This window comes from Coregonus lavaretus (genome assembly GCF_964263955.1).
Source record: "Coregonus lavaretus genome assembly, contig: HAP1_SCAFFOLD_1063, whole genome shotgun sequence".
Lineage (NCBI taxonomy): Eukaryota > Metazoa > Chordata > Actinopteri > Salmoniformes > Salmonidae > Coregonus > Coregonus lavaretus.
Genome location: NW_028166449.1, coordinates 70,151 through 142,239, shown reverse-complemented (window position 1 = coordinate 142,239; position 72,089 = coordinate 70,151). Strand labels below are relative to the sequence as shown.

The 72,089-nt window shown below is 44.7% G+C and overlaps 1 protein-coding gene across 1 annotated transcript; it reads right to left on the bottom strand.

Annotated features, from left to right (window-relative positions):
- Positions 1-16,269: 16,269 nt before the first annotated feature.
- On the bottom strand, positions 16,270-50,444 carry LOC311114692 (paired mesoderm homeobox protein 1-like; the record flags this gene model as incomplete). Its single annotated transcript, XM_084189933.1, has 4 exons — positions 16,270-16,402; positions 27,554-27,735; positions 32,320-32,495; positions 50,198-50,444. 4 exons carry the CDS (start codon positions 50,442-50,444, stop codon positions 16,270-16,272), a joined length of 738 nt encoding a protein of 245 aa, XP_084046059.1.
- Positions 50,445-72,089: the final 21,645 nt, after the last annotated feature.

The window sequence follows — 72,089 nt, the reverse complement described above, 5'->3', positions numbered from 1 at the left end:
ATACCTGCGTACTATTGTTTGTACAGATGAACGTGGCACCTTCAGGCGTTTGGAAATTACTCCCAAGGATGAACCAGACATGTGGAGGTCTACAATTTTTTTTCTGATGTCTTGGCTGATTTCTTTTGATTTTCCCATGATGTCAAGCAAAGAGGTACTGAGTTTGAAGGTAGGCCTTGAAATACATCCACAGGTATACCTCTAAATGACTCAAATGATGTCAGTTAGCCTATCAGAAGCTATTTTTGGAACCAAGGACTGATCACCCCAATCCACAAAAGTGGAGACAAATTTGACCCCGCTAACTACCGTGGGATATGCGTCAACAGCAACATTGGGAAAGTCCTCTGCATTATCATTAACAGCAGACTCGTACATTTCCTCAGTGAAAACAATGGACTGAGCCAATGTCAAATTGGCTTTTTACCAAATTACCATACGACAGACCACGTATTCACCCTGCACACCCTAATTGACAAAGAAAAAAAACAAGGCAAAGTCTTCTCATGCTTTGTTGATTTCAAAAAAGCTTTTGCCTCAATTTGGAATGAGGGTCTGCTATACAAATTGATGGAAAGTGGTGTTGGGGGAAAAACATACAACATTACAAAATATATGTACACAAACAACAAGTGTGCGGTTAAAATTGGCAAAAAACTAACCGATTTCTTTCCACAGGGCTGGGGGGTGAGACAGGGATGCAGCTTAAGCCCCACCCTCTTCAACATATAGGACTGCCTGTTCCATGATCTCGCCATCACGGTTGACAACTCCGTTGTGTCCTCCTCCCAGAGTGCGAAGAGCCTTGGCGTGACCCTGGACAACACCCTGTCGTTCTCCGCTAACATCAAGGCGGTGACCCGATCCTGTAGGTTCATGCTCTACAACATTCGGGGAGAATACGACCCTGCCTTACACAGGAAGTGGCACAGGTCCTAATCCAGGCACTTGTCATCTCCCGTCTGGATTACTGCAACTCGCTGTTGGCTGGGCTCCCTGCCTGTGCCATTAAACCCCTACAACTCATCCAGAATGCCGCAGCCCGTCTGGTGTTCGACCTTCCCAAGTTCTCTCACGTCACCCCGCTCCTCCGCACACTCCACTGGCTTCCAGTTGAAGCTCGCATCTGCTACAAGACCTTGGTGCTTGCCTACAGAGCTGTGAGGGGAACGGCACCTCCGTACCTTCAGGCTCTGATCAGTCCCTACACCCAAACGAGGGCATTGCGTTCATCCACCTCTGGCCTGCTGGCTCCCCTACCTCTGCGGAAGCATAGTTCCCGCTCAGCCCAGTCAAAACTGTTCGCTGCTCTGGCACCCCAATGGTGGAACAAGCTCCCTCACGACGCCAGGACAGCGGAGTCACTCACCACCTTCCGGAGACATTTGAAACCCCACCTCTTTAAGGAATACCTGGGATAGGATAAAGTAATCCTTCTACCCCCCCTTACCCCAACCCACCACCCCCCCCAAAAAAAAAAAAGATTGTAAAGTGGTTATCCCACTGGCTATAAGGTGAATGCACCTATTTGTAAGTCGCTCTGGTGTGGGCACTAGAACAGTCTGCAGCAACCGGCCTCATCCTCCTCGAATCTGAAGTCAAATGTCTACTGTTTTCTGATGATCTGGTGCTTCTGTCCCCAACCAAGGAGGGCCTACAGCAGCACCTAGATCTTCTGCACAGATTCTGTCAGACCTGGGTCCTGACAGTAAATCTCAGTAAGACAAAAATAATGGTGTTCCAAAAAAGGTGCAGTTGCCAGGACCACAAATACAAATTCCATCTAGACACCATTGCCCTAGAGCACACAAAAAACTATACATACCTCGGCCTAAATATCAACACCACAGGTAACTTCCACAAAGCTGTGAACGATCTGAGAGACAAGGCAAGAAGGGCCTTCTATGCCATCAAAAGGAACATAACATTTGACATACCAATTAGGATCTGGCTAAAAATACTTGAATCAGTTATAGGACCCATTGCCCTTTATGGTTGTGAGGTCTGGGGTCCGCTCACCAACCAAGAATTCACAAAATGGGACAAACACCAAAAATATCCTCTGTGTTCAACGTAAAACACCAAATAATGCATGCAGATCAGAATTAGGCCGATACCCGCTAATTATCAAAATCCAGAAAAGAGCCATTAAATTCTACAACCACCTAAAAGGAAGCGATTCCCAAACCTTCCATAACAAAGCCATCACCTACAGAGAGATGAACCTGGAGAAGAGTCCCCTAAGCAAGCTGGTCCTGGGGCTCTGTTCACAAACACAAACACAAACAGACCCCACAGAGCCCCAGGACAGCAACACAATTAGACCCAACCAAATCATGAGAAAACAAAAAGAGAATTACTTGACACATTGGAAAGAATCAACAAAAAAACAGAGCAAACTAGAATGTCATTTGGCCCTAAACAGAGAGTACACAGTGGCAGAATACCTGACCACTGTGACTGACCCAAATTTAAGGAAAGCTTTGACTATGTACAGACTCAGTGAGCATAGCCTTGCTATTGAGAAAGGCCGCCGTAGGCAGACCTGGCTCTCAAGAGAAGACAGGCTAAGTGCACACTGCCCACAAAATGAGGTGGAAACTGAGCTGCACTTCCTAACCTCCTGCCAAATGTATGACCATATTAGAGACACATATTTCCCTCAGATTACACAGACCCACAATGAAAACAAACCCAATTTTTATAAACTCCCATATCTATTGGGTGAAATACCACAGTCAGTGTGCCATCACAGCAACAAGATTTGTGACCTGTTGCCACAAGAAAAGAGCAACCAGTGACAAACAACCACCATTGTAAATACAACCCATATTTATGTTTATTTATTTTCCCATTTGTGCGTTAACTCTTTGCACATCATTACAACACTGTATATAGACATAATATGACATTTGAAATGTCTTTATTCTTTTGAAACTTCTGAGTGTAATGTTTACTGTTAATATTTATTGTTTATTTCACTTTTGTTTACTATCTACTTCACTTGCTTTGGCAATGTTAACATACGTTTGCCAATAAAGCTGTCACGCCCTGACTCAGAGGACGTTTGTATGTTGAGTCAGGGTGTGTATTTTCCTTGCTGTGTTTTGTTCTATGTTGTGAATCTAGTATTTCTAGATCTATGTTGGCCGGTGTGGTTCCCAATCAGAGGCAGCTGTCGCTCGTTGTCTCTGATTGGGGACCATACTTAGGCAGCCTATTGGCACTAGTGGGTTGTGGGATCTTGTTCCGTGTGAGGTATGTTGTTTGTCTACCTTGGACTTCACGTTTCGTTTAGTTTGTTGTTTTGTCGTGGTGTTTATTCAATATAAATAAACATGAATGCATATCACGCTGCGCCTTGGTCCTTCTCGTTCGTCAACGATCGTGACAAAAGCCCCTTAAATTGAAATAGAATTTAATTGAAACAGACAGCGGACAACACACTGTTGTCTGCATTAAAGTCCAGGTAGCAGATAATGGACCCTATCAGATATGAGAGAGGGGAAAAAAGTATTTGATCCCCTGCTGATTTTGTACGTTTGCCCACTGACAAAGAAATTATCAGTCTATAATTTTAATGGTAGGTTTATTTGAACAGCGAGAGACAGAATAACAACAAAGAAATCCAGAAAAACGCATGTCAAAACTGTTATAAATTTATTGGCATTTTAATGAGGGAAATAAGTATTTGACCCCCTCTCAGAAAGATTTCTGGCTCCCAGGTGTCTTTTATACAGGTAACGAGCTGAGATTAGGAGCACACTCTTAAAGGGAGTGCTCCTAATCTCAGCTTGTTACCTGTATAAAAGACACCTGTCCACAGAAGCAATCAATCAATCAGATTCCAAACTCTCCACCATGGCCAAGACCAAAGAGCTCTCCAAGGATGTCAGGGACAAGATTGTAGACCTACACAAGGCTGGAATGGGCTACAAGACCATCGCCAAGCAGCTTGGTGAGAAGGTGACAACAGTTGGTGCGATTATTCGCAAATGGAAGAAACACAAAATAACTGTCAGTCTCCCTCAGCCTGGGGCTCCATGCAAGATCTTACCTCGTGGAGTTGCAATGATCATGAGGAATCAGCCCAGAACTACACGGGAGGATCTTGTCAATGATCTCAAGGCAGCTGGGACCATAGTCACCAAGAAAACAATTGGTAACAGCAGCGCCCGCAAGGTCCCCCTGCTCAAGAAAACACATATACAGGCCTGTCTGAAGTTTGCCAATGAACATCTGAACGATTCAGAGGAGAACTGGGTGAAAGTGTTGTGGTCAGATGAGACCAAAATCGAGCTCTTTGGCATCAACTCAACTCGCCGTGTTTGGAGGAGGAGGAATGCTGCCTATGACCCCAAGAACACCATCTCCACCGTCAAACATGGAGGTGGAAACATTGGGACAGGACAACTTCACCGTATCAAAGGGACGATGGACGGGGCCATGTACCATCAAATCTTGGGTGAGAACCTCCTTCCCTCAGCCAGGGCATTGAAAATGGGTCGTGGATGGGTATTCCAGCATGACAATGACCCAAAACACACAGCCAAGGCAACAAAGGAGTGGCTCAAGAAGAAGCACATTAAGGTCCTGGAGTGGCCTAGCCAGTCTCCAGACCTTAATCCCATAGAAAATATGTGAAGGGAGCTGAAGGTTCGAGTTGCCAAATGTCAGCCTCGAAACCTTAATGACTTGGAGAAGATCTGCAAAGAGGAGTGGGACAAAATCCCTCCTGAGATGTGTGTAAACATGGTGGCCAACTACAAGAAACGTCTGACCTCTGTGATTGCCAACAAGGGTTTTGCCACCAAGTACTAAGTCATGTTTTGCAGAGGGGTCAAATACTTATTTCCCTAATTAAAATGCAAATCAATTTATAGACTGATCATGTCTTTGTCAGTGGGCAAACGTACAAAATCAGCAGGGGATCAAATACGTTTTTCCCTCACTGTATGTAGTTGGTGCTGTATATTAACTAATATTCATGGGTTGTAACTTGAAACATTCTTCGTTAGTTGACAACTGTACAATTTATGCTCCCCGCAGTTGCAAACCTATAGGCCGTCAGTGTGTGACAGGTTTATGATTCTGAAAGGACAGCAACCGTAATACCAGCGCACTCATGTAGGAGAGTGAACTTTTTGTAAAACACAAAGGGCCAGTGGTGTAGTGGAGGCTATACCCAGGTATAAACCATATGCCCCCTTTATTTTGGCCAGTGGTGTAGTGGAGGCTATACTCAGGTATAAACCATATGCCCACTTTATTTTGGCCAGTGGTGTAGTGGAGGCTATACCCAGGTATAAACCATATGCCCACTTTATTTTCAATGGGCATAGTTTATACTCACTTCTTAATCCCTACTGATGCGTATCAAAATATTGTAGCGGAGGTATACGACTTATCAATGATGTAGTACAATAGAGAAATCGTGCACAAAGTAGCCTACACAATCGCAACGCACATGAAATATATTCACAGGTGCACCGCACACGTAGCCTAGTTTCAGCGGAATATCATCTGCAGGCAGCAAGAGTGTGCAGCTCTCAACTGGTTTTGGCATGGATCAACTCACAGAATAATTATATTCTGAATGTCGAAAGAATCCATATGTTATTCTGAAATATGAACACATAAATACTGGACATATTGAACTATTATTTTGGCAGTGATTTGACAAAATTACAGTCATGGTCTTCAATTGGACTCGCATTTTTCTGGTCTTGGTCTTCAATCGGTCTCGCTTTAGGTGGTCCCGAACCCTGCCTACTATATCAACAGTAGCCAGGAGACCATTATGTTCCAGTGCCAAGTAAGACAACTGAGACGGTAACCTATGATTGAAAAAGTAAGCTATTTCATCTAACATATCCAGGGAATGTATGATTTATAATTTTATGTGCAACCTGTCAAAATAGGATCCAGAATATTTTTATTTTTTATTTTTTATTTTTTATTTAACCAGGTAGCCAGTTGAGAACAAGTTCTGGTCAGATGTATCAGATGTATTTTTGGACACCAGGTGGCGAATCGCATCTCTGCATGTCTGGCAGACATATCAGTATGGATGACGGATCACCACCTCAAGCTGAACCTCAGCAAGACGGAGCTGCTCTTCCTCCCGGGGAAGGACTGCCCGTTCCATGATCTCGCCATCACGGTTGACAACTCCATTGTGTCCTCCTCCCAGAGTGCAAAGAGCCTTGGCGTGACCCTGAACAACACCCTGTCGTTCTCTGCCAACATCAAAGCGGTGACCCGATCCTGCAGGTTCATGCTCTACAACATTCGCAGAGTACGACCCTACCTTACACAGAAAGCGGCACAGGTCCTAATCCAGGCACTTGTCATCTCCCGTCTGGATTACTGCAACTAGATGTTGGCTGGGCTCCCTGCCTGTACCATTAAACCCCTACAACTTATCCAGAACGCTGCAGCCCGTCTGGTGTTCGACCTTCCCAAGTTCTCTCATGTCACCCCGCTCCTCCGCACACTCCACTGGCTTCCAGTTGAACCTCGCATCTATTACAAGACCATGGTGCTTGCCTATGGAGCTGTGAGGGGAACAGCACCTCCATACCTTCAGGCTCTGATCAGTCCCTACACCCAAACGAGGGCACTACGTTCATCCACCTCTGGCCTGCTAGCTCCCCTTCCACTACGGAAGCACAGTTCCCGCTCAGCCCAGTCAAAGCTATTCGCTGCTCTGGCACCCCAATGGTGGAACAAGCTCCCTCACGACGCCAGGACAGCGGAGTCACTCACCACCTTCCGGAGACACTTGAAACCCTACCTCTTTAAGGAATACCTGGAATAGTATAAAGTAATCCTTCTACCCCCCCTCCCCCACCCCCCCCCATAAAAAAAAGAATAAAAAATAGTGGTTGTCCCGCTGGCTATAAGGTGAATGCACCAATTTGTAAGTCGCTCTGGATAAGAGCGTCTGCTAAATGACGTAAATGTAAATGTATATTGGCCTAAACTATATTATTCACCCGCTGAGGAAGTGGGAACTCAAAACACTTAGCTAGATTGCTAACTGTAAATATGATCATGTTCCTACACTGAACAAAAATATAAACGCAACATGCAACAATTTCTAAGATGTTACAGTTCATATAAGGAAATCAGTCAATTGAAATAAATTCATTAGGCCCTAGTCTATGGATTTCACATGACTGGGGGCAGGGGCGCAGCCATGGGTGGGCCTGGGAGGGCTTAGGCCCACCCACTGGGGAGCCAGGCCCAGCCAATCAGAATTAGATTTTCCCCACAAAAGGGCTTTATTACAGACAGAAATACTCCTCAGTTTCATCAGCTGTCTGGGTGGCTGGTCTCAGACTATCCCAACCACTATTTCTTTCAAGATGGCGGACGGAAGACAGGGTGGTGCGGACGGAAGACAGGGTGGTGCGGACGGAAGACAGGGTGGTGCGGACGGAAGACAGGGTGGTGCGGACGGAAGACAGGGTGGTGCGGACGGAAGACAGGGTGGTGCGGACGGAAGACAGGGTGGTGCGGACGGAAGACAGGGTGGTGCGGACGGAAGACAGGGTGGTGCGGCAGGTGCCACTTCTCATTCGAATGCTGTAATTGTATCTAAACCATCAGGTGTACGCCGACCCCAGCTAAGTAACTCATGCAAAGAGTTAAAGCGCAATGATGTGTTTTGTCTCCAGTACTCTGCCATGATTGTCAGTTATGTAGCTGCTCTACTGATAATCTCAGTGCGTCCTTGCTGGGATGACACAATCAGTCTACTACCGGAGAATATTAACACCAAACACAAACACATTGGTTCACCGTTCCACGGGAGCGGACAGTACACAGCATACCATAATGTTCTGAATAATGGCCAAGTCTACCTCGCTCCTTATTCTACTGAACCGCTTAGGCGCAACAAACACAAGTCCAACATTTATCGGAAATTGTTAAACTACCTGTTCGCTACCCTCCTGCTCTCCGGGGATGTGCAACTCAATCCTGGGCCCAACATCACCGAGCCAGCGATACGCACCGGAGTGGAGGGCGGTGGATGGCCTCGTCCACTGATCGTCGCCGCTGTGGAGGTGGGTGAGTGCTATGGTCCTGTGGTTTCTCTCGACTCACCTGGTTCCAGGAATGATTTTGACTCTTCAAACATACCAAAGTCGCTATATGCGATCCCTGACTCTGCTTCTGGTATGCAAGCTGTTTTAATTAGTTTCCCGCATCCAGTGCAGGCGGGAGGGATTGTTAATTGCGCTACCGAACTGCCCCTAATCAAAACGAAACAAAACGGCCTAAACCCAGCCGTCAGAAAACACAGAAAATTTAACTTTTTTCAATGTGTCAATCACTCTCGAGTCATCTGGGACCCACGAGCTAAGCCCAAAGGACTACTAGGGGGGCACTTGAACATTCGTAGTGTCATTCCAAAAAGTGATCAAATTCAACATCTACTCACAGACTCCAACCTTGACTTTCTCTGCCTCTCAGAGACATGGCTCCATAGAAACTCTCCATCTGCTGCTTTGATTGTGCCTGGCTACAATGTTTTCAGGAGAGACAGGACTGAAGGAAGAGGAGGGGGTGTGATGATTTATATTAAAGAACATATCCGATGTAAACAAATTGAGTGGTCATGTGATAATGAACTAGAATGTATTGGCCTGAACATTACACTGTCTCCCCAAATGTCTTTTACCCTCATTGGAATGTATAGGCCACCTTCCACCAAAAGTGTGTTTTTTGATCAGTTTAATAACATGCTTAGGGAATGTGATTTTGGGAAAGAGGTCATCTTAATGGGAGATTTTAACATTAATTATGAAGACAAGTGTTGTAGGAAAACCCTCAAACGGATCACTAATACCTTTGACCTTCCACAGCTAGTTAAAGGGCCAACCAGGGTGACTTGTTGCTCTAAAACACAGATTGATTTGGTGTTCAGTAATAAACCAGAGAGAGTGACTAAATCATTCAATATGGTTACTGGGCTATCTGATCATAATCTGACACTTATAGCCAGAAAGCTGTCTAAGAGCAGGTTTAACCTCTCTGCTGTTAGAAAGCCTGATCAACTAAGAATACCTAAGAGTGAATTAAGCTATTTTGAAAATGCAATTAAGGGAATTAACTGGAATGATCTCTTGTCCTATGCAGACGTGGAAGCTGATAGTCAAGTTTTTCTATCCACAATCCAGACTACATTAAATGGTTTCCTAAAGAAAATCAAATCCAAACCTGGCCAAAAGAGCACTCTTCCTTGGCTAAATGGAGAAATCTGGAAATTGATGAAAGAACGAGATTATTATCTAAAAATAGCCCTAAGATCCAAATTAGAGCATGACAGACGTAGGTTTACCATGTTGAGAAATAAGGTGATGAAAGAAATCAGACAGGCCAAGGCAAACTTTTTTATTAACATAATTGGTGAAGCAAAGGGAAATTCTAAACTGATCTGGGAGAATCTAAAAAAGTTAACAGGGAAAGACCATAGTAACACTGCAAAAAGACTAGAAATCATGGTGAATAACAATCTAACACAGGATGCTCTGGCACCCCAATGGTGGAACAAGCTCCCTCACGACGCCAGGACAGCGGAGTCACTCACCACCTTCCGGAGACATTTGAAACCCCACCTCTTTAAGGAATACCTGGGATAGGATAAAGTATTCCTTCTAACCCCCCCCCCCCCCCCAAATTGTAAAGTGGTTATCCCACTGGATATAGGGTGAACGCACCAATTTGTGAGTTGCTCTGGCTAAGAGCGTCTGCTAAATGACGTTAATGTGCCCTTGAGCAAGGCACTTAACCCTAATTGCTCCTGTAAGTCGCTCTGGATAAGAGCGTCTGCTAAATGACTAAAATGTAAATGTAATGCAGTCGAAATAGCAATAGCCTTCAATTCCTACTTTATTGACTCTGTCAGGGTACTGACACAGAACCCCTCCACTGGTTTCTTGGGCTCAGTGCTAGTAAATGATGCTCAACCTGTCTTCATCATAAGGGAGGTTTCTGAGTCAAAGGTAGACAAGGTGATTAGCTCACTAAAGAACTCTAAAGCCAAAGATGTGTTTGGGATGGACTCTACCTTTCTTAAAAACTACAAAGAGTCACTCATTGGCCCCATTACTAAGGTCACCAACACATCTATTGGTCTCGGGGTGTTTCCAAGGGTATGGAAGTCGGCCATAATAACGGCCATCTTTAAATCAGGCGACCCTGCTGACGTGAGTAACTACAGGCCCATTAGTATACTACCTGTGGTGTCAAAGGTTGTTGAAAAGTGTGTAGCAGAACAACTGATTGCCCACCTCAACAACAGCCCCTTCACATTACATTCCATGCAGTTTGGCTTCAGAGCGAAACACTCCACAGAAATGGCCAACTGCTTTTTTCTGGAAAATGTGAAGTCCAAGATGGACAAAGGGGGCGTTGTTGGGGCTGTGTTTCTGGACCTAAGGAAGGCTTTTGATACTGTTAACCATGAGATTCTCATCACAAAATTGTCCAAGTTCAACTTTTCCCCCGATGCCTTGAGATGGATGAAATCATACCTTGAAGGCAGAACTCAGTGTGTCAGAGTGAGCAATGAGCTATCGCCCACTCTTAGCTATGATGTGGGTGTGCCCCAAGGGTCAATACTGGGGCCCCTCCTGTTCAGCCTGTACATTAATGATCTGCCTTCTGTCTGTACTGGGTCTGAAGTTCAAATGTATGCAGATGATACAGTGATATATGTGCATGCAAAGAGCAAACAACAAGCTGCACAAGAACTCACTACTGTAATGGTCCAGGTTACAAAGTGGCTCAGTGACTCGTGTTTGCATCTCAATGTGAAAAAAACTGTTTGCATGTTCTTCACAAAGAGGGCAACAGATGCTACTGAGCCAGAAGTCTATGTGTCAGGGGAGAAGCTCCAGGGGGTATCTGATTTTAAGTACCTTGGCATCATACTTGATTCCAACCTCTCTTTTAAAAAGCATGTTAAAAAGGTAATTCAAATAACCAAATTCAACCTAGCTAATTTCCGATTTATACGAAATTGTTTGACTACAGAGGTAGCAAAACTGTACTTCAAATCTATGATACTCCCCCACTTAACATACTGCTTGACTAGTTGGGCCCAAGCTTGCTGTACAACAGTAAGACCTATTCAGTCTGTCTACAAACAGGCTCTCAAAGTGCTTGATAGGAAGCCCAATAGCCATCATCACTGTCACATCCTTAGAAAGCATGAGCTCCTGAGTTGGGAAAATCTTGTGCAATACACCGATGCATGTCTTGTATTCAAGATCCTAAATGGCTTGGCTCCCCCTCCACTCAGTATTTTTGTTAAACAGAAAACCCAAACATATGGCAGCAGATCCACAAGGTCTGCCATGAGAGGTGACTGTGTAGTTCCCCTAAGGAAAAGCACCTTTAGTAAATCTGCTTTTTCTGTGAGAGCTTCCCATGTCTGGAATACACTGCCATCAGACACACACAACTGCACCACATATCACACTTTCACAAAATGCTTGAAGACATGGCTAAAGGTCAATCAGATTTGTGAACATGGTCCCTAGCTGTGTGTTGCCGCTTTCCATGTCTGTTGTCTGTAACTTGTGAGGTGTGGAAACATTTTGTTGCTTTTATGAATTTTGTCTTGCTGCTTTTTGTTCTATGTTGCTCGGTCTGTATGCTACGTCTTGCTTGTCCTATGTTGCTATGTCTGTATGCTATGTCTTGTTCTATGTTGTTATTGTCTATATTGTAATTGTTTTTAATAACCTGCCCAGGGACTGCGGTTGAAAATTAGCCGGCTGGCTAAAACCGGCACTTTTACTGAAACGTTGATTAATGTGCACTGTACCTGTAAAAATAAACTCAAACTCAAACTCAAAAAGCCAGATGTGGAGCTCCTGGGCTGGCGTGGTTACATGTGGTCTGCAGTTGTGAGGCTGGTTGGATGTACTGCCAAATTCTCTAAAAATATGTTGGAGGCGGCTTATGGTAGAGAAATGAATATTACATTCTCTGGCAACAGCTCTGGTGGACATTCCTGCAGTCAGCATGCCAATTGCAGGCCCCCTCAAAACTTGAGACATCTGTGGCATTGTGTTGTGTGGCAAAACTGCACATTTTAGAGTGGCCTTTTATTGTCCCCAGCACAAGGTGCACCTGTGTAATGATCATGCTGTTTAATCAGCTTCTTGATATGCCACACCTGTCAGGTGGATGGATTATCTTGACAAAGGAGAAATGCTCACTAACAGGGATGTAAACAAATTTGTGCACAAAATTTGAGAAAAATAAGCTTTTTGTACGTATGGAACATTTCTGTGATCTTTTATGTCAGCTCATGAAAAATGGGACCAACACTTTACATGTTGTGTTAATATTTTTGTTCAGACGAGTCCCGTGACACTTGTGGGGGTTCGTAAAGCAAAACGGAGATGAGGGTCTCCATAGTTGGGTCATATTAGTTTGTAGCGCACAAACTCAATATTAGGTGTTCCTAATGTTTTGTACACTCAGTGTATATGATTATCATAGAACTCTCTACCAAACACCCAATCAGCACAGACCCGTTATAGACAGATTTCCCTCCATTAACATTTAGCTACTGAGACTGCAGGTTGAATTTGTTTACTTCTTTAAACATGGGAAAAGTCAAAAGAACATTATGAAGCGTTCCTAGAACGTTGTGAAGCGTTCCTAGAACGTTGTGAAGCGTTCCTAGAACGTTGTGAAGCGTTCCTAGAACGTTGCAGTGTCAGTAGGGTGAAGTATTCTGTGAATGACAGCATGTCTTTTATTGCAGAGGATCGCTACTAATAAAGATACAGTGGGGAAAAAATGTATTTAGTCAGCCACCAATTGTGCAAGTTCTCCCACTTAAAAAGATGAGAGAGGTCTGTAATTTTCATCATAGGTACAGGTCAACAATGACAGACGAATTGAGAAAAAAAATTCCAGAAAATCACATTGTAGGATTTTTTATGAATTTATTTGCAAATTATGGTGGAAAATAAGTATTTGGTCACCTACAAACAAGCAAGATTTCTGGCTCTCACAGACCTGTAACTTCTTCTTTAAGATGCTCCTCTGTCCTCCACTCGTTACCTGTATTAATGGCACCTGTTTGAACTTGTTATCAGTATAAAAGACACCTGTCCACAACCTCAAACAGTCACACTCCAAACTCCACTATGGCCAAGACCAAAGAGCTGTCAAAGGACACCAGAAACAAAATTGTAGACCTGCACCAGATTGGGAAGACTGAATCTGCAATAGGTAAGCAGCTTGGTTTTAAGAAATCAACTGTGGGAGCAATTATTAGGAAATGGAAGACATACAAGACCACTGATAATCTCCCTCGATCTGGGGCTCCACGCAAGATCTCACCCTGTGGGGTCAAAATGATCACAAGAACGGTGAGCAAAAATCCCAGAACCACACGGGGGGACCTAGTGAATGACCTGCAGAGAGCTGGGACCAAAGTAACAAAGCCTACCATCAGTAACACACTACGCCGCCAGGGACTCAAATCCTGCAGTGCAAGACGTGTCCCCCTGCATAAGCCAGTACATATCCAGGCCCGTCTGAAGTTTGCTAGAGTGCATTTGGATGATCCAGAAGAGGATTGGGAGAATGTCATATGGTCAGATGAAACCAAAATAGAACTTTTTGGTAAAAACTCAACTTGTCGTGTTTGGAGGACAAAGAACACCATACCTACTGTGAAGCATGGGGGTGGAAACATCATGCTTTGGGGCTGTTTTTCTGCAAAGGGACCAGGACGACTGATCTGTGTAAAGGAAAGAATGAATGGGGCCATGTATCGTGAGATTTTGAGTGAAAACCTCCTTCCATCAGCAAGGGCATTGAAGATGAAACGTGGCTGGGTCTTTCAGCATGACAATGATCCCAAACACACCGCACGGGCAACGAAGGAGTGGCTTTGTAAGAAGCATTTCAAGGTCCTGGAGTGGCCTAGCCAGTCTCCAGATCTCAACCCCATAGAAAATCTTTGGAGGGAGTTGAAAGTCTGTGTTGTCCAGCGACAGCCCCAAAACATCACTGCTGTAGAGGAGATCTGCATGGAGGAATGGGCCAAAATACCAGCAACAGTGTGTGAAAACCTTGTGAAGACTTACAGAAAACGTTTGACCTGTGTCATTGCCAACAAAGGGTATATAACAAAGTATTGAGAAACTTTTGTTATTGACCAAATACTTATTTTCCACCATAATTTGCAAATAAATTCATAAAAAATCCTACAATGTGATTTTCTGGATTTTATTTCCTCATTTTGTCTGTAATAGTTGACGTGTACCTATGATGAAAATGACAGGCCTCTCTCATCTTTTTAAGTGGGAGAACTTGCACAATTCGTGGCTGACTAAATACTTTTTTTCCCCACTGTATATCAGGATATAAAACAGATGCTATTAAAGCTATTAGGCCTCATTCAATTCAAAATACTAATGGGGTCGATCAAAGCATGTCAAATCAACTTGAGCTGTGAGGCACATGATGACATTAACAAACGTAAATAATACCAACAGCGCTAACAGGTGAAGTTCAGGCTTTTCCTTCCCCCTTCCAAGTCCCATATAGTACTATCATAACTCCAGGAGAGAAGGCTTGGCTCCTCGGGCCACTGCTGGGAAAAGTTCCTTCCCCCTTCCAAGTCCCATATAGTACTATCATAACTCCAGGAGAGAAGGCTTGGCTCCTCGGGCCACTGCTGGGAAAAGTTCCTTCCCCCTTCCAAGTCCCATATAGTACTATCATAACTCCAGGAGAGAAGGCTTGGCTCCTCGGGCCACTGCTGGGAAAAGTTCCTTCCTCCTTCCAAGTCCCATATAGTACTATCATAACTCCAGGAGAGAAGGCTTGGCTCCTCGGGCCACTGCTGGGAAAAGTTCCTTCCCCCTTCCAAGTCCCATATAGTACTATCATAACTCCAGGAGAGAAGGCTTGGCTCCTCGGGCCACTGCTGGGAAAAGTTCCTTCCTCCTTCCAAGTCCCATATAGTACTATCATAACTCCAGGAGAGAAGGCTTGGCTCCTCGGGCCACTGCTGGGAAAAGTTCCTTCCTCCTTCCAAGTCCCATATAGTACTATCATAACTCCAGGAGAGAAGGCTTGGCTCCTCGGGCCACTGCTGGGAAAAGTTCCTTCCTCCTTCCAAGTCCCATATAGTACTATCATAACTCCAGGAGAGAAGGCTTGGCTCCTCGGGCCACTGCTGGGAAAAGTTCCTTCCTCCTTCCAAGTCCCATATAGTACTATCATAACTCCAGGAGAGAAGGCTTGGCTCCTCGGGCCACTGCTGGGAAAAGTTCCTTCCTCCTTCCAAGTCCCATATAGTACTATCATAACTCCAGGAGAGAAGGCTTGGCTCCTCGGGCCACTGCTGGGAAAAGTTCCTTCCTCCTTCCAAGTCCCATATAGTACTATCATAACTCCAGGAGAGAAGGCTTGGCTCCTCGGGCCACTGCTGGGAAAAGTTCCTTCCTCCTTCCAAGTCCCATATAGTACTATCATAACTCCAGGAGAGAAGGCTTGGCTCCTCGGGCCACTGCTGGGAAAAGTTCCTTCCTCCTTCCAAGTCCCATATAGTACTATCATAACTCCAGGAGAGAAGGCTTGGCTCCTCGGGCCACTGCTGGGAAAAGTTTTTCTGACTGTTTGTTTTGGGTTAGAATTCATCACGAGTCCAGAGTTCTCTAGAATTCTACAAAAACTTTCAAAAAGTTTTCAAACCAGCCCAAAAAATGTAGATATCAATATCAACAAGTCTCCCAAAAGTCTCCAAATGTTTGCAATTCTAAGGCAAAGGTGGCGGATATTCTGTTGGTGCCAGAGTCAGGAGAGGAAGTTGGTAACTAAAACTCTCTGTAACAATGTTGAATACGGTCAGTTACCCTCTGGTTTAATGCATCACATTCAGTCTCAATGGTTGGTCACCGTGGCTACGTAGCTAGACAGGATAGGCTCTCTCGGGTTTAGGACCAGTTTTCTGTCGACGATCACGCACATAAAAACACACTAAATACATTCATTTAAATGATGATGTGCCGTCAAAAACAAAGACTGCAGTTTCAACTGGTTGTTGTGTCATCCTTTGGGTCAACGTGATTGCTCTGTCGACCTCTCTAGACTTTGGAAGAAGATTTGATCTTACTCCTCCTCTTCATCAGTTGACAGTAGGCACCTGGTTGAGGCTGTACTCCTCCTCTTCATCAGTTGACAGTAGGCACCTGGTTGAGGCTGTACTCCTCCTCTTCATCAGTTGACAGTAGGCACCTGGTTGAGGCTGTACTCCTTGGCTTTGAGCCGGAGGTTAGCGATGCTGTTAGCCATGTTCATCCCCTGGGCTGAGGTGGGGGGGGAACAGGTGGGGGGGTATGCTACCATGGAACTGTAGAGTTAGGGAGAACATAGAGTTATTATTAAGCTATCTACTAACCCTAACCATAACCATAACACTAACCCTAACACTAACCATATCCCTAACCCTAACCCTAACCATAACACTAACCATAACCCTAACACTAACCATAACCCTAACCATAACCCTAACCCTAACCATAACCCTAACACTAACACTAACCCTAACCATAACCCTTCAACACTAACCCTCAAAATGGCTGTTTAGCCTACTGTCAGTGATTCAAATTACAGACTGATTCTGGATATGATTTAAATTTTTAAAATAGAAAAATATGTAATTTATAACTTCCATTGCACACAAGGACATACTTGTCAAGAGAAAGGAAAAAACTATTTTAACCAGTTTCATACAGTATTTACAGTAGAGCTTGCGTGGACATTCCCATGGGTAATCATAGTATTAGGTCTACAGCATATGGACTGTGAACTCAGTATATGGACTGTGAACTCAGCATATGGACTCTGAACTCAGCATATGGACTCTGAACTCAGCATATGGACTGTGAACTCAGCATATGGACTGTGAACTCAGCATATGGACTGTGAACTCAGCATATGGACTGTGAACTCAGCATATGGACTGTGAACTCAGCATATGGACTGTGAACTCAGCATATGGACTCTGAACTCAGCATATGGACTGTGAACTCAGCATATGGACTGTGAACTCAGCATATGGACTGTGAACTCAGCATATGGACTGTGAACTCAGCATATGGACTGTGAACTCAGCATATGGACTCTGAACTCAGTATACATACAGTGGTTCCTCAATTAAAAGTTTAAAGATTATGCGGCGGGACATTGAGGTAATTTGTGGTTTATTTTGTTACCCTGCATGCTTCATTGCACCAGACCACCACAGGGGGAGCTAGAGCGCTGATTATGCTTTTGGGTACAGCGTTGGGCACAAGGCGCTAATGTGTCTCTACTGAATGAATGAGCGATATAAACCAAATAGAAACTGATAATTGTGCATGACTTCATAATTGAATCTGAATGAACTTAATGACGAGGATGAAGAAGAAGAGGATGATTGAATTTAGAACAATAGTGTAAGGATTGCTCTTCCTCTGTCCCGCGCGCACAACAGCTCACACCCAGAACAAGACACATCTGTTTTGGTTTCTACTTGGTCAGAAGAAACTGTGACACTGTAGCATATTACTTACTAAAACTGTTGATACACGGTTTTTATTGTAAGTGAAACGAAAATGTTCAGTTATATTATATATATATTCCATGATATTCTTAAAATATATGTGTTGACTGACTATAAAGCAGCAAGTGATTTCTACTAAATAAACAAGTTGATGGCGCCTCGGTTACTAGGCAGATCAAATACAACTCAACAAAAAGATTTCACATATTTTCAAGAGCTGAGCTACTTAATTGATTTGCTTTATTTCTTACATTGACCTGTGTAATGTTACTGAATAGATGACAACAATAGAGCGAAGCACCAGGTGACATCGGGAGAGAGTCAGGTGGAGCGTGGGGAGAAAGAAAGCTGTACGGTCAGGATAATACAACACAGTAGGCCAGGTGGAAAATGGTTTAGCAACCTTTCCAATACGTTGGAATGCAAAAGAAGCCATCCAACCTTGATGTCAATGTCAGAATTGTATTTTCACTGAATCTCCGTTAGGATACTGGTTAGCCTACAATTAGGTTGTGGAAATGTTAGGATTATTTGACTCTTCCCTCGCGGTCGTTTAGGCCTACTCTCGACCAAAAAAGCCTGTGACTTGTCTAAATCAATCAATGTGATTTTGTTTCACTGAATCTCCGTCTGTATATTTGGTTAATTCTCTGGCTGGGCAAATAAGAGGAGGTGGTATAGCTCATCTATTATTTAGCTGAATCGGGGACAGTATAGGCAACTCCAAACGCCCGCGGAGGTTGTGAAATACAGGATGAACACGAGACTCACATGTTGCGGTTCATTTATTGTTGTAATTATTCCAGGCTCCCTTTGTTATTTCGTTTTCGTTTTAGAAATAAAATGGTTGAACGAATTAATGATTAATGTGTATATTGAAGTAGCAATTGAAAGAGAACGCTTTGGAGATAATGGGGAAATTACCAGACCAAATGTGAGGACACAACGGTTCACTTGATACAAGACTAAAGTTACAAACGTCTCAATATCACAGACCTGATTTGCCCTAGCGAAAAATGCATCAACCCCTATTAAAAACCTTATCTCAAAACCTGAATATGAATACCTTTGCTGCAAATGTGCCATACGTCCATGCCTGTTATTTTGCATAAATTACACAAACCTAAAACACAACAAGGCAATTATCCAGGCAGACCAGTGGTTGCATTTATCCAGGCAGACCAGTGGTTGCATTTATCCAGGCAGACCAGTGGTTGCATTTATCCAGGCAGACCAGTGGTTGCATTTATCCAGGCAGACCAGTGGTTGCATTTATCCAGGCAGACCAGTGGTTGCATTTATCCAGACAGACCAGTGGTTGCATTTATCCAGACAGACCAGTGGTTGCATTTATCCAGGCAGACCAGTGGTTGCATTTATCCAGGCAGACCAGTGGTTGCATTTATCCAGGCAGACCAGTGGTTGCATTTATCCAGGCAGACCAGTGGTTGCATTTATCCAGGCAGACCAGTGGTTGCATTTATCCAGGCAGACCAGTGGTTGCATTTATCCAGGCAGACCAGTGGTTGCATTTATCCAGGCAGACCAGTGGTTGCATTTATCCAGACAGACCAGTGGTTGCAGGAATAGGCTCAATGTATACATCTGGCCCTTCATTGGACACTGTGTTAACAAACCTCCAAACGAGCTTCAATGCCATACAACACTCCTTCAGTAGCCTCCAACTGCTCTTAAACACTAGTAAAACTAAATGCATGCTCTTCAATCGAACACTGCTGGCACCCGCCCACCCGACTAGAATCACTACTCTCGACGGGTCTGACCTAGAGTATGTGGACAACTACAAATACCTAGGTGTCTGGTTAGAATGTAAACTTTCCTTCCAGACTCACATTAAGCATCTCCAATCCAAAGTTACATCTAGAATCGGCTTCCTATTTCGCAACAAAGCCTCCTTCACTCATGCTGCCAAACATGCCCTCGTAAAACTGACTATCCTACCGATCCTTGACTTCGGCGATGTCATTTACAAAATAGCTTCCAACACTCTACTCAGCAAATTGGATGTAGTCTATCACAGTGCCATCCGTTTTGTCTCCAAAGCCCCATATACTACCCACCACTGTGACCTGTACGCTCTTGTCGGCTGGTCCTCACTACATATTCGTCGCCAAACCCACTGGCTCCAGGTCATCTATAAATAACTGCTAGGCAAATCCCCGCCTTATCTTAGCTCATTGGTCACCATAGCAGCACCCACCCATAGTCTGCGCTCCAGCAGGTATATCTCACTGGTCATTCCCAAAGCCAACACCTCCTTTGGCCGCCATTCCTTCCAGTTCTCTGCTGCTAATGACTGGAACGAACTGCAAAAATCTCTGAAGCTGGAGACTCTTATCTCCCTCACTAACTTTAAGCATCAGTTGTCAGAGCAGCTTACCGATCACTGCACCTGTACACAGCCCATCTGAAATTAGCCCACCCAACTACCTCATCCCTATATTGTTATTTATTTTGCTCTTTTGCACCCCAGTATCTCTATTTGCACATAATCTCTTGCACATCTAGCATTCCAGTGTTAATACTAATTGTAATTATTTTGCACTATAGCCTATTTATTGCCTTACCTCCATAACTTGCTACATTTGCACACACTGTATATATATTTTCTGTTGTATTTTTTTGACTTGATGTTTTTTTACCCCATATGTAACTCTGTGTTGTTGTTTTTTATCGCACTGCTTTGCTTTATCTTGGCCAGGTCGCAGTTGTAAATGATTACTTGTTCTCAACTGGCTTCCCTGGTTAAATAAAGGTGAAATAAAATAAATAAAATAAAAAATGCCAGAGACATTGTCGAACTTAGTAAACTATTTTATTACATCTCATGTGCAAGAATTGGCATCATATGTGAAAGACTATAGACTTCATAAATAAGATCTCACCAATAACGTTTTCAGGTTTGATGATGAATACTACCTCCAAACGAATGGAACATCGATGAGCTCCACGCTATGCTAACCTTTATGTGCGTCATTTTGAAGAACATTCTGTTAACAATGAAATGAAAATCCATTCTTGAATAAAGTCCTGAAGTGGTATCGCTATATTGACGACATCTTTTGCATATGGGGAGGAACGGGAGAAGAGCTGTCAGACTTTATGGCATTACTCAATGACATTGACCCTAATCTCAAATACACTATTGAATGTGACACATTTACATTTTAGTCATTTAGCAGACGCTCTTATCCAGAGCGATTTACAGTTAGTGAGTGCATACATTTTTCATACTGCCCCCCCCCCCCCCCCCCCCCCCCGTGGGAATTGAACCCACAACCCTGGCGTTGCAAGCGCCATGCTCTACCAACTGAGCTACAGGAGGCCCCTTGACACTAAACGTGTTCATTACCTCGATATGTGGATTGAGAAATCAAATGGAACCTTGTTTACAACTCTGTATAGAAAAGAAACCAACAGAACTACTATATTACAAGCGGACAGCTTCCACCCAGAGCCATTAAAAAGAGGACTTCCAAGAAGCCAGTTTTTCAGACTGGGTGGGTTCTGGTGGGCTCTGGTGGGCTCTGGGTGGGCTCTGGGTGGGCTCTGGTGGGCTCTGGGTGGGCTCTGGTGGGCTCTGGGTGGGCTCTGGTGGGCTCTGGGTGGGCTCTGGTGGGCTCTGGGTGGGCTCTGGGTGGGCTCTGGTGGGCTCTGGGTGGGCTCTGGGTGGGTTCTGGTGGGCTCTGGTGGGCTCTGGGTGGGCTCTGGGTGGGCTCTGGGTGGGCTCTGGTGGGCTCTGGGTGGGCTCTGGTGGGCTCTGGGTGGGCTCTGGTGGGCTCTGGGTGGGCTCTGGTGGGCTCTGGGTGGAAGCTGTCTGCTAAATGACTAAAATGTAAATGTGTCACATTCAATAGTGTATTTGAGATTAGGGTAAATGCCATAAAGTCTGACAGCTCTTCTCCCGTTCCTCCCCATATGCAAAAGATGTCGTCAATATAGCGATACCACTTCAGGACTTTATTCAAGAATGGATTTTCATTTCATTGTTAACAGAATGTTCTTCAAAATGACGCACATAAAGGTTAGCATAGCGTGGAGCTCATCGATGTTCCATTCGTTTGGAGGTAATATTCATCATCAAACCTGAAATAGTTATACGTTGTTGGTGAGATCTTATTTATGAAGTCTATAGTCTTTCACATATGATGTAATAAAATAGTTTACTAAGTTCGACAATGTCTCTGGCATTGAGCCTATTCCTGCAACCACTGGTCTGCCTGGATAAATACAACCACTGGTCTGTCTGGATAAATGCAACCACTGGTCTGCCTGGATAAATGCAACCACTGGTCTGCCTGGATAAATGCAACCACTGGTCTGTCTGGATAAATGCAACCACTGGTCTGCCTGGATAAATGCAACCACTGGTCTGCCTGGATAAATGCAACCACTGGTCTGCCTGGATAAATGCAACCACTGGTCTGTCTGGATAAATGCAACCACTGGTCTGCCTGGATAAATGCAACCACTGGTCTGCCTGGATAAATGCAACCACTGGTCTGCCTGGATAAATGCAACCACTGGTCTGCCTGGATAAATGCAACCACTGGTCTGCCTGGATAAATGCAACCACTGGTCTGTCTGGATAAATGCAACCACTGGTCTGCCTGGATAAATGCAACCACTGGTCTGCCTGGATAAATGCAACCACTGGTCTGCCTGGATAAATGCAACCACTGGTCTGCCTGGATAAATGCAACCACTGGTCTGCCTGGATAAATGCAACCACTGGTCTGCCTGGATAAATGCAACCACTGGTCTGCCTGGATAAATGCAACCACTGGTCTGCCTGGATAAATGCAACCACTGGTCTGCCTGGATAAATGCAACCACTGGTCTGTCTGGATAAATGCAACCACTGGTCTGTCTGGATAAATGCAACCACTGGTCTGCCTGGATAAATGCAACCACTGGTCTGCCTGGATAAATGCAACCACTGGTCTGCCTGGATAAATGCAACCACTGGTCTGCCTGGATAAATGCAACCACTGGTCTGCCTGGATAAATGCAACCACTGGTCTGCCTGGATAATTGCCTTGTTGTGTTTTAGGTTTGTGTAATTTATATAAAATAACAGGCATGGACGTATGGCACATTTGCAGCAAATGTATTCATATTCAGGTTTTGAGATAAGGTTTTTAATAGGGGTTGATGCATTTTTCGCTAGGGCAAATCAGGTCTGTGATATTGAGACGTTTGTAACTTTAGTCTTGTATCAAGTGAACCGTTGTGTCCTCACATTTGGTCTGGTAATTTCCCCATTATCTCCAAAGCGTTCTCTTTCAATTGCTACTTCAATATACACATTAATCATTAATTCGTTCAACCATTTTATTTCTAAAACGAAAACGAAATAACAAAGGGAGCCTGGAATAATTAAAACAATAAATGAACCGCAACATGTGAGTCTCGTGTTCATCCTGTATTTCACAACCTCCGCGGGCGTTTGGAGTTGCCTATACTGTCCCCGATTCAGCTAAATAATAGATGAGCTATACCACCTCCTCTTATTTGCCCAGCCAGAGAATTAACCAAATATACAGAAGAGGCTACTCTCTACAATGTGTGGATGAAGCTCTTCATTTGGAATTACGGAAAACACAAGATGAGGCTCTGTCGTAGCCGGCCGTGACCGGGAGACCGGGAGACCCATGGGGCGGCGCACAATTGGCCCAGCATCGTTCCAGGGTAGGGGAGGGAATGGCCGGCAGGGATGTAGCTCAGTTGGTAGAGCATGGCATTTGCAAAGCCAGGGTTGTGGGTTCGATTCCCACGGGGGGGGGGGCCAGTATGAAAAATAAAAAATAATAATGTATGCACTCACTAACTGTAAGTCGCTCTGGATAAGAGTGTCTGCTAAATGACGTGAATGTAATGATGCTCAACCAACACCAGTAGATATACATGGGATTTCCACCCTCCAGACATTATTCCCTAAAGGTCTTAGTGATGAAATGTCCACGCATGTTACGTTGTAAATGTGAACATGAATTATTGCCACCACTTCAGGTTACTCTGATGTTTTTTCTTGCACTGTACCCAATGATTTATGAAAACGTACTTGATAGGTCGATGTCCTCATTGTGGTTTTATATTTACATTTTAGTCATTTAGCAGACGCTCTTACAGGAGCAAGTAGGGTTAAGTGCCTTGCTCAAGGGCACATCGACAGACTTTTCACCTAGTCGGCTCAGGGATTAGAACCAGCGACCTTTCGATTACTGGCACAACGCTCTTAACCACTAAGCTACCTGCCGACCAGATGTTTTACACTATGTACACGCTTCATTAGAATACTTATGACATTCACATTGTTATATTCAGTGGTGTAAAGTACTTAAGTAAAATACTTTAAAGTACTACTTAAGTAGTTTTTTTGGGTATCTGCACTTTACTATTTATATTTTTGCCAACTTTTACTTTTACTTCACTACATTCCTAAAGAAAATAATGTACTTTTTACTCCATACATTTTCCCTGACACCCAAAAGTAGTCGTTACATTTCGACATGAAAATGGTCCAATTCACACACTTATCAAGAGGACGTCCCTGGTCTACTGCCTCTGATCTGGAGGACTCACTAAACACAAACGCTTCGTTTGCAATTATGTCTGAGTGTTTTTTTTATTTTTTTTGGGGGGGGGAATTGTGCCGTCTGGTTCACTTAATATAAGGAATGTACTTTTATACTTAAGTACATTTAAGCAATTCCATTTACTTTTGATACTTAAGTATATTTAAAACCAAATACTTTTAGACTTTTACTCAAGTAGTATTTTACTGGGTGACTTTCACTTTTACTTGAGTCATTTTCTATTAAGGTATCTTTACTTTTACTCAAGTATGACAATTTAGTACTTTTTCACTGGTTATATTTGGTAACAACTTTATTTATTTTCCCTCGACTCCTCCCCCATTCGATGCATTGAAGGGATGTGGGTGAAGCAATGTCTACATGAGGGTGCAAATTAAAAACACTCACAAAAGCTCTGACTAAGGCCTTGAGGCTGATACGTAAAGCTTATTAAAGAGCAGTGATACTATCAAGAGCAGTGATACTATCAAGAGCAGTGATACTATCAAGAGCAGTGATACCATCAAGAGCAGTGATACCATCAAGAGCAGTGATACTATCAAGAGCAGTGATACTATCAAGAGCAGTGTGAGGGTTTCTTCTTTCTTCTCATGTTATTCTATGGTTGCCATGCACCTGCAACAAAGATAGCTCAGATATTTGAGTGCCTTTTGAATTTCGAAGGCACTGTAATAAAACATGAACATCTGAAATGTCTCGAGTCATTAAGTGTTCAACCCCTTTGTTATGGCAAGCCTAAATAAGTTCAGGAGTAAAAATGGGTTTAACCTCTACGGGATCGGTGTCCCGTATACGGGACGGTTGAGCTAACGTGCGCTAATGTGATTAGCATGACTGTTGTAAGTAACAGCAAACTTTCCAGGACATAGACATGTCTTATATTGGCAGAAAGCTTACATTATTGTTAATCTAACTGCACTGTCCAATTTACAGTAGCTATTACAGTGAAAAAATACCATGCTATTGTTTGAGGAGTGCACAACAACAGAAAACTTAGCACGGCAACTGGTTTGATACATTCACCTCTGAAGGTAAATAATGTACTTACATTCAGTAATCTTGCTCTGATTTGTCTTCCTATGGGTCCCAGAGATAAAATGTAGCATAGTTTTGTTTGATAAAATCAATTTTTATATTCAAATGTAGGAACTGGGTTCTACAGTTTGAACCCCTGCTGTCTCTGGCTCCACACCCGCCCCGCCCGGCCGTCTAGATGTGTGAAAGTTAGTGTATAAGCTAATGATCCATCATGAATGACATTCCTGGGAGTGTGTAAACTTACATTTTGTATTACCATATCATTTTTGTATGTTCTCTGTAGTTTTGTACTTGAAAATGTATCAATTGACCAATTCAGCACATTTGGGCAGACTTGATACAAAATAGTCCAGTATTGCAACGCTTCACTGGATCAATCTGAAACATTGCACACACACTGCTGCCATCTAATGGCCAAAATCTCAATTATGCCTTTCTCTTGCATTTCAAAGATGATGGAACAAAAACAAAATTCATGTTTTTTTGTTTGTATTATCTTTTACCAGATCTAATGTGTTATATTCTCCTACATTCATTTTACATTTCCACAAACTTCAAAGTGTTTCCTTTCCATGGTATCAAGAATATGCATACAGTGAGGGAAAAAAGTATTTGATCCCCTGCTGATTTTGTACGTTTGCCCACTGACAAAGACATGATCAGTCTATAATTTTAATGGTAGGTTTATTTGAACAGTGAGAGACAGAATAACAACAAAAAAATCCAGAAAAACGCATGTCAAAGATGTTATAAATTGATTTGCATTTTAATGAGGGAAATAAGTATTTGACCCCTCTGCAAAACATGACAGTACTTGGTGGCAAAACCCTTGTTGGCAATCACAGAGGTCAGACGTTTCTTGTAGTTGGCCACCAGGTTTGCACACATCTCAGGAGGGATTTTGTTCCACTCCTCTTTGCAGATCTTCTCCAAGTCATTAAGGTTTCGAGGCTGACGTTTGGCAACTCGAACCTTCAGCTCCCTCCACAGATTTTCTATGGGATTAAGGTCTGGAGACTGGCTAGGCCACTCCAGGACCTTAATGTGCTTCTTCTTGAGCCACTCCTTTGTTGCCTTGGCCGTGTGTTTTGGGTCATTGTCATGCTGGAATACCCATCCACGACCCATTTTCAATGCCCTGGCTAAGGGAAGGAGGTTCTCACCCAAGATTTTACGGTACATGGCCCCGTCCATCGTCCCTTTGATGCGGTGAAGTTGTCCTGTCCCCTTAGCAGAAAAACACCCCCAAAGCATAATGTTTCCACCTCCATGTTTGACGGTGGGGATGGTGTTCTGGGGTCATAGGCAGCATTCCTCCTCCTCCAAACACGGCGAGTTGAGTTGATGCCAAAGAGCTCGATTTTTGCTCATCTGACCACAACACTTTCACCCAGTTCTCCTCTGAATCATTCAGATGTTCATTGGCAAACTTCAGACGGCCCTGTATATGTGCTTTCTTGAGCAGGGGGACCTTGCGGGCGCTGCAGGATTTCAGTCCATCACGTCGTAGTGTGTTACCAATTGTTTTCTTGGTGACTATGGTCCCAGCTGCCTTGAGATCATTGACAAGATCCTCCCGTGTAGTTCTGGGCTGATTCCTCACCGTTCTCATGATCATTGCAACTCCACGAGGTGAGATCTTGCATGGAGCCCCAGGCCGAGGGAGATTGACAGTTCTTTTGTGTTTCTTCCATTTGCGAATAATCGCAACAACTGTTGTCACCTTCTCACCAAGCTGCTTGGCGATGGTCTTGTAGCCCATTCCAGCCTTGTGTAGGTCTACAATCTTGTCCCTGACATCCTTGGAGAGCTCTTTGGTCTTGGCCATGGTGGAGAGTTTGGAATCTGATTGATTGATTGCTTCTGTGGACAGGTGTCTTTTATACAGGTAACAAACTGAGATTAGGAGCACTCCCTTTAAGAGTGTGCTCCTAATCTCAGCTCGTTACCTGTATAAAAGACACCTGGGATCCAGAAATCTTTCTGATTGAGAGGGGGTCAAATACTTATTTCCCTCATTAAAATGCAAATCAATTTATAACTTTTTTGACATGCGTTTTTCTGGATTTTGTTGTTGTTATTCTGCCTCTCACTGTTCAAATAAACCTACCATTAAAATTATAGAATGGTCATCTCTTTGTCAGGGGGCAAATGTACAAAATCAGCAGGGGATCAAATAATTTTTTCCCTCACTGTATATGACATGTGTTTTTAATTAAATCCCAGCCTGTATATGACATACAGTATGGTTTAAAACCCAAATCCAAAGAGCTGAGACGGTTACCTGTCCTGTCCTTACCTGTAGGGTGAGGAGGAGCCCCAGGACAGGTAGTCATTGGGTCGAGGGGCGGGGCGAGGTACGATTGGCTGCTCCACCGCCGCTAGGTCACGAGAGTAGGCCTTTATCATGGAGGCATTTTTACTGGCCAGCATGGCACGCTCGTTACGACGGAACTTAGCCCTCCTGTTCTGAAACCACACCTGGAGAGAGAGAGGACAGGTGCCACATTGTTAGAGAGAGAGAGTATAGGTAAACATTGTTAGAGAGAGCGAGAGAGAGGACAGGTGGACATTTTTAGAGAGAGAGAGAGGACAGATAGAACATCGTTAGAGAGAGGACAGGTAAAACATTGTTAGTGAGAGAGGACAGGAGAAACATTGTAAGAGAGAGAGAGGACAGGTAAACAACCTTAGAGAGAGAGAAGACAGGTAGTAAAATCATTAGAGAGAGAGACAGGACAGGTGAGAGAGAGAGGACAGGTAGAACATTGTTAGAGAGAGAGAGAGGACAGGTAAAACATCGTTAGAGAGAGAGAGAGGACAGGTGGAACATCGTTAGAGAGAGAGAGAGGACAGGTGGAACATCGTTAGAGAGAGAGAGAGGACAGGTGGAACATCGTTAGAGAGAGAGAGAGGACAGTTGGAACATCGTTAGAGAGAGAGAGGACAGGTGGAACATCGTTAGAGAGAGAGAGAGGACAGGTGGAACATCGTTAGAGAGAGAGAGAGGACAGGTGGAACATCGTTAGAGAGAGAGAGAGGACAGGTGGAACATCGTTAGAGAGAGAGAGAGGACAGGTGGAACATTGTTAGAGAGAGAGAGAGGACAGGTGGAACATCGTTAGAGAGAGAGAGGACAGGTGGAACATCGTTAGAGAGAGAGAGAGGACAGGTAGAACATCGTTAGAGAGAGAGAGAGGACAGGTGGAACATCGTTAGAGAGAGAGAGAGGACAGTTGGAACATCGTTAGAGAGAGAGAGAGGACAGGTATAACATCGTTAGAGAGAGAGAGAGGACAGGTAGAACATCGTTAGAGAGAGAGAGGACAGGTGGAACATCGTTAGAGAGAGAGAGGACAGGTGGAACATCGTTAGAGAGAGAGAGGACAGGTGGAACATCGTTAGAGAGAGAGAGGACAGGTGGAACATCGTTAGAGAGAGAGAGAGGACAGGTATAACATCGTTAGAGAGAGAGAGGACAGGTGGAACATCGTTAGAGAGAGAGAGAGGACAGGTGGAACATCGTTAGAGAGAGAGAGAGGACAGGTAGAACATCGTTAGAGAGAGAGAGAGGACAGGTGGAACATCGTTAGAGAGAGAGAGAGGACAGGTGGAACATCGTTAGAGAGAGAGAGAGGACAGTTGGAACATCGTTAGAGAGAGAGAGAGGACAGGTATAACATCGTTAGAGAGAGAGAGGACAGGTGGAACATCGTTAGAGAGAGAGAGAGGACAGTTGGAACATCGTTAGAGAGAGAGAGAGGACAGGTGGAACATCGTTAGAGAGAGAGAGAGGACAGGTGGAACATCGTTAGAGAGAGAGAGAGGACAGGTGGAACATCGTTAGAGAGAGAGAGAGGACAGGTATAACATCGTTAGAGAGAGAGAGGACAGGTGGAACATCGTTAGAGAGAGAGAGAGGACAGGTGGAACATCGTTAGAGAGAGAGAGAGGACAGGTGGAACATCGTTAGAGAGAGAGAGGACAGTTGGAACATCGTTAGAGAGAGAGAGAGGACAGGTGGAACATCGTTAGAGAGAGAGAGAGGACAGGTGGAACATCGTTAGAGAGAGAGAGGACAGGTGGAACATCGTTAGAGAGAGAGAGAGGACAGGTAGAACATCGTTAGAGAGAGAGAGAGGACAGGTGGAACATCGTTAGAGAGAGAGAGGACAGGTGGAACATCGTTAGAGAGAGAGAGAGGACAGTTGGAACATCGTTAGAGAGAGAGAGAGGACAGGTATAACATCGTTAGAGAGAGAGAGGACAGGTGGAACATCGTTAGAGAGAGAGAGAGGACAGTTGGAACATCGTTAGAGAGAGAGAGAGGACAGGTATAACATCGTTAGAGAGAGAGAGGACAGGTGGAACATCGTTAGAGAGAGAGAGAGGACAGGTGGAACATCGTTAGAGAGAGAGAGAGGACAGGTGGAACATCGTTAGAGAGAGAGAGAGGACAGTTGGAACATCGTTAGAGAGAGAGAGGACAGGTGGAACATCGTTAGAGAGAGAGAGAGGACAGGTGGAACATCGTTAGAGAGAGAGAGAGGACAGGTGGAACATCGTTAGAGAGAGAGAGAGGACAGGTGGAACATCGTTAGAGAGAGAGAGAGGACAGGTGGAACATTGTTAGAGAGAGAGAGAGGACAGTTGGAACATCGTTAGAGAGAGAGAGGACAGGTGGAACATCGTTAGAGAGAGAGAGAGGACAGGTGGAACATTGTTAGAGAGAGAGAGGACAGGTGGAACATCGTTAGAGAGAGAGAGAGGACAGGTATAACATCGTTAGAGAGAGAGAGGACAGGTGGAACATCGTTAGAGAGAGAGAGAGGACAGTTGGAACATCGTTAGAGAGAGAGAGGACAGGTGGAACATTGTTAGAGAGAGAGAGAGGACAGGTGGAACATTGTTAGAGAGAGAGAGAGGACAGTTGGAACATCGTTAGAGAGAGAGAGGACAGGTGGAACATCGTTAGAGAGAGAGAGGACAGGTGGAACATCGTTAGAGAGAGAGAGAGGACAGGTAGAACATCGTTAGAGAGAGAGAGAGGACAGGTGGAACATCGTTAGAGAGAGAGAGAGGACAGGTGGCACATCGTTAGAGAGAGAGAGAGGACAGGTGGAACATTGTTAGAGAGAGAGAGAGGACAGTTGGAACATCGTTAGAGAGAGAGAGGACAGGTGGAACATCGTTAGAGAGAGAGAGGACAGGTGGAACATCGTTAGAGAGAGAGAGAGGACAGGTAGAACATCGTTAGAGAGAGAGAGAGGACAGGTGGAACATCGTTAGAGAGAGAGAGAGGACAGTTGGAACATCGTTAGAGAGAGAGAGAGGACAGGTATAACATCGTTAGAGAGAGAGAGGACAGGTGGAACATCGTTAGAGAGAGAGAGAGGACAGTTGGAACATCGTTAGAGAGAGAGAGGACAGGTATAACATCGTTAGAGAGAGAGAGGACAGGTGGAACATCGTTAGAGAGAGAGAGAGGACAGGTGGAACATCGTTAGAGAGAGAGAGAGGACAGGTATAACATCGTTAGAGAGAGAGAGAGGACAGGTATAACATCGTTAGAGAGAGAGAGAGGACAGGTGGAACATCGTTAGAGAGAGAGAGAGGACAGTTGGAACATCGTTAGAGAGAGAGAGAGGACAGGTGGAACATCGTTAGAGAGAGAGAGAGGACAGGTGGAACATCGTTAGAGAGAGAGAGAGGACAGGTGGAACATCGTTAGAGAGAGAGAGAGGACAGGTGGAACATCGTTAGAGAGAGAGAGAGGACAGGTATAACATCGTTAGAGAGAGAGAGAGGACAGGTGGAACATCGTTAGAGAGAGAGAGAGGACAGGTGGAACATCGTTAGAGAGAGAGAGGACAGGTGGAACATCGTTAGAGAGAGAGAGAGGACAGGTAGAACATCGTTAGAGAGAGAGAGGACAGGTGGAACATCGTTAGAGAGAGAGAGGACAGGTGGAACATCGTTAGAGAGAGAGAGAGGACAGTTGGAACATCGTTAGAGAGAGAGAGAGGACAGGTACTGGTGGTGTAAATCAGATGATGCTATTTGCATATTGTTGCTGTCAAGATAAAGATGGTGAGTGAGGTCAGAGAATAGAAGAACATTCTATTGTGTTCTATTATGTTCTACTATTTTCTATTCTATTCTACATCCGCTTTGAAGGATTTCAGTGGAACCGAGTCACTGCCCATAGCTGATCCAGGCTGACTCTCACCTGTACCCGTACCTCAATGAGGTTAACCCTGACTCTCACCTGTACCTCGTACCTCAGTGAGGTTAACCCTGACTCTCACCTGTACCCCGTACCTCAGTGAGGTTAACCCTGACTCTCACCTGTACCCCGTACCTCAGTGAGGTTAACCCTGACTCTCACCTGTACCCCGTACCTCAGTGAGGTTAACCCTGACTCTCACCTGTACCCCGTACCTCAGTGAGGTTAACCCTGACTCTCACCTGTACCCCGTACCTCAGTGAGGTTAACCCTGACTCTCACCTGTACCCCGTACCTCAGTGAGGTTAACCCTGACTCTCACCTGTACCCCGTATCTCAGTGAGGTTAACCCTGACTCTCACCTGTACCCGTACCTCAGTGAGGTTAACCCTGACTCTCACCTGTACCCCGTACCTCAGTGAGGTTAACCCTGACTCTCACCTGTACCCCGTACCTCAGTGAGGTTAACCCTGACTTTCACCTGTACCCCGTATCTCAGTGAGGTTAACCCTGACTCTCACCTGTACCCGTACCTCAGTGAGGTTAACCCTGACTCTCACCTGTACCCCGTACCTCAGTGAGGTTAACCCTGACTCTCACCTGTACCCCGTACCTCAGTGAGGTTAACCCTGACTCTCACCTGTACCCCGTACCTCAGTGAGGTTAACCCTGACTCTCACCTGTACCCCGTACCTCAGTGAGGTTAACCCTGACTCTCACCTGTACCCCGTACCTCAGTGAGGTTAACCCTGACTCTCACCTGTACCCCGTACCTCAGTGAGGTTAACCCTGACTCTCACCTGTACCCGTACCTCAGTGAGGTTAACCCTGACTTTCACCTGTACCCGTGTCTCAATGAGGTTAACCCTGCGTGCCAGGTCCTCCCGTACGAAGGCGTCAGGGTAGTGTGTCTTCTCAAACACTCTCTCTAGCGCCTGCAGCTGACTGCTGTTGAAGGTTGTTCGGTTACGACGAGGCTTCCTCTTCTTCTTCTCCTCAGAACTCACATACTCATCTAGAGAGAAACACACATGTCAATATGAACACTGACAAACACACCAACAGGTAAATGGAAATATAGCCCTATACACATTGAGAGTGGTACAGAACATACTCCAATACAAACATGAATACAGCCCTGCTATATAGAACCAAACTTTTACCCATAGTGTGGATTGTGTTTTGTTCTATACTTTTGGATTGATATTTGCTTCAGTTGTGTTTTATTTGGTTTCAATATTATAATTTCTGCTTTTAGATCCTTAACCTTTATGTGATAATATTGGCACAGTCATATCATCATCCAAGAGAAATAGACATTCAAGGTTATAACAAATCTATTGTTATAATGGAACGTCTGATAAATGTTATTTGACCATTCAAAACCCTAAACCTCAAATGGCCAGTTATTGTCTAATAATATAGGACATTTCTAACTTGATAAATGCAGTGGTCGGCACATTGAAACGGCAAGACGTGCATCTTGGAAATTCAAAATGTCACATATCATTTGATTATTAGGGCTAGCCTACAATTTCAGCTTTTAATAATATATATAACTGCAGCGATACAAATTATTTATTTAAAATATAATTTGTGTTTACAAAACGTTTTCCTGTTGTTTTTGCGTAGACCTAATACGTTTTACTCCCATTGGTCCCAGTCTGTGGCCATCTGTCTATTGATGTGCTGTAACCTCTAACTCCTGCCTGAGGAAAGAAGACACTCATTCCTCCAACACACTTCTCCTCCTCATCAATCAGTAATTAAATCACTCCATAAAGCCCCAGGGACACAGACCAGACCCCGCTACAGACCAGGCTACAGATACACTACAGAGACACTACAGAGACACTACAGAGACACTACAGAGACACTACAGAGACACTACAGAGACACTACAGAGAGACACTACAGAGAGACACTACAGAGAGACACTACAGAGAGACTACAGAGAGACACTATAGAGACACTACAGAGACACTACAGAGACACTACAGAGACATTACAGAGAGACACTACAGAGACACTACAGAGAGACACTACAGAGACACTACAGAGACACTACAGAGAGACACTACAGAGAGACTACAGAGAGACACTATAGAGACACTACAGAGACACTACAGAGACACTACAGAGAGACACTACAGAGACACTACAGAGACACTACAGAGACACTACAGAGACACTACAGAGACACTACAGAGAGACACTACAGAGAGACACTACAGAGAGACTACAGAGAGACACTATAGAGACACTACAGAGACACTACAGAGACACTACAGAGACACTACAGAGACACTACAGAGAGACACTACAGAGACACTACAGAGACACTACAGAGAGACACTACAGAGAGACTACAGAGAGACACTATAGAGACACTACAGAGACACTACAGAGACACTACAGAGACACTACAGAGACACTACAGAGACACTACAGAGACACTACAGAGAGACACTACAGAGAGACACTACAGAGAGACACTACAGAGAGACTACAGAGAGACACTATAGAGACACTACAGAGACACTACAGAGACACTACAGAGACACTACAGAGAGACACTACAGAGACACTACAGAGAGACACTACAGAGACACTACAGAGACACTACAGAGAGACACTACAGAGAGACTACAGAGAGACACTATAGAGACACTACAGAGACACTACAGAGACACTACAGAGAGACACTACAGAGAGACACTACAGAGACACTACAGAGACACTACAGAGACACTACAGAGAGACACTACAGAGAGACACTACAGAGACACTACAGAGACACTACAGAGAGACACTACAGAGACACTACAGAGAAACTACAGAGACACTACAGAGAGACTACAGAGACACTACAGAGAGACACTACAGAGACACTACAGAGACACTACAGAGACACTACAGAGACACTACAGAGACACTACAGAGACACTACAGAGAGACACTACAGAGAGACTACAGAGACACTACAGAGACACTACAGAGACACACTACAGAGACACTACAGAGACACTACAGAGACACTACAGAGACACTACAGAGAGACACTACAGAGACACACTACAGAGACACTACAGAGAGACACTACAGAGACACTACAGAGACACTACAGAGAGACACTACAGAGACACTACAGAGACACTACAGAGACACTACAGAGACACTACAGAGACACTACAGAGAGACACTACAGAGAGACACTACAGAGACACTACAGAGAGACACTACAGAGACACTACAGAGAGACACTACAGAGAGACACTACAGAGAGACACTACAGAGACACTACAGAGACACTACAGAGACACTACAGAGACACTACAGAGACACTACAGAGAGACACTACAGAGACACTACAGAGAGACACTACAGAGACACTACAGAGAGACACTACAGAGAGACACTACAGAGACACTACAGAGACACTACAGAGACACTACAGAGAGACACTACAGAGACACTACAGAGAGACACTACAGAGACACTACAGAGAGACACTACAGAGAGACACTACAGAGAGACACTACAGAGAGACACTACAGAGACACTACAGAGACACTACAGAGAGACTACAGAGAGACTACAGAGAGACACTACAGAGAGACACTACAGAGAGACACTACAGAGACACTACAGAGACACTACAGAGACACTACAGAGAGACTACAGAGAGACACTACAGAGACACTACAGAGAGACACTACAGAGACACTACAGAGACACTACAGAGACACTACAGAGAGACTACAGAGAGACTACAGAGAGACACTACAGAGAGACACTACAGAGAGACACTACAGACACTACAGAGACACTACAGAGACACTACAGAGAGACACTACAGAGACACTACAGAGACACTACAGAGAGACTACAGAGAGACTACAGAGAGACACTACAGAGAGACACTACAGAGAGACACTACAGAGACACTACAGAGACACTACAGAGACACTACAGAGAGACTACAGAGAGACACTACAGAGAGACACTACAGAGAGACACTACAGACACTACAGAGACACTACAGAGACACTACAGAGAGACACTACAGAGACACTACAGAGACACTACAGAGGCACTACAGAGGCACTACAGAGAGACACTACAGAGACACTACAGAGACACACTACAGAGAGACACTACAGAGACACTACAGAGAGACACTACAGAGACACTACAGAGACACACTACAGAGAGACACTACAGAGACACTACAGAGACACACTACAGAGACACTACAGAGACACACTACAGAGAGACACTACAGAGACACTACAGAGGCACTACAGAGAGACACTACAGAGACACTACAGAGACACACTACAGAGACACTACAGAGAGACACTACAGAGACACAACAGAGAGACACTACAGAGACACTACAGAGAGACACTACAGAGAGACACTACAGAGACACTACAGAGACACTACAGAGACACTACAGAGACACTACAGAGAGACACTACAGAGACACTACAGAGAGACACTACAGAGACACTACAGAGACACTACAGAGAGACACTACAGAGAGACACTACAGAGACACTACAGAGACACTACAGAGACACTACAGAGACACTACAGAGAGACACTACAGAGAGACACTACAGAGACACTACAGAGACACTACAGAGACAATACAGAGAGACACTACAGAGAGACACTACAGAGACACTACAGAGACACACTACAGAGACACTACAGAGACACTACAGAGACACTACAGAGACACTACAGAGAGACACTACAGAGACACTACAGAGACACTACAGAGAGACACTACAGAGACACTACAGAGACACTACAGAGAGACACTACAGAGACACTACAGAGACACTACAGAGAGACACTACAGAGAGACACTACAGAGACACTACAGAGAGACACTACAGAGACACAACAGAGAGACACTACAGAGACACTACAGAGACACTACAGAGACACTACAGAGACACTACAGAGAGACTACAGAGAGACACTACAGAGACACTACAGAGACACTACAGAGAGACACTACAGAGACACTACAGAGAGACACTACAGAGACACTACAGAGACACACTACAGAGAGACACTACAGAGAGACTACAGAGAGACACTACAGAGAGACTACAGAGACACTACAGAGAGACCCTACAGAGACACTACAGAGAGACTACAGAGACACTACAGAGACACTACAGAGACACTACAGAGACACTACAGAGACACTACAGAGAGACACTACAGAGACACTACAGAGAGACACTACAGAGAGACACTACAGAGACACTACAGAGAGACACTACAGAGACACTACAGAGACACTACAGAGACACTACAGAGACACTACAGAGAGACTACAGAGAGACACTACAGAGAGACTACAGAGAGACACTACAGAGACACTACAGAGAGACACTACAGAGACACTACAGAGACACTACAGAGAGACACTACAGAGAGACACTACAGAGACACTACAGAGACACTACAGAGACACTACAGAGACACTACAGAGAGACTACAGAGAGACACTACAGAGACACTACAGAGACACTACAGAGACACTACAGAGAGACACTACAGAGACACTACAGAGACACTACAGAGAGACTACAGAGAGACACTACAGAGAGACACTACAGAGAGACACTACAGAGACACTACAGAGAGACACTACAGAGAGACACTACAGAGACACTACAGAGAGACACTACAGAGACACTACAGAGAGACTACAGAGACACTACAGAGACACTACAGAGAGACACTACAGAGACACTACAGAGACACTACAGAATCACTACAGAGAGACACTACAGAGACACTACAGAGAGACACTACAGAGAGACTACAGAGAGACTACAGAGAGACACTACAGAGACACTACAGAGACACTACAGAGAGACACTACAGAGACACTACAGAGACACTACAGAGACACTACAGAGACACTACAGAGACACTATAAAGACACTACAGAGAGACACTACAGAGACACTACAGAGAGACACTACAGAGACACTACAGAGACAATACAGAGAGACACTACAGAGACACTACAGAGAGACACTACAGAGACACTACAGAGAGACACTACAGAGAGACACTACAGAGACACTACAGAGAGACACTACAGAGACACTACAGAGAGAAACTACAGAGACACTACAGAGAGACACTACAGAGAGACACTACAGAGACACTACAGAGAGACACTACAGAGACACTACAGAGACACTACAGAGACACTACAGAGAGACACTACAGAGAGACACTACAGAGACACTACAGAGAGACACTACAGAGACACTACAGAGACACTACAGAGACACTACAGAGAGACACTACAGAGACACTACAGAGACACTACAGAGACACTACAGAGACACTACAGAGACACACTACAGAGAGACACTACAGAGAGACACTACAGAGAGACACTACAGACACTACAGAGACACTACAGAGAGACACTACAGAGACACTACAGAGACACTATAGAGACACTACAGAGACACTACAGAGACACTACAGAGAGACACTACAGAGAGACACTACAGAGACACTACAGAGAGACACTACAGAGACACTACAGAGACACTACAGAGAGACTACAGAGACACTACAGAGACACTACAGAGAGACTACAGAGAGACACTACAGAGACACTACAGAGAGACACTACAGAGACACTACAGATACACTACAGAGAGACACTACAGAGAGACACTACAGAGACACTACAGAGAGACTACAGAGACACTACAGAGACACTACAGAGAGACACTACAGAGACACTACAGAGACACTACAGAGACACTACAGAGAGACACTACAGAGAGACACTACAGAGACACTACAGAGACACTACAGAGACACTACAGAGAGACACTACAGAGACACTACAGAGAGACACTACAGAGAGACACTACAGAGACACTACAGAGAGACACTACAGAGAGACTACAGAGACACTACAGAGGCACTACAGAGAGACACTACAGAGACACTACAGAGAGACACTACAGAGACACTACAGAGACACTACAGAGAGACTACAGAGACACTACAGAGACACTACAGAGACACTACAGAGAGACACTACAGAGAGACCCTACAGAGACACTACAGAGAGACTACAGAGACACTACAGAGACACTACAGAGAGACACTACAGAGACACTACAGAGAGACACTACAGAGAGACACTACAGAGACACTACAGAGAGACACTACAGAGAGACACTACAGAGACACTACAGAGAGACACTACAGAGAGACACTACAGAGACACTACAGAGATACACTACAGAGACACTACAGAGACACTACAGAGAGACACTACAGTGAGACTACAGAGAGACACTACAGAGACACTACAGAGAGACACTACAGAGACACTACAGAGACACTACAGAGACACTACAGAGACACTACAGAGACACTACAGAGAGACACTACAGAGAGACTACAGAGAGACACTACAGAGACACTACAGAGAGACACTACAGAGAGACACTACAGAGACACTACAGAGACACTACAGAGAGACTACAGAGAGACTACAGAGAGACACTACAGAGAGACACTACAGAGACACTACAGAGACACTACAGAGAGACACTACAGAGAGACACTACAGAGAGACACTACAGAGACACTACAGAGAGACTACAGAGACACTACAGAGAGACACTACAGAGACACTACAGAGACACTACAGAGAGACTACAGAGACACTACAGAGACACTACAGAGAGACACTACAGAGACACTACAGAGACACTATAGAGACACTACAGAGAGACACTACAGAGAGACACTACAGAGACACTACAGAGAGACACTACAGAGACACTACAGAGACAATACAGAGAGACACTACAGAGACACTACAGAGAGACACTACAGAGACACTACAGAGAGACTACAGAGAGACACTACAGAGACACTACAGAGAGACTACAGAGAGACACTACAGAGACACTACAGAGACACTACAGAGAGACACTACAGAGAGACACTACAGAGAGACACTACAGACACTACAGAGACACTACAGAGAGACACTACAGAGACACTACAGAGACACTATAGAGACACTACAGAGACACTACAGAGACACTACAGAGAGACACTACAGAGAGACACTACAGAGACACTACAGAGAGACACTACAGAGACACTACAGAGACACTACAGAGAGACACTACAGAGAGACACTACAGAGAGACACTACAGAGAGACACTACAGAGACACTACAGAGACACTACAGAGACACTACAGAGAGACACTACAGAGACACTACAGAGACACTACAGAGACACTACAGAGACACTACAGAGAGACACTACAGAGAGACACTACAGAGAGACACTACAGAGAGACACTACAGAGACACTACAGAGACACTATAGAGACACTACAGAGAGACACTACAGACACTACAGAGACACTACAGAGAGACACTACAGAGAGACACTACAGAGACACTACAGAGAGACACTACAGAGACACTACAGAGACACTACAGAGACACTACAGAGAGACTACAGAGACACTACAGAGACACTACAGAGAGACTACAGAGAGACACTACAGAGACACTACAGAGAGACACTACAGAGACACTACAGATACACTACAGAGAGACACTACAGAGAGACACTACAGAGACACTACAGAGAGACTACAGAGACACTACAGAGACACTACAGAGAGACACTACAGAGACACTACAGAGAGACTACAGAGACACTACAGAGACACTACAGAGAGACACTACAGAGACACTACAGAGAGACACTACAGAGACACTACAGAGACACTACAGAGAGACTACAGAGACACTACAGAGACACTACAGAGACACTACAGAGACACTACAGAGAGACACTACAGAGAGACCCTACAGAGACACTACAGAGAGACTACAGAGACACTACAGAGACACTACAGAGAGACACTACAGAGACACTACAGAGAGACACTACAGAGAGACACTACAGAGACACTACAGAGAGACACTACAGAGAGACACTACAGAGACACTACAGAGAGACACTACAGAGAGACACTACAGAGACACTACAGAGATACACTACAGAGACACTACAGAGACACTACAGAGACACTACAGAGAGACACTACAGTGAGACTACAGAGAGACACTACAGAGACACTACAGAGAGACACTACAGAGACACTACAGAGACACTACAGAGACACTACAGAGACACTACAGAGACACTACAGAGAGACACTACAGAGACACTACAGAGAGACTACAGAGACACTACAGAGACACTACAGAGAGACACTACAGAGACACTACAGAGACACTACAGAGAGACACTACAGAGAGACACTACAGAGACACTACAGAGACACTACAGAGAGACTACAGAGAGACTACAGAGAGACACTACAGAGAGACACTACAGAGACACTACAGAGACACTACAGAGAGACACTACAGAGAGACACTACAGAGAGACACTACAGAGACACTACAGAGAGACACTACAGAGAGACACTATAGAGACACTACAGAGAGACTACAGAGACACTACAGAGACACTACAGAGACACTACAGAGACACTACAGAGACACTACAGAGAGACACTACAGAGAGACTACAGAGACACTACAGAGAGACACTATAGAGACACTACAGAGACACTACAGAGACACTACAGAGAGACACTACAGAGAGACACTACAGAGACACTACAGAGACACTACAGAGAGACACTATAGAGACACTACAGAGACACTACAGAGACACTACAGAGAGACACTACAGAGACACTACAGAGAGACACTACAGAGACACTACAGAGACACTACAGAGACACTACAGAGAGACTACAGAGACACTACAGAGAGACTACAGAGAGACACTACAGAGACACTACAGAGAGACTATAGAGACACTACAGAGAGACACTACAGAGACACTACAGAGACACTACAGAGAGACACTACAGAGACACTACAGAGACACTACAGAGACACTACAGAGAGACACTACAGAGACACTACAGAGACACTACAGAGACACTACAGAGAGACACTACAGAGAGACACTACAGAGACACTACAGAGACACTACAGACCCGGTGACAGATGGATTCCCCTGACCTTTAAGAGGGCAGTTATCACAGCCAGATGGAAGGTGAGGGTTAGGGTGAGGGTTAAGGTGAGGGTTAGGGTGAGGGTGAGGGTTAAGGTGAGGGTTAGGGTGAGGGTTAGGGTGAGGGTTAGGGTGAGGGTGAGGGTTAAGGTGAGGGTTAGGGTGAGGGTTAAGGTGAGGGTTAGGGTGAGGGTTAGGGAGTGATTCCTAACTGAAGCCTACTGGCTAAGCAATTTCCAATGGCCTGTATTTAACCCTAAATGACTACAATTAATTAAGCTTAATAATACATAGAATTAATTATTACTTAGAAATAACCATTAGGTCTATTGATAAATGTTTACAAATAATTTATTAACAGTTTTAGTGCAAGGTAAATATTTGTAGAAATGCTAAATAATTTACTGCTAATTACAAATGACAAATTTGAGGAGTAAATGGACATGTATTTTCCTATTGAAATAAGTACGTGTCCTTGAAAAACATCAAGTCATGCCCCAATGTATAAATGTGGTAACCTAGTTAGACACATGCAGTGTGGTTTAAAACGAGAACAAACCGCATACTGTAGCCATTTGGCCTTTTGATTAGTTTTGACTTTGTGAGTATTTGTAAGCCTACTCTGCAATTATCGTCGCTGTTACAGGCTACAATTAAACATTTATTTGTCACGTTTTAAAATCAAGAAGACAAAAAAACATCCTATTATTCTCATCTGATCTACTTCTTACACAGCGTCTCTGTTGCGTCTCTGTAGCCTGTAGGCTATCGAACAGAGACTTGGGATTCTCTCTCTGAGAATTGATGAAAGCGCTCTCACTAGTTAGTTAGGCCTACATCCAACCAGCCAGGGTATTGGAATAACATCATTGGTCAAAAAATAAAACTCCTAATTTTGACCCCCGAATCCATTACATAAATGGATGTGTAACCTAACGGCTATATGTCCTGCTGGTGGAAATACATTCCCATAAATAGAGACGTTAAATACTGAGCCTCGTTCATCCATCCGCCTCTGAAGAAACACTCACATGATTAATTTAAGAGGCTTGTCAACATTAATTTCTGAAAGATGTAAACAAACACAGAGCTGTATGTTTACACTAGATTGCGTCCAAAATGTAATCCTGTAAGAACTCAGTTATAGCCTACTTTAGAGGGACCAGGTCGAGATTTTTAGGTTTGCACTGATTATTGGTGTTTATTAAAGAATATGCTACTTTTTGAAGCATTTATTTAGGAATTTACTTAAGCCTACAGTTTTACAAAATAAAAAATATACATTTTTAACCTCACACTTTTAAAATGGATTCCACTTGATTTTGTAGGTCTAAAATATAGGCCTAGAATATTCTCCTCTGCATGCTGTCTCTTTATGAGACGATGGGATTCTAGAATATTCTCCTCTGCATGCTGTCTCTTTATGAGACGATGGGATTCTAGAATATTCTCCTCTGCATGCTGTCTCTTTATGAGACGATGGGATTCTAGAATATTCTCCTCTGCATGCTGTCTCTTTATGAGACGATGGGATTCTAGAATATTCTCCTCTGCATGCTGTCTCTTTATGAGACGACGGGATTCTAGAATATTCTCCTCTGCATGCTGTCTCTTTATGAGACGATGGGATTCTAGAATATTCTCCTCTGCATGCTGTCTCTTTATGAGACGACGGGATTCTAGAATATTCTCCTCTGCATGCTGTCTCTTTATGAGACGACGGGATTCTAGAATATTCTCCTCTGCATTACATTTACATTTTAGTCATTTAGCAGACGCTCTTAACCAGAGCGACTTACAGGAGCAATTAGGGTTAAGTGCCTTGCTCAAGGGCACATTAACGTCATTTAGCAGACGCTCTTAGCCAGAGCGACTCACAAATTGGTGCGTTCACCCTATAGCCAGTGGGATAACCACTTTACAATTTGGGGGGGGGGGGAGGGGGGATTATGTAATAACTGAAATTTGTAACGTTTAGAATCAACAAAAGATATGAAATCAATAATACTACAGTGACCATTGTATGCAATACATGTCAATACCAGTGTCCTGCTGATTATACCCATGTTCTAGTAGTAGAGCAGCTGCAGTTATGTAAATGATTACTGAAGATGTTAAAAATCATCCTGTACTGCATTGTACATAGAGCGACCACAGTTTGCTGTCCCGATCGGCTTTTAAAAAAACTAAAAAATAAGGCAGCGGTTTCCAGGACCGATTTAAGAATCTCTATTAAAAATGCTTTAAGTCCAGGATTAGGCTTAATCTGTCTGGGAAACTGGCCAAAAAACAAGTAAGTCACCAAAAACAGTGTTGTTTGTTTGTGTTTACTGTATTTTTGGGGGGCTTTATGTTATTTAGTTTTATTTTCCCCCGTTACTATAGGTCTTTTTTGCACTACATACAGTGCCTTCAGAAATAACTCACACCCCCTGAATTTTTCCACACCCTGTTGTTACAACCTACACCCACACTGGATTAAATTGAGATGTTTTTGTCACTGGCCTACACACAATACCCCATAATGCCAAAGTGGAATTGTTTGTAGAAATAGTTTATTAATAAAAAATGAAAAGATGAAATGTCTTGAGTCTAAGTATTCAACCCCTTTTGTTATGGCAAGCCTAAATAAGTTCAGGAGTAAACATTTGCTTAATAATTCACATAATAAGTTGCATGGATTCACTCTGTGTGCAATAATAGTGTTTAACATGATTTTTGAATGACTACCTCATCTCTGTACCCCACACATACAATTATCTGTAAGGTCTCTGTCGAGCAGTGAATTTCAAACAAAGACCAGGGAGGTTTTCCAATGCCTCGCAAAGAAGGGCACCTATTGGTAGATGTTTATTTTTTTAAAAGCAGACATTGAATAACCCTTTGAGCATGGCAAAGTTATTAATTACACTTTGGATGGCGTATTAATACACCCAGTCACTACAAAGATACAGGCGTCCTTCCTAACTCCGTTGCCGGAGAGGACTTTAAAAGAGTTACAGAGTTTAATAGCTGTGGTAGGAGAAAACTGAGGATGGATCAACAACATTGTAGTTACTCCACAATACTAACCTAATTGACAGTGTAAAGAAGGTAGCCTGTCCAGAAAAAAACATATTCCAAAATATGTATCCTGTTTGCAACAAGGCGCTAAAGTAATACTGCTAAAAATGTGGCTAAGCAATTAACTTTTTGTCCTGAAAACAAAGTGTTATGTTTGGGGCAAATCCAATATAACACATTACTGAGTACCACCATCAATATTTTCAAGCATGGTGGTGGCTGCATCATATTATGTGTATGCTTGTAATCGTTAAGGACTGGGGAGTTTTTCTAGGATAGTCATCAACACTAAGAAACAGAATAGAACGAAGCAGAGGCAAAATCCTAGAGGAAAACCTGGTTCCGTCTGCTTTCCACCAGACACTGGGAGACTAGAGGAAAACCTGGTTCCGTCTGCTTTCCACCAGACACTGGGAGACTAGAGGAAACCCTGGTTCAGTCTGCTGTCTGGGAGACTAGAGGAAAACCTGGTTCAGTCTGCTGTCCACCAGACACTGGGAGACTAGAGGAAACCCTGGTTCAGTCTGCTTTCCACCAGACACTGGGAGACTAGAGGAAACCCTGGTTCAGTCTGCTGTCCACCAGACACTGGGAGACTAGAGGAAACCCTGGTTCAGTCTGCTGTCCACCAGACACTGGGAGACTAGAGGAAACCCTGGTTCAGTCTGCTGTCCACCAGACACTGGGAGACTAGAGGAAACCCTGGTTCAGTCTGCTGTCCACCAGACACTGGGAGACTAGAGGAAACCCTGGTTCAGTCTGCTTTCCACCAGACACTGGGAGACTAGAGGAAACCCTGGTTCAGTCTGCTTTCCACCAGACACTGGGAGACTAGAGGAAACCCTGGTTCAGTCTGCTGTCCACCAGACACTGGGAGACTAGAGGAAACCCTGGTTCAGTCTGCTGTCCACCAGACACTGGGAGACTAGAGGAAACCCTGGTTCAGTCTGCTGTCCACCAGACACTGGGAGACTAGAGGAAACCCTGGTTCAGTCTGCTGTCCACCAGACACTGGGAGACTAGAGGAAACCCTGGTTCAGTCTGCTGTCCACCAGACACTGGGAGACTAGAGGAAACCCTGGTTCAGTCTGCTGTCCACCAGACACTGGGAGACTAGAGGAAACCCTGGTTCAGTCTGCTTTCCACCAGACACTGGGAGACTAGAGGAAACCCTGGTCCAGTCTGCTGTCCACCAGACACTGGGAGACTAGAGGAAAACCTGGTTCAGTCTCCACCAGACACTGGGAGACTAGAGGAAACCCTGGTTCAGTCTGCTGTCCACCAGACACTGGGAGACTAGAGGAAACCCTGGTCCAGTCTGCTGTCCACCAGACACTGGGAGACTAGAGGTAAACCCTGGTTCAGTCTGCTTTCCACCAGACACTGGGAGACTAGAGGAAAACCTGGTTCAGTCTGCTTTCCACCAGACACTGGGAGACTAGAGGAAACCCTGGTCCAGTCTGCTGTCCACCAGACACTGGGAGACTAGAGGTAAACCCTGGTTCAGTCTGCTTTCCACCAGACACTGGGAGATGAATTCCCCTTTCAGCAGGACAATAACCTAAAACACAAGGCCAAATCTACACTGGCGTTGCTTACCAAGAAGACAGTAAAAGTTCCTGAGTGGCTGAGTTACAGTTTTGACTTAAATCTATGGCAAGACCTGAAAATGGTTGTCTAGCAATGATCAACAACCAATTTGACAGAGCTTGAGGAATTTTTTTTAAGAATAATGGGCAAATGTTGCACAATCCTGGTGTAGAAAGCGCTTAGAGACTTACCCAGAAAGACCCTCAGCTGTAATCACTGCCAAAGGTGCTTCCACAAAGTATTGAGTCAGGGGTGTGAATACTTATGTACATTAGATGTATGTATTTAATTTTCAATAAATCTGCAAATATTTCTACAAACATCTTTTCACTTTGTCATTATGGGGTAGTGTATAGATGGGTGAGAAAAAATATAAATTGAATCCATTCTGAATTCAGGCAGTAACAACAAAATGTGGAGTAAGTCAGGGGGTATGAATACCCTCTGAAGGCACTAACTATCTGATAGGGGTGTGCATTTTTTAAAATGTGTTATTTTATCTTTTTACAAATGTCTATTCAAAGCTTTTATCCTTAAGCAAGCAAAGTATGAATACAGCTAATAAAAATAAAGGATAATTTTTACCTCCTTACTTTACATGATAAAATAAACACTTTTTGGACCCCTTCAAAAATGGGGGTATTAAAATATTTGACATTTGTATCACAAATCAATGTAAGGAGACCAAAAAAAATGTAAAAACTGTACAAAAATGATAAAATTCATTTTTAAAAGTATTGTGACCAAATGATGCAAATTTAGATTATCGTTTTTGTTTTCTCATGGTGAAGGACCATAAAACCTAACTGAATGGAGTTCAGAGTTCAGAATTCGAAGTTCATTTCTTCTGCTGGATGTAATTGAGGTTGACATGCTGTCTCTTTATGAGATGACGGGATTCTAGAATATTCTCCTCTGCATGCTGTTTCTTTATGAGACGATGGGATTCTAGAATATTCTCCTCTGCATGCTGTCTCTTTATGAGACGACGGGATTCTAGAATATTCTCCTCTGCATGCTGTCTCTTTATGAGATGACGGGATTCTAGAATATTCTCCTCTGCATGCTGTCTCTTTATGAGATGACGGGATTCTAGAATATTCTCCTCTGCATGCTTTCTCTTTATGAAACGATGGGATTCTAGAATATTCTCCTCTGCATGCTGTCTCTTTATGAGACGATGGGATTCTAGAATATTCTCCTCTGCATGCTGTCTCTTTATGAGACGATGGGATTCTAGAATATTCTCCTCTGCATGCTGTCTCTTTATGAGACGATGGGATTCTAGAATATTCTCCTCTGCATGCTGTCTCTTTATGAAACGATGGGATTCTAGAATATTCTCCTCTGCATGCTGTCTCTTTATGAGACGATGGGATTCTAGAATATTCTCCTCTGCATGCTTTCTCTTTATGAAACGATGGGATTCTAGAATATTCTCCTCTGCATGCTGTCTCTTTATGAAACGATGGGATTCTATAATATTCTCCTCTGCATGCTGTCTCTTTATGAAACGATGGGATTCTAGAATATTCTCCTCTGCATGCTGTCTCTTTATGAGACGACGGGATTCTAGAATATTCTCCTCTGCATGCTGTCTCTTTATGATGACGGGATTCTTACATTTATTACAGTACTCAGTAAAACCTAATTGTAGGCCTACACGTGTAGTGATAAGTCTGCTGTTGATTATGTGACACAGAATTAGGCCAAACCTGGTCCTGAAATGTAAGCCTAAAAGCATTATTTTCTATATATATTTCCTTTATTTAAAGTAAACCACTTATTTCTGCTAATGATGTTTTTACAAGACCAACAATTGAGGGCAATATGGCAACAGGGCTACTGCATCACATGACATCCCATAGTAACAGTTATCAGCTACTATGTTCATTCCACTGGAAGGTGTGTGTGCAGGGCCGTAGCTGCATATGAGGACGCCGAGGTCCGAACCTCCCAAAAATAAAAATGGAACTCAGTCCGGGGTTGCAATTTACTGTTGAGGGGTAGAATATTAAAATACACAAGGTGGCAATTTCGAAACTTGGTTGTGCATCAGCAGTGTTCCTGTTGCTATATGTCATTCACTGACAGTCACTCAATTCGGCAATGTCAGTAAAAAAAAAAAAAAAGATTGGTAAATTAGTCTAGTTAGTCTAGTCAGCTATCTAAACCTTGTAGTGATCATGGCCGAATTACTGCCCAGGCATGCTGGGAACGTGCCCAGGTGCCCTCACCTCCAGAGGGCTCACATTGACCAGGCATGCTGGGCACGTGCCCAGGGGCCCTCACCTCCAGAGGGCCCACATTGACCAGGCATGCTGGGCACGTGCCCAGGTGCCCTCACCCCCAGAGGGCTCACATTGACCAGGCATGCTGGGCACGTGCCCAGGTGCCCTCACCTCCAGAGGGCTCACATTGACCAGGCATGCTGGGCACGTGCCCAGGTGCCCTCACCTCCAGAGGGCTCACATTGACCAGGCATGCTGGGCACGTGCCCAGGTGACCTCACCTCCAGAGGGCTCACATTGACCAGGCATGCTGGGCACGTGCCCAGGTGCCCTCACCTCCAGAGGGCTCACATTGACCAGGCATGCTGGGCACGTGCCCAGGTGCCCTCACCTCCAGAGGGCTCACATTGACCAGGCATGCTGGGCACGTGCCCAGGTGCCCTCACCTCCAGAGGGCTCACATTGACCAGGCATGCTGGGCACGTGCCCAGGAGCCCTCACCTCCAGAGGGCTCACATTGACCAGGCATGCTGGGCACGTGCCCAGGTGCCCTCACCTCCAGAGGGCTCACATTGACCAGGCATGCTGGGCACGTGCCCAGGTGCCCTCACCCTCCAGAGGGCCCACATTGATTCTGTTAGTCACTCTCACTCAGATATCATACTAACATGACAACTGTCATGGTAAAATGTGTAGAATTGCAGGAAATTAGCTGTAAAACTGCAACAACAAAAAGTTCTGTAAAGCAAACATATTTGTTGACCTTTTGTTAATAAAATACTTTCTCTGCTAACAGCCCTCTGTACGTGTTAAATTATATTTTTTAATCACGATGCTGAGTTAATGTGAGTTAATGTGTAGCGGCCAATTGTATAGCTAATAGGCTATGTGTTTGTAGATCCACTGAGGTGAATGAAGCTACAACAACCAAGGTGATAATGGCTGGGGTCATTTTGGCTTGTTTTTGCTGTTCTCCAAATAGCATTTTAGAGTTTTTTTAAATTGTATAGAAATGCAGATTTGCTCTGAAGCCTACTTTGCAGGTCTGTGAAAAAAAGGGTTGTGATTGATCCATCTAATGGAGTATAGAGCCTCCATAAAAAAGGGTTGTGATTGGGCAACCTACTTCCTGCAGCTATGGTATAGAGCCTCCATAAAAAAGGGTTGTGATTGGGCAACCTACTTCCTGCAGCTATGGTATAGAGCCTCCATAAAAAAGGGTTGTGATTGGGCAACCTACTTCCTGCAGCTATGGTATAGAGCCTCCATAAAAAAGGGTTGTGATTGGGCAACCTACTTCCTGCAGCTATGGTATAGAGCCTCCATAAAAAAGGGTTGTGATTGGGCAACCTACTTCCTGCAGCTATGGTATAGAGCCTCCATAAAAAAGGGTTGTGATTGGGCAACCTACTTCCTGCAGCTATGGTATAGAGCCTCCATAAAAAAGGGTTGTGATTGGGCAACCTACTTCCCGCAGCTATGGTATAGATGCTCTTTAAAAAAGCAAGAATAAAAGCATATGTTCATTGTGCGCTTTGCACAAGAAAGGTTATGAACGCATGAAGAAAACATTGGTGCTGTTTCACAGACGTCTGTTCAGTAACGTGACAATTGTCTCTGTCTGTCATTACAGCCTATTGCAGCTATTCTACCCCGGAGGAAGGCGACACACGTCACCTTTCAACTAACTTACTCTCCTGCTGCGTCGTATCACTGCCGCTGGTCAGCCCCGGGGACTCCATCATACTCCTTCCCGCCTCCTCAGCGCCCTCGCCGGCCTGAGCCCCCACCATCTCCCGCGCCTCCTCCAGATCCAACAGGTGACTGACGGAGAAGTTCTTCTTGGCCTGCAGTGTTTCCAGGTTGGCTGATATCGGGCTCTCCAGGCGGCTAGTCAGTGAGTCTTGTCTGTCCATTACATGCGCATAGCCAGAAGTCATGACGCTGACTTAATACAAGGGCAAAACACCTATTAGCGTATAACAAACCTACTTACCTAACTTATACTCGACGCACAGAAAAATATCAAGAATAACTCCAAACCCATAACAGCGCTGGTTTCGACTCGAAACAGATCTCGTTTTGTATGAATTTGGTTGGAAAGCAATTGGTTTCACAGATCCAAATCACTCCACTTTAAGCACGAAGTTCGGTCCTCCGTTCGATTCCACTCGATAAGAGGTCCCTTACCTCGTCAAGTAAAACCCCCAAACATACAACACGACACCGTTTGGCTTCTTCCTGGACTTTCCCCGGAGTTTTAAACACAAAGAGTAGTAGGCTACAGCAAGTTTCTCCTCTCCTCGCCGGTGAGTCCAGACCTCGGTATGCCTGAGCTGAGGTAAAACCCTGCGAGGCGAGCTGTTTTCAGTGGAGCCAGTCTCTGGTAGCGGGAAGCGAACAGGCCGAAGTGAGTGTCACGCACAGGGCGGCTGAAAAGGGAAATAAAGCACCATTTGAAGACCCTGGGGTAAACTGATCGCCCTAAAAGGAGTCTGCAATTACGTGGCAATGCTTTCTGCGCTGACTCTGACAGTCCATATCCTCGTGTGTGAAGCACCCCACCCCCTTCAACAATGCACACCATCACAAAAAAACGCTCATTAATCCGACTGAAGTTTTGGCAGTTGGAAATGGGGATTTGGATAATTGAAGTTTATGCCTCTCAGTGTTTTCATTGCAGCCATAATAATAAATGGTATTCTGCCACGTGGTAATAATGATAATGGATTTATGGCGGATCATAACTTTGAATATATATATATATTTTTTAGTCATTTAGCAGATGCTCTTATCCAGAGCGACTTACAGGAGCAATTAGGGTTAAGTGCCTTGCTCAAGGGCATATCGACAGATTTTTCACCTAGTCGGCTCGGGGATTAGAACCAGCGACCTTTCGGTTACTGGCACAACGCTCTTAACCACTAAGCTACCTGCCGCCCATAGAGCATTGTTTTGAATATGCCCACACACAATATTTACAAGCTGATTTCCATGCATGCGCAATGATATGGGCCTGCAACATGTCTGCAGTATATCAGTTGGAGGTTGTCATTTGACATTTTAAAATCATAACTTTGCCGTAACTCAAATCTGTTTTGGATATATAGGCCAGCCGTTTCTAAGTGCAGCACAAGCTGTGCGTAAAAGAGCAACCCTCTATGTCTCTGCACAGCGGGGACCCTACATCCATCACCAACAAACATTAAATAACAGCCAGTGTGGTACATTCATATTTCTGTCTGCACAGGCTGCGTCTGCAGTCACACGCAAACTCTACATAGAGGAAACTGGGTTTTGAAACTTTAACCGCTTTTCGCCTGGTCAGAGAGAGAGAGAGAGAGAGAGAGAGGGGGGGGGGGGGGTCCCGAATGGTGGAATGGCATCCGTGGGTCTGTTCTGAGCTCCAAGCTGCCTGCCTGGCCCAGCCAACCCATCTCAGCCCCGGGCCCCGGGCCCCCTACCCCCTACCCCCTACCCCTCTCATCTGGCAAAAGAACACTTGATGCCATCAAAGGGCTGCAGATTGAATCCAGATGTGCGCGCGGTGCCTCTCTGCCTCTCTCGAGCTCATTCTTTCCATGGATGTAATTAAAGCACAGCGCGCGGGGATTGGGCATCTCTCCTTTATTTTCTTCTCTTTATCCCTCGCGTGAATCCAGAGTGCTCTGCTCTGTTCATGAATCCAGAGTGCTCTGCTCTGTTCATAAAGCCAGAGTGCTCTGCTCCGTTCATAAAGCCAGAGTGCTCTGCTCTGTTCATGAATCCAGAGTGCTCTGCTCTGTTCATAAAGCCAGAGTGCTCTGCTCCGTTCATAAAGCCAGAGTGCTCTGCTCTGTTCATGAATCCAGAGTGCTCTGCTCTGTTCATAAAGCCAGAGTGCTCTGCTCTGTTCATAAAGCCAGTCTTTTCTCGTCTATAAATCAGAGTGGACACGTGTCAACACGTGTTGGGAAGGAGAAAGGGTTTTCTTGTGTTTTTCTCTATTTAGGTTAATCAAAAGTCGTGTTGTTTTAAACAATACCAACCACCCACACAGCATATTGCATCTTAAATGTTATCTTTTGGTTGAACAAATTCAGTTATTTTTGAATATTTCAAGAATATTGAAATCTGCAACACATAAAGGCCTATCATATTTGTTGCAATAATTATATATAGTTGATAAATAATGTTGTTTGCTTATGGTCATGCCACCAATTATAGTAAAAGTAGGCCTACAACATATTTTGTGGGAAACTTTTTAATGCAGTTTACAGCCCAGACAGAAAAAGTTACGGGTTGGGTCTAGCTTGATGCGTCTGCGGAAAGAAGTAAAGGCAAGCAAATATAAAATTGTTTTGTGTTCTTGATTATATCCCATGTGCAGTCTAAAATACAGTTATAAACAATACATTGATCAAAATAACAAAATGGAGATGTGTAGCCTGTGCATTTGCACGTTTCATGCAATCATGCACACAAAAATACAGACGTCTGAGATTCAAATATATATTTTACAAAAAAAAAAATATATATATATATATATTAGGAGTTCATAAAAACGCTTTAATAATTTTTTTTAATAACGCAAAACTGCAGACATGGAATTTCGAATGGTGTTTCTAGCTTACTATAACAAACATTAATATAGGCTTCTACATCGACCTCAACCTTCCAAATAAAATGTCTAATTTATAGAGCTGAAATAACCACAACCGACATCTTTTGACAACAGCATAATGAAGCTTTTATCAGCTTAATGAAAACGAAAATAATGTAAACTATTTTATTAGTATTAATAATAATAATAATAATTATTATTATTATGATCATTATTATTATTATTATTATCAAATAAACATAGGCTAATGCGTGTGATTGCAGTTCAGAATTCGATGCTTATTTTCCCACGTTGATAAAAGCTTAATAGTCATGGCAACAGCAGAGGAAAGGGGGGGAGGGGTCTGGAAACGGTGTGTCCTGATTGGTTTGATGAGTATGAAAAAAAAAAAAATTATGCACTCACTAAGTTGCTGTGGATAAGAGCGTCTGCTAAATGACAACAAAAAAAATGAGTACACAATAGTGTAATTACCCACTGGGTAAAAACTAGTTGAATCAACATTGTGTCCACCTCATTTCAACAACAAAAAAAATCAATGTGATGACATTGAATCAACGTGGAAAACTGATTAGATTTGCAAAAAGTCATCGACTTAAGGAAATTTCGTATTTTTTTTCACCCAAAATGTAACCTAAATCCAATGACAGGGTGCCATATTTTATTGATTACATGTTAACTGACAACTCAAACCAAATCAAAACTAGACGTTGAAATTACATCCATGCCCATTGGGTAGAGTTTACATTACATCCATGCCCATTGGGTAGAGTTTACATTACATCCATGCCCATTGGGTAGAGTTTACATTACATCCATGCCCATTGGGTAGAGTTTACATTACATCCATGCCCATTGGGTAGAGTTTACATTACATCCATGCCCATTGGGTAGAGTTTACATTACATCCATGCCCATTGGGTAGAGTTTACATTACATCCATGCCCATTGGGTAGAGTTTACATTACATCCATGCCCATTGGGTAGAGTTTACATTCCATCCATGCCCATTGGGTAGAGTTTACATTACATCCATGCCCATTGGGTAGAGTTTACATTCCATCCATGCCCATTGGGTAGAGTTTACATTCCATCCATGCCCATTGGGTAGAGTTTACATTCCATCCATGCCCATTGGGTAGAGTTTACATTACATCCATGCCCATTGGGTAGAGTTTACATTCCATCCATGCCCATTGGGTAGAGTTTACATTACATCCATGCCCATTGGGTAGAGTTTACATTCCATCCATGCCCATTGGGTAGAGTTTACATTACATCCATGCCCATTGGGTAGAGTTTACATTCCATCCATGCCCATTGGGTAGAGTTTACATTACATCCATGCCCATTGGGTAGAGTTTACATTCCATCCATGCCCATTGGGTAGAGTTTACATTCCATCCATGCCCATTGGGTAGAGTTTACATTACATCCATGCCCATTGGGTAGAGTTTACATTCCATCCATGCCCATTGGGTAGAGTTTACATTACATCCATGCCCATTGGGTAGAGTTTACATTCCATCCATGCCCATTGGGTAGAGTTTACATTACATCCATGCCCATTGGGTAGAGTTTACATTCCATCCATGCCCATTGGGTAGAGTTTACATTACATCCATGCCCATTGGGTAGAGTTTACATTACATCCATGCCCATTGGGTAGAGTTTACATTACATCCATGCCCATTGGGTAGAGTTTACATTCCATCCATGCCCATTGGGTAGAGTTTACATTACATCCATGCCCATTGGGTAGAGTTTACATTACATCCATGCCCATTGGGTAGAGTTTACATTCCATCCATGCCCATTGGGTAGAGTTTACATTACATCCATGCCCATTGGGTAGAGTTTACATTCCATCCATGCCCATTGGGTAGAGTTTACATTACATCCATGCCCATTGGGTAGAGTTTACATTCCATCCATGCCCATTGGGTAGAGTTTACATTACATCCATGCCCATTGGGTAGAGTTTACATTCCATCCATGCCCATTGGGTAGAGTTTACATTACATCCATGCCCATTGGGTAGAGTTTACATTACATCCATGCCCATTGGGTAGAGTTTACATTACATCCATGCCCATTGGGTAGAGTTTACATTACATCCATGCCCATTGGGTAGAGTTTACATTCCATCCATGCCCATTGGGTAGAGTTTACATTCCATCCATGCCCATTGGGTAGAGTTTACATTACATCCATGCCCATTGGGTAGAGTTTACATTCCATCCATGCCCATTGGGTAGAGTTTACATTACATCCATGCCCATTGGGTAGAGTTTACATTCCATCCATGCCCATTGGGTAGAGTTTACATTACATCCATGCCCATTGGGTAGAGTTTACATTCCATCCATGCCCATTGGGTAGAGTTTACATTACATCCATGCCCATTGGGTAGAGTTTACATTCCATCCATGCCCATTGGGTAGAGTTTACATTACATCCATGCCCATTGGGTAGAGTTTACATTCCATCCATGCCCATTGGGTAGAGTTTACATTCCATCCATGCCCATTGGGTAGAGTTTACATTACATCCATGCCCATTGGGTAGAGTTTACATTCCATCCATGCCCATTGGGTAGAGTTTACATTACATCCATGCCCATTGGGTAGAGTTTACATTCCATCCATGCCCATTGGGTAGAGTTTACATTCCATCCATGCCCATTGGGTAGAGTTTACATTACATCCATGCCCATTGGGTAGAGTTTACATTACATCCATGCCCATTGGGTAGAGTTTACATTCCATCCATGCCCATTGGGTAGAGTTTACATTACATCCATGCCCATTGGGTAGAGTTTACATTACATCCATGCCCATTGGGTAGAGTTTACATTACATCCATGCCCATTGGGTAGAGTTTACATTACATCCATGCCCATTGGGTAGAGTTTACATTACATCCATGCCCATTGGGTAGAGTTTACATTACATCCATGCCCATTGGGTAGAGTTTACATTACATCCATGCCCATTGGGTAGAGTTTACATTACATCCATGCCCATTGGGTAGAGTTTACATTACATCCATGCCCATTGGGTAGAGTTTAAATTACATCCATGCCCATTGGGTAGAGTTTACATTACATCCATGCCCATTGGGTAGAGTTTACATTACATCCATGCCCATTGGGTAGAGTTTACATTCCATCCATGCCCATTGGGTAGAGTTTACATTACATCCATGCCCATTGGGTAGAGTTTACATTCCATCCATGCCCATTGGGTAGAGTTTACATTACATCCATGCCCATTGGGTAGAGTTTACATTCCATCCATGCCCATTGGGTAGAGTTTACATTCCATCCATGCCCATTGGGTAGAGTTTACATTCCATCCATGCCCATTGGGTAGAGTTTACATTCCATCCATGCCCATTGGGTAGAGTTTACATTCCATCCATGCCCATTGGGTAGAGTTTACATTACATCCATGCCCATTGGGTAGAGTTTACATTACATCCATGCCCATTGGGTAGAGTTTACATTCCATCCATGCCCATTGGGTAGAGTTTACATTACATCCATGCCCATTGGGTAGAGTTTACATTACATCCATGCCCATTGGGTAGAGTTTACATTACATCCATGCCCATTGGGTAGAGTTTACATTACATCCATGCCCATTGGGTAGAGTTTACATTCCATCCATGCCCATTGGGTAGAGTTTACATTACATCCATGCCCATTGGGTAGAGTTTACATTCCATCCATGCCCATTGGGTAGAGTTTACATTCCATCCATGCCCATTGGGTAGAGTTTACATTCCATCCATGCCCATTGGGTAGAGTTTACATTCCATCCATGCCCATTGGGTAGAGTTTACATTACATCCATGCCCATTGGGTAGAGTTTACATTCCATCCATGCCCATTGGGTAGAGTTTACATTACATCCATGCCCATTGGGTAGAGTTTACATTACATCCATGCCCATTGGGTAGAGTTTACATTACATCCATGCCCATTGGGTAGAGTTTACATTCCATCCATGCCCATTGGGTAGAGTTTACATTACATCCATGCCCATTGGGTAGAGTTTACATTACATCCATGCCCATTGGGTAGAGTTTACATTCCATCCATGCCCATTGGGTAGAGTTTACATTACATCCATGCCCATTGGGTAGAGTTTACATTCCATCCATGCCCATTGGGTAGAGTTTACATTACATCCATGCCCATTGGGTAGAGTTTACATTCCATCCATGCCCATTGGGTAGAGTTTACATTACATCCATGCCCATTGGGTAGAGTTTACATTCCATCCATGCCCATTGGGTAGAGTTTACATTACATCCATGCCCATTGGGTAGAGTTTACATTACATCCATGCCCATTGGGTAGAGTTTACATTACATCCATGCCCATTGGGTAGAGTTTACATTACATCCATGCCCATTGGGTAGAGTTTACATTCCATCCATGCCCATTGGGTAGAGTTTACATTACATCCATGCCCATTGGGTAGAGTTTACATTCCATCCATGCCCATTGGGTAGAGTTTACATTACATCCATGCCCATTGGGTAGAGTTTACATTCCATCCATGCCCATTGGGTAGAGTTTACATTACATCCATGCCCATTGGGTAGAGTTTACATTCCATCCATGCCCATTGGGTAGAGTTTACATTACATCCATGCCCATTGGGTAGAGTTTACATTCCATCCATGCCCATTGGGTAGAGTTTACATTACATCCATGCCCATTGGGTAGAGTTTACATTACATCCATGCCCATTGGGTAGAGTTTACATTACATCCATGCCCATTGGGTAGAGTTTACATTACATCCATGCCCATTGGGTAGAGTTTACATTATATCCATGCCCATTGGGTAGAGTTTACATTCCATCCATGCCCATTGGGTAGAGTTTACATTACATCCATGCCCATTGGGTAGAGTTTACATTCCATCCATGCCCATTGGGTAGAGTTTACATTCCATCCATGCCCATTGGGTAGAGTTTACATTACATCCATGCCCATTGGGTAGAGTTTACATTCCATCCATGCCCATTGGGTAGAGTTTACATTACATCCATGCCCATTGGGTAGAGTTTACATTCCATCCATGCCCATTGGGTAGAGTTTACATTACATCCATGCCCATTGGGTAGAGTTTACATTCCATCCATGCCCATTGGGTAGAGTTTACATTACATCCATGCCCATTGGGTAGAGTTTACATTCCATCCATGCCCATTGGGTAGAGTTTACATTACATCCATGCCCATTGGGTAGAGTTTACATTACATCCATGCCCATTGGGTAGAGTTTACATTCCATCCATGCCCATTGGGTAGAGTTTACATTACATCCATGCCCATTGGGTAGAGTTTACATTCCATCCATGCCCATTGGGTAGAGTTTACATTACATCCATGCCCATTGGGTAGAGTTTACATTCCATCCATGCCCATTGGGTAGAGTTTACATTACATCCATGCCCATTGGGTAGAGTTTACATTACATCCATGCCCATTGGGTAGAGTTTACATTACATCCATGCCCATTGGGTAGAGTTTACATTACATCCATGCCCATTGGGTAGAGTTTACATTACATCCATGCCCATTGGGTAGAGTTTACATTACATCCATGCCCATTGGGTAGAGTTTACATTACATCCATGCCCATTGGGTAGAGTTTACATTACATCCATGCCCATTGGGTAGAGTTTAAATTACATCCATGCCCATTGGGTAGAGTTTACATTACATCCATGCCCATTGGGTAGAGTTTACATTACATCCATGCCCATTGGGTAGAGTTTACATTACATCCATGCCCATTGGGTAGAGTTTACATTACATCCATGCCCATTGGGTAGAGTTTACATTCCATCCATGCCCATTGGGTAGAGTTTACATTACATCCATGCCCATTGGGTAGAGTTTACATTACATCCATGCCCATTGGGTAGAGTTTACATTACATCCATGCCCATTGGGTAGAGTTTACATTCCATCCATGCCCATTGGGTAGAGTTTACATTCCATCCATGCCCATTGGGTAGAGTTTACAGCTGATTTTGACACCATTCACTCCAGTCAGACACATCTGCCATTAATCAATTAAACCATGGTCAAAATGGATAAATGTATCAAATCAAAATCAAATCAAAGTTTATTGGTTGTGTACACAGTTTAGCAGATGCTATAGGGGGTGCAGCGAAATGCTTATGCTACTAGCTCCTAACAATGCAGTAAAATGTCAATCAAGTACACACAAATAAAAACTAAAAACTATCAATCAAGAAATGTCAGAACAAATCCAATTAACAACCCAAATAGCACTGTAACAGTCATCCAATGAACAACCCAAATAGCACTGTAACAGTCATCCAATTAACAACCCAAATAGCACTGTAACAGTCATCCAAATGCAATCTATATGTATATAACCTGCATACATTTACACAAGATATATTAAGAATGATATGTACAGCAGTAGATACACTATATATACAGCAGTATGTGGACACCCCTTCATATTAGTGGATTCTGTTTCAGCCACACCTGTTGCTGACAGGAGTATAAAGTCGAGCACACGGCCATGAAATGGGTTTCCATGGCTGAGCAGCCGCACACAAACCTAAGATCACCGTACGCAATTCCAAGCGTCGGCTGTAGCATTTCGCTACACCAGCAATAACATCTGCTAAACATGTGTATGTGACCAATACAATTTGATTTGATTTGGAATGGTGTAAATCTCGCTGCCATTGGACTCTGGAGCGGTGGAAACGCATTCTCTGGAGTGATGAATCACGCTTCACCATCTGGCAGTCTGACGGACGAATATGGGTTTGGCGGATGCCAGGACAACGCCGCCTGCCCCAATGCATAGTGCCAACTGTAAAGTTTGGTGGAGGAGGAATAATGGACTGGGGCTGTTTTTCATGGTTCGGGCTAGGCTCCTTAGTTCCAGTGAAGGGAAATCTTAATGCTACAGCATACAATGGCATTCCAGATGATTCTGTGCTTCCATCTTTGTGACAACAGTTTGGGGAAGGTCCTTTCCTGTTTCAGCATGACAATGCCCCCGTGCACAAAGCGAGGTCCATACAGAAATGGGTTGTGGAGATCGGTGTGGAAGAACTTGACTGGCCTGCACAGAGCCCTGACCTCAACCCCATCGAACACCTTTGGGATGAATTGGAATGCCGACTGCGAGCCAGGTCTAATCGCCCAACATCAGTGCCCAACCTCACTAATGCTCTTGTGGCTGAATTGAAGCAAGTCCCTGCAGCAATGTTCCAACATCTAGTGGAAAGCCTTCCCAGAAGAGTGGAGGCTGTTATAGCAGCAAAGGGGGGACCAATTCCATATTAATGCCCATGATTTTGGAATTAGATGTTGGACGAGCAGGTGTCCACATACTTTTGGTCATGTAGTGTGTATTAGAGTGACCAATGTATCAATAAATATGCAGTGTGTATAAACAGTGTAACTAAAATGCCTTGTCCAGTAGTAGAACTATTAGAATGAGCTATATCGAAAATACAGTACTTAAATACAAAGGCAAAACCCCATGGTAAAATGGATAGAATTGCAGGAAATTAGCTTCCGGACCCGAGTCCAGCGTCGTCCAAGGCAGGGGAGGGTTTGTCCGGCAGAGATGTGGGTTCGTTTCCCACGGGGGGCCGGTATGAAAAAACCCAAAACAAACAAAAAAACAAGTATGCATTCACTAACTGAGTCGCTCTGGATAAGAGCTTCTGCTAAATGACGTAAATGTAAATTATACAGCCCGAAACGACTAAGGCATTACGGATTATAGATTTGCATTCGGTGACGGGAAAAGTTTATCGGAAATAGGTAGGCTACGAGATACTGGTAAATGAGTTTTCTGGGTACACTATGTCGCCTTCAGCGAAGGGAGATCTGTGTACAGGTCTCTCAGAGAATAGAGGCTAGGGCCTACATTTGAAGTTGGTTTTGTCAGGTGTGTATTGGTTGTATGTTGATAAAGGCATCTGGATACTGTGACACTCTGGCTCCGGGACTTTTGTATTTGAGCCAGAGTGTATTTTGTTATGTTGGGTTTGGGTGTATTTCTAGGTTTGCCTTTCTGTTGGCTTCATTTCTAGGTTTGGTCTATGACTCCCAATCGGAGGTAACGAGTGTCAGCTGTCGGCTCGTTATCTCTGATTGGGAGCCATATTTATCTGAATGTTTTCCTGTGGGAATTGTGGGTTTTTGTTCCGTTTCGGTCAGTGTACCGTGGACTTCATTGAGTCGTCTTTTGTTTTGTAGTTCTATAACGTTTAATTAATAAAGTAATGTTTCTTGGACACGCTGCGCCTTGGTCATACTTAGACGTCATAGACGACCGTGACAGAAAAACCCACCATAATAGGACCAAGCAGCGTGTCAAGCGGCAACAGGACCCTGCTCCTAAGGATTCATGGACATGGGGGGAGATACTGGCTGGAAAGGGTCCTTGGGCACAACCGGGAGAATATCGCCGCCCTCGTGAAGAGCTGGAGGCAGCTAAAGCCGAGAGGAGGCGGTATGAGGAGGCAGCACGGAGTCAAGGCTGGAAGCCCGTGGGTACCACCCAAAAATTTCTTGGGGGGGGGCTTAAAGGGAGTGTGGCGAAGTCAGGTAGGAGACCTGCGCCTACTCCCTGGACTTACCGTGGAGAGCGAGAGTACGGGCAGACACCGTGTTACGCAGTAGAGCGCATGGTGTCTCCTGTACGCAGGCATAGCCCGGTTCGGTACATTCCAGCTCCACGTATCGGCCGGGTTAGAGTGAGCGTTGAGCCAGATGTCATGAAGCCGGCCCAACGCATCCGGCTACCAGTGCGTCTTCTCGGGCCGGCGTACATGGCACCAGCCTTACGCATGGTGTTCCCGGTTCGCCCACATAGGCCGGTGCGGGTTATTCCACCTCCCCGTACTGGTCGGGCGACGGGGAGCATCAACCCGGGTAAGGTTGGGCAGGCTCAGTGCTCAAGGGGGCCAGTAAGCCTGCACGGTCCGGTATTTCCGGCGCCACCTCCCCGCTCCAGCCCAGTACCACCAGTGCCTACACCACGCACCAAGCCTCCTGTGTGTTCCCCGAGTCCTGTGCGTCCTGTTGCTGCTCTCCGCACTAGGCCTTATGTGCGTCCCCAGGGTCCAGCATGCCCTGTTCCTTCTCCCCGCACTAGGCTTTATGTGCGTTCCCAGGGTCCAGCATGCCCTGTTGCTTCTCCCCGCACTAGCTCTGAGATGCGTGTCCTCAGCCCGGTACCTCCAGTTCCGGCACCACGCACCAGGCCTACGGTGCGCCTCAGACGGCCAGAGTCTGCCGTCTGCCCAACGGGGCCTGAACTGCCCGTCTGCCCAAAGGCGCTTGAACTGGCCGTCTGGACTGAGCCTGCAAAGCCGCCCGTCTGCCATGAGCCTTCAGAGCCGTCCGCCAGACCGGAGCCGCTAGAGCCTTCCGCCAGACAGGATCAGCCAGAGCCTTCCGCCAGACAGGATCAGCCAGAGTCTTCCGCCAGCCATGAGCAGCCAGATCCGTCAGCCGGCCATGAGCAGCCAGATCCGTCAGCCAGCCATGAGCAGCCAGATCCTTCAGCCAGCCATGAGCAGCCAGATCCGTCGGCCAGCCATGAGCAGCCAGATCCGTCGGCCAGCCATGAGCAGTCAGATCCGTCAGCCAGCCATGAGCAGCCAGATCCGTCAGCCAGCCATGAGCAGCCAGATCCTTCAGCCAGCCATGAGCCGTCCAGCCAGGATCCGCCAGAGCCAGCCAGCCAGGATCCGCCATTGAGTCCGGTGCTGTCCCTTAGCCCGGTGCTGCCCCTTATCCTGGTGCTGCCCCTTAGTCCGGTGCTGCCCTTTAGTCCGGTGCCGCCCCTTAATCCAGTGGGGTTTAGTTGGGGGGTGGTCATGTGGAGGAGGCTACGGAAGCAGATAGTGACTAAGGTGGGGTGGGGACCACGACCAGGGCCAGAACCGCCACCGTGGACAGACGCCCACCCAGACCCTCCCCTAGACTGTATGCTGGTGCGCCCGGAGTTCGCACCTTTAGGGGGGGGTACTGTGACACTCTGGCTCCGGGACTTTTGTATTTGAGCCAGGGTGTATTTTGTTATGTTGGGTTTGGGTGTATTTCTAGGTTTGCCTTTCTGTTGGCTTCATTTCTAGGTTTGGTCTATGACTCCCAATCAGAGGTAACGAGTGTCAGCTGTCGGCTCGTTATCTCTGATTGGGAGCCATATTTATCTGAATGTTTTCCTGTGGGAATTGTGGGTTTTTGTTCCGTTTCGGTCAGTGTACCGTGGACTTCATTGAGTCGTCTTTTGTTTTGTAGTTCTATAACGTTTAATTAATAAAGTCATGTTTCTTGGACACGCTGCGCCTTGGTCATACTTAGACGACATAGACGACCGTGACAGATACATAGGTTCGGTTTGCTCCGTCTGTGCTCTCATACTCCCTAAAGAGTTTTGCTTAAAAAAATTGAAAATAAAACTGCAATATATTACTGTTGTTTGTCCCTCTTGATCCACCATAGCAACAACATAGCCAGAAACACTTCCTCAAAATAGAATTAATCTAAGATAAATCAAGAAATCTGTCATTAATGTTGATGTTTTTGAAGAGAAGGTCTCTTAGTAGCGCAATTCTACATCTAGCTAAGATGTTTTATTTGTCAAGTATACAATTAAAACTAGTTGTTCTCTCATTGAATGACCACTTCCTGTTCCTACAAGGAGTAATACTGTTGACCAATCAACGAAGACGGGGCGTAGACTCCGGCTACCGAATTTCGACTTGCCACAATAACATGTTTTGTGTGCATAAACAGACCAAAGCCATCACAAAATAACGTCATAATACAGTTGAAGTCGGAAGTTTACATACACCTTTAGCCAAATACATTTCAACTCAGTTTTTCACAATTACTGACACTTCATCCCAGTAAAAACTCCCTGTCTTAGGTCAGTTAGGATCACCACTTTATTTTAAGAATGTGAAATGTCAGAATAATAGTAGAGAGAATGATTTATTTCAGCTTTTATTTATTTCATCACATTCCCAGTGGGTCAGAAGTTTACATACACTCAATTAGTATTTGGTGGCATTGCCTTTAAATTGTTTAACTTGGGTCAAACGTTTCGGGTAGCCTTCCACAAGCTTCCCACAATAAGTTGGGTGAATTTTGGCCCATTCCTCCTGACAGAGCTGGTGTAACTGAGTCAGGTTTGTAGGCCTCCTTGCTCGCACACGCTTTTTCAGTTCTGCCCACAAATATTCTATAGGATTGAGGTCAGGGCTTTGTGATGGCCACTCCAATACCTTGACTTTGTTGTCCTTAAGCCATTTTGCCACAACTTTGGAAGTATGCTTGGGGTCATTGTCCATTTGGAAGACCCATTTGCGACCAAGCTTTAACTTCCTGACTGATGTCTTGAGATGTTGCTTCAATATATCCACATACATTTCCTTCTCCATGATGCCATCTATTTTGTCAAGTGCACCAGTCCCTCCTGCAGCAAAGCACCCCCACAGCATGATGCTGCCACCCCCGTGCTTCACGGTTGGGATGGTGTTCTTCGGCTTGCAAGCAACCCCCTTTTTCCTCCAAATATAACGATGGTCATTATGGCCAAACAGTTCTATTTTTGTTTCATCAGACCAGAAAGTACGATCTTTGTCCCCATGTGCAGTTGCAAACCGTAGTCAGGCTTTTTTATGGCGGTTTTGGAGCAGTGGCTTCTTCCTTGCTGAGCGGCCTTTCAGGTTATGTCGATATAGGACTCGTTTTACTGTGGATATAGATACTTTTGTACCTGTTTCCTCCAGCATCTTTACAGGGTCCTTTGCTGTTGTTCTGGGATTGATTTGCACTTTTCGCACCAAAGTACGTTCATCTCTAGGAGACAGAACGCGTCTCCTTCCTGAGTGGTATGACGGCTGGGTGGTCCCATGGTTTATACTTGCGTACTATTGTTTGTACAGATGAACGTGGTACCTTCAGGCGTTTGGAAATTGCTCCCAAGGATGAACCAGACTTGTGGAGATCTACACATGTTTTTTTTCTGAGGCTGATTTCTTTTGATTTTCCCATGATGTCAAGCAAAGAGGCACTGAGTTTGAAGGTAGGCCTTGACAAACATCCACAGGTACACCTCCAATTGACTCATATTATGTCAATTAGCCTATCAGAAGCTTCTAAAGCCATGACATCATTTTCTGGAATTTTCCAAGCTGTTTAAAGAAACAGTCAACTTAGTGTATGCAAACTTCTGACCCACTGGAATTGTGATACAGTGAATTATAAGTGAAATAATCTGTCTGTAAACAATTGTTGGAAAAATGACTTGTGTCATGGACAAAGTAGATGTCCTAACCGATTTGCCAAAACTATAGTTTGTTAACATGAAATTTGTGGAGTGGTTGAAAAAAACGAGTTTTAATGACTCCAACCTAAGTGTAACGTCCGACTTCAACTGTATATGCGCGAACTGTTTCGACTCGGATGCATACGGTTAAATAAGCTTAACTGTTCGCAGTCATTCGGCAACCATCAACTTCATTCATTCATTATTGCCTCGACCATAAAGATGCAATAAGGCTGAAGCACAACACATTATCTATCGAATGTTAGGAGATAAATGACTGGAATATAATACATAAGTATTTTCCACCCACTTTTTGAGCAAACGTCAACACACAGCCAGTGTAAAACTGAAGCCCAATAAAATGGCACAGCCAATACTAGCCTAACAGAGGGCACAGCCAATACTAGCCTAACAGAGGGCACAGCCAATACTAGCCTAACAGAGGGCACAGCCAATACTAGCCTAACAGAGGGCACAGCCAATACTAGCCTAACAGAGGGCACAGCCAATACTAGCCTAACAGAGGGCACAGCCAATACTAGCCTAACAGAGGGCACAGCCAATAGTAGCCTAACAGAGGGCACAGCCAATACTAGCCTAACAGAGGGAACAGCCAATACTAGCCTAACAGAGGGAGGGCACAGCCAATACTAGCCTAACAGAGGGAGGGCACAGCCAATACTAGCCTAACAGAGGGAGGGCACAGCCAATACTAGCCTAACAGAGGGCACAGCCAATACTAGCCTAACAGAGGGCACAGCCAATAGTAGCCTAACAGAGGGCACAGCCAATACTAGCCTAACAGAGGGCACAGCCAATACTAGCCTAACAGAGGGAACAGCCAATACTAGCCTAACAGAGGGAACAGCCAATACTAGCCTAACAGAGGGCACAGCCAATACTAGCCTAACAGAGGGCACAGCCAATACTAGCCTAACAGAGGGCACAGCCAATACTAGCCTAACAGAGGGCACAGCCAATACTAGCCTAACAGAGGGCACAGCCAATACTAGCCTAACAGAGTAGGAATTTGTTTTTGCCCTTTGATTCGATGGGAATAAGGTCTGTGCTCTATTATATGCTCTCTGAATATACATGTATTTTCTACACACAAATGAGAAAAATATAAGCATCTCTCTGCTGCTGAACGGAATAAATGAAGAAAGCATTTACATACTAAAGGCTACCCCCTTTAACCCAGACAATACAGCCCTATTATTAATGACTTATATTCATCCAATGAATATAATTGATGATGTCAGAGGGCTCAGATCCATCACATGTATAACTTCAGGCGCCGTTCTTTCCTCCTCTCAGGCATTAATCATACCCAAAGGAACCCGGGCTCAGCCGGGCTCAGCCGGGCTCAGCTGAAATCAAAAGACCCGCGGCTTACAGAGGCTACTCACTTTTATATATACCCAGTTTATGTTATAGTTCTGCTACAATTTCTGGCCCCGTTATGGTTTTTATTACGCCGAGCTGAGGCGAGGTGAAGTCATTCTAATAAAGTCATTACTCTGCGGTCTGTTATTATATGGGTGGGGTGTTGGCGTAGGAGGGACGGGCACCATTTAGAGAAACTATCTGGGCTCTGTGAGAGCGACTGGGGACGGGTCGCGGTCTGTTATTATATGGGTGGGGTGTTGGCGTAGGAGGGACGGGCACCATTTAGAGAAACTATTTGGGCTCTGTGAGAGCGACTGGTAGTGCAATTTAGAATTATAAACCGGGTAGTTTGGCTCCTGAATGCTGATTGGCTAAAAGCTGCATTGCGTCATGCCTTAGAACGCTACTTAGCCGTGGTATATTGGCTTATTGCTGAATATTACTTTAATGTAAATAATTACCATGAACCATTAGCAGAGGGCAAAGTATCTCTCTCTCTCGCTCTCTCTCTGCTCGTAAAAGACAATCATGTTCTCTCTCAGCCCTGTTTCATTCCTCCTCCTCCTCCTCCTCCTGCCATTGGACCTAAGTCTGTTTAGAATCAGACTCATTCTTATATTAACCCCTGACCTCTACGACCTCCAGGGGGACTAGGCAGGGCGATGCGGGGTAGAGTGTAACCCATGACTGTGGCTAAGAGGACAGAGACCACAGCTAGGAGGGTCTCAGTGAGGCAGAGTTAAACACTTCAAACTTCTCTGAAACTGACAGTATTTTAGTTCCCACCTCGGCTGCTGCTGCCTCCAGTCTTTTCCCTCTGAATGTGAGCAGCAGCCTTTGGGATGATTGTCCAGCCCAGTCTTTTCCCTCTGAATGTGAGCAGCAGCCAATCACCTTTGGGGTGATTGTCCAGCCAATCACACACTTGATTGACTAATGAACCTCAGCTTGGCTCTATTGGCCTCCTAACTGGGAAGGTTCTGGAAGGGCGTGGTAAGGCTGGAAGGGCATGGTAAGGGCTGGCATGGTAAGGGCTGGAAGGGCGTGGGAAGGTTCTGGAAGGGCGTGGTAAGGGCTGGAAGGGCGTGGGAAGGTTCTGGAAGGGCGTGGTAAGGGCTGGAAGGGCGTGGGAAGGTTCTGGAAGGGCGTGGTAAGGCTGGAAGGGCGTGGGAAGGTTCTGGAAGGGCGTGGTAAGGTTCTGGAAGGGCGTGGTAAGGGCTGGAAGAGAATGGTAAGGGCTGGAAGGGCGTGGTAAGGGCTGGAAGGGCGTGGGAAGGTTCTGGAAGGGCGTGGTAAGGCTGGAAGGGCGTGGTAAGGGCTGGAAGGGCATGGTAAGGGCTGGAAGGGCGTGGGAAGATTCTGGAAGGGCGTGGTAAGGGCTGGAAGGGCGTGGGAAGGTTCTGGAAGGGCATGGCAAGGCTGGAAGGGCGTGGTAAGGGCTGGAAGGGCATGGTAAGGGCTGGAAGGGCGTGGGAAGGTTCTGGAAGGGCGTGGTAAGGGCTGGAAGGGCGTGGGAAGGTTCTGGAAGGGCGTGGTAAGGCTGGAAGGGCGTGGGAAGGTTCTGGAAGGGCGTGGTAAGGTTCTGGAAGGGTGTGGGAAGGTTCTGGAAGGGCGTGGTAAGGTTCTGGAAGGGCGTGGTAAGGTTCTGGAAGGGCGTGGTAATGTTCTGGAAGGGCGTGTTAAGGTTCTGGAAGGGCGTGGGAAGGTTCTGGAAGGGCGTGGTAAGGCTGGAAGGGCGTGGTAAGGGCTGGAAGGGCGTGGGAAGGTTCTGGAAGGGCGTGGTAAGGCTGGAAGGGCGTGGGAAGGTTCTGGAAGGGCGTGGTAAGGTTCTGGAAGGGCGTGGGAAGGTTCTGGAAGGGCGTGGTAAGAGGGTTTGCCCTTTACAGCTCCACACTTCTTTCCCCCATGAAGGACGCCATCAGCCGACTAAAGATTGGCTATTCCACGGCCGTCCCTCCTCCCCACTTCCTGTTTTTTTTATTTATGAATAGGAAATAGCCAGTGAAGTACTTCCTGAGGACAAGGGTCAAGGTTAGAATCTATCAGCTCAAAATAACTTCCACTTCCAGACCGGGGTCAGATGGATATGTCACATCCACGGAGTGGACAAAACATTAGGAACACCTGCTCTTTCCACGACAGACTGACCAGGTGAATCCAGGTGAAAGCTATGATCCCTTATTGATGTCACTTGTTAAATCCACTTCAATCAGTGTAGATGAAGGGGAGGAGACAGGTTAAAGAAGGATTTTTAAGCCTTGAGACAATTGAGACATGGATTGTGTATGTGTGCCATTCAGAGGGTGAATGGGCAAGACAAAATATTTAAGTGCCTTTGAACGGGGTATGGTAGTAGGTGCCAGGCGCACCGGTTTGTGTCAAGAACTGCAACGCTGCTGGGTTTTTCACGCTCAACAGTTTCCCGTGTGTATCAAGAATGGTCCACCACCCAAAGGCCATCCAGCCAACTTGACAAACAGTCCTGGACAGGAAGATTGAGGGGTAAGGGGGTGAGAAAAGGGTGAATGTGTGAGGAGGTGAAGGGTTGAGAAGGTAAAGGGGTGATGGGGGATCATGGAAGATCAATGATTTCCTATTTTAAGTGGCCAAGCTGAGTCAGTGTGTTCCAGAGGCTTCCCGCCCTTTAGCACAACGGCTCTTCCCTTTCTACCTCTCTCTCTTTCTCTCTCTCCCTCACTATCACCTATCCTGTTTTCTCTCCACCGTCGATGTCAAAGTAGGTTCTGAATTTGTTCCTTCATTTCCATCCCTGACCCCTGAACCCTGACCCTTGACCCCTGAGATCTGCAGTGAGTTTGGAATGCTGACCTCTCTGGTCCTGGAAACACACAGGGCTCAGCTTCTCTCTCTCACACACACACACACACACAGAAACATACACACGACCAGAGAGTACACACGCTGAGTCTGGTAGCTATTGCCTGTAGGTAGTGATAACACACTACATGACCTAGAGTGTGTGGACAGATAATCCTGGGCATTAATATGGAGTTGGTCCCTCCTCTGCTGTGTGTGTTAGAATGTTTTACATCAGTCTCAGCCCACTCACCACCAAGCAGTGTCTCCCATCCAGCACGTTCTGATTAGAGACTTTCATGTTTTCAATTATCATTAAAGACCAATTCGTCTCCCTCCGTCTCTGTCTCCTATTGATGGCTACAGATACAGGTCTGTGTATCATATACAGACAGATACAGGTCTGTGTATCATATACAGACAGATACAGGTCTGTGTATAATATACAGACAGATACAGGTATGTGTATCATATACAGACAGCTACAGGTCTGTGTATAATATACAGACAGAAACAGGTCTGTGTATCATATACAGACAGCTACAGGTCTGTGTATAATATACAGACAGCTACAGGTCTGTGTATCATAAACAGACAGCTACAGGTCTGTCTATCATATACAGACAGCTACAGGTCTGTGTATCATATACAGACAGCTACAGGTCTGTGTATCATATACAGACGGCTACAGGTCTGTGTATCATATACAGACAGCTACAGGTCTATGTATCATATACAGACAGCTACAGGTCTGTCTATCATATACAGACAGCTACAGGTCTGTGTATCATATACAGACAGCTACAGGTCTGTGTATCATATACAGACAGATACAGGTCTGTGTATCATATACAGACAGCTACAGCTACATGTCTGCTCTTTGTATCACTCCCATTGAGGAAGGCCAGGTGTGGGTGGGTCTCTTCTGAGACCACAGCCCCGGTCCCACACGCCTCTCATGATTTCACGCTGTCGTCTCCGAGCTACAACACCGTCATCACACCACTCAACCGTAATTCAACAGTACAGGTGGACATAACAGAACAAAAGCTTTCCACTGTTCAGTGTATCAGGTGTTATACAAAGGTTGGGTCTAATCCTGAATGCTGATTGGTTTAAAGCGCATTCCAGCTGGTGCCTTTTCCACAAGTTACCACCGGCTAAATCTATGACGTTAACATGCCTATTAACTCTGTTCCATCTGACTGCCCAATCCACTGTCTCATCAGCCCAGCCAGCCACTTTATAAACTTGATCTCCACTATAAAAAGCATCTAGACGTTATCTCCCATTTCTTTTAGACTAACATTTAGTTTTCAACAGTGGAGATTTGTACAAACTTTGCTGTCTGTCTCTCCGACATTTGCAACATTGTTTCAATATTCAAATCCGATCTCCAGCTGTCCCATAGTAATGAACGTGTCAGGAGTCGGGACGAGACAGAATCAGATGGCATCATTTTTATGGATATATACAAAGACATGTCAATTGAATAAAGGTAAAACGAAATGAAGTGCAGCTAGTTTGCAGTCTTTACAGATTCAGTGTTTGAAGTGATTGTGTTAGCTGTGTTGTTGGCTAGCTCCTCTGAACAACAGTGTCCTTCGAGAGAGCACATTTTCTATGCCAGGCGAAATCCCGCCTCATTAGCTCATTGTTATGGATGTATCCAAATAAATGTCACAAGAAAACAGCTTAAACAAACGCAAATGAAGCTACTTGGCTGTTATTCTGGCTGCACTGTTTGACGTTACTGTAAATTAGCTGTAGTTGGCTAGCTAGCTAGCAAGGGAAAATAACGTTGCCAGCCAGTATGGCAATGGAACATTTAGAACGAACGACTGGGTCGGTCCATAGATACAGAACAAAAAGACTGAACGACTGGGTCGTGTCTCTGGCAACCGAACCGATAGAACAAACGACCAGCCGGCTTGGGAAGCAACCCTAGATTTGTGTCGGGACTATATCTTGTGGAAGGATGAAATAGTATTGTAGCGACCCGCACAGACAGCTGTGTGTTATGTGTTAGGCTAGTAGATGGTTGTGTTGTACCTACCAGTACCCAGTGTTCGCGGGGTCCGACATGTCAATCAACCTGCTATCTGCCAATCACGGGAATGCCTGGAATGTTCTGATGCCGGGCATCCTGGCGGTTGGTGGAGTGGCGTGGAGGGGGGTTGGGCAGGGGGATGGAGCATTGGAAGTTAAGACCAGGTTTAGCCTTTGTTCTCTCTCTTTTTACGTCTGGGTTTCACAAGAGAAGGTCACGATTGGCTTGTGGGTTATCTTTCATTTATTTGGCGTGGGCTACGGCCAAACAGTAGCCTGTGTAAAGTTGGTTTAATAAACCGTCCATTCGTAAACTCAATCCTCTGTCTGGACAGTTGTTCTTTTATGATCTAGTCAG